At 36.6% G+C, this 72,089-nt stretch overlaps 3 protein-coding genes and 1 non-coding gene across 4 annotated transcripts; 2 read left to right on the top strand and 2 right to left on the bottom strand.

Moving 5' to 3' along the window:
* Positions 1 to 12,388: 12,388 nt before the first annotated feature.
* On the top strand, positions 12,389 to 17,860 carry LOC131656059 (cytochrome P450 71AP13-like). The gene is made up of 3 exons (XM_058925842.1): positions 12,389 to 12,748; positions 16,498 to 17,064; positions 17,140 to 17,860. Exons 1-3 carry the CDS (start codon positions 12,392 to 12,394, stop codon positions 17,758 to 17,760), a joined length of 1,545 nt encoding a protein of 514 aa, XP_058781825.1. The 5' UTR covers positions 12,389 to 12,391; the 3' UTR covers positions 17,761 to 17,860.
* A 377-nt stretch (positions 17,861 to 18,237) lies between these two features.
* On the bottom strand, positions 18,238 to 22,796 carry LOC131658276 (protein MAIN-LIKE 1-like). Its single transcript, XM_058927588.1, has 4 exons — positions 22,620 to 22,796; positions 21,827 to 22,531; positions 21,679 to 21,746; positions 18,238 to 18,286 (listed from the first exon to the last, which is right to left on the bottom strand). The coding sequence occupies exons 2-4, from the start codon at positions 22,511 to 22,513 to the stop codon at positions 18,238 to 18,240; spliced, it is 804 nt and encodes a 267-aa protein (XP_058783571.1). The 5' UTR covers positions 22,514 to 22,531; positions 22,620 to 22,796.
* A 2,993-nt stretch (positions 22,797 to 25,789) lies between these two features.
* Positions 25,790 to 29,322, bottom strand: LOC131656060 (rhodanese-like domain-containing protein 11, chloroplastic). The gene is made up of 10 exons (XM_058925843.1): positions 29,010 to 29,322; positions 28,808 to 28,903; positions 28,356 to 28,463; positions 27,889 to 27,985; positions 27,752 to 27,791; positions 27,582 to 27,656; positions 27,311 to 27,398; positions 26,955 to 27,022; positions 26,325 to 26,397; positions 25,790 to 26,244 (listed from the first exon to the last, which is right to left on the bottom strand). The coding sequence occupies exons 1-10, from the start codon at positions 29,151 to 29,153 to the stop codon at positions 26,161 to 26,163; spliced, it is 873 nt and encodes a 290-aa protein (XP_058781826.1). The 5' UTR covers positions 29,154 to 29,322; the 3' UTR covers positions 25,790 to 26,160.
* Positions 27,108 to 27,259, top strand: LOC131593656 (U4 spliceosomal RNA). The gene has a single exon (XR_009281046.1). It is a non-coding gene; the product is annotated as a U4 spliceosomal RNA (small nuclear RNA).
* Positions 29,323 to 72,089: the final 42,767 nt, after the last annotated feature.

The following is a 72,089-nucleotide window of genomic DNA, read 5'->3' on the forward strand; positions in this document are numbered from 1 at the left end:
TCCCACCGCTTCGCCATTTTGTCGGGGAAGAAGAGAGGATGGATTATGAAGTAGAAATTTGAGAGATAAATTAGAATTTGATGTGAGATTTTTATGAAAAAATGAGAGGTATTTATAGAGTGGAAAGAAGGATAGAGACGTTGGGGAATGAAGTGATTCCGTACAAAAGGAATATTTTGAGTGGAAGTAAGATTTGAAAGAAAGTGTATGATAGTGTTGGGAAAAAGAGAGATGTATAGAATAAAGTTAGGATTTGATTTTTTGAAAAAGAGATTTGAAAAGATTTTGAAAATAAGGGAATATAGTACAAAAATTAATGGGAAACAATAGATAATAATAATCTACTTGTTACCAGTACAGTCTGAGTTTCCTGATTCTGCGCCTGCAAAAGATTTAACTCTGTACCAATTGTGTCAGTACTATTTATCTGTAAATAAATAAATAGCATGTGTGAAGTAATGAACAGTATTTGGCGTTTGCGTAAGAATAAATTCAACTGCAAGCCAAATTACTGTATAAGAAAAATTCTAAAAAACTAAGTATTTCATATGTCAGGATATTTGTTGAAAAAATCCATGACTATATGAGACTCTTAATTTTCAGATTGGAGTTTTCTTGAAAAAAGATGCGGGCAAATTTTGGGGTATAACAATAGTCAAGTCCCTCGAACGTGAGAATGCCTTAGCATATGCTGCCTTCGATTTAAAATCATCATAAAAGATCATAGTCCCTCGATGACCCTCGACGTTGCCTACGAAATATGATCTTGTCCCTCGATTTCTCCTACGATTAATGATGATAGTCCCTTCGGATTGCTAAGGCGTCCTCACTTGTTGCCTTTATGACTATTCACATCGCATAGGACTTCCTACCCTCTTTATGGTATGGATATCCCCTATGACGATTCGATGACCCTTCGATGATCCGCACATCCAATGTATAGGACTACCTGCCCTCATATGGTATGGATAGTACTATCGCCCAAGGAAAGTCTTAATGAATAGGAAAGACCTTACGAACTTAGGGTAGGAACTCTTAAGTGCTTGCTCACAATCAATTCAAAATAAAACAAACGCTTTTCACACCATGTTTTCTAACATTGTCTTTTTATACATTCTCAAAAACAAAACTGTTTTTCTAAACACACACGACACTTTTCAAACTTTTTTCTAACAAACAAGTGAGCTAAGCAATTAAGAGCCCATGGATAACCATGGATGCAAAGGGTGCTTACACCTTCCCTTTGTATAACCTACCCCCCGAACTCAAGTCTTTCAAAGAAGGTCCTTCCTGTTCTTTTATGCCTTTCTTAATTGGATAAAATAAAAGTCGATGGCGACTCTTGCTATCCGCAACATTTTCAAAAAGTCAGTTCTCCCACCGAGTTACACCCGCGGGCCAAGCCCGTTTTGCCACCCCTATATCGGATTTGAATTTTGCAACTCGTTGACCCAACCCATTGATGTGACATATTAGTAATTTCTTATTTTTTATTATTATTTTAAATAGAAATATAAAATTATCACCTTACTAACCATAATTTTTCTAAAAAACTTTATTCTCCACCAATAATACTACTAGATCAATGACTTTATGTAATTCTAAGAGTAAATATTGTTTCTTATTTTCTTTTCTATCATTTTTAACTTACGTATTTTATAAAAATAATGTGTCTTGTGGAATTTTATAATATTATCCAGTCTTATATGATGTGCTTCATCTATTTTGTGTGTTAGAAATGAGTATAAATGTATTAATTTATGTTGCAATATTTTTAAATTAAATAAAATTATTATTTTTTAATTTAAAACACAACCCACAAGCCCAACCCATAAATGAACGTGTCAGTTTGGGTCGATTTTGATAATGAAATCGCATGTTAGACGATGAACCCAACCCATTGAAGTTTGAATGGGTTGGATAACGGGTTAGGCCAAACTCAGTCCAACCCAACCCTTATATACCCCTAGTCTATTGATTCTAACACTAAATTATCAACAACTAATATTTTTTAAATATCTTGATCTTTTTTTCTCTTCTTCTTTATCACCATCATCATTTATCTTCAACAAAATTTCAATAAATTTTTTAAAAAAATAAAAATAAAAAATTAATAATTTTCGTTTTTAAATAATTTTATTAAAATAATAACATGTAATTCAGGATGTCTAGCACGGATCGTCTACCAAGACGCTAATAAAACTTAAGCGCTTCGACCCTCCGTGCCTCTCGCTTTGGGCGTTATGTAGATTCGGGATGTCTAGTTTGAGTGGCTCACCAAGACGCACGTTAAATCGTCTTTACACCTCCGAGACGGATCCGAGATGCACAAAACTCATGCCCTACCCAGTCTCCTAATTAAGTCGACAATTATCGTAGGAAACATTAGCATTTATAACATTCAAAGCCCTTTGTGGTTTTCACGGCGACAAGGAAACCATAACAATGATGGCCATGAATGCGATGTCACCACTCCATTGGTAATGTGCACTATAAATAAGCAATTCCTAAAGGTTAGAAGGCAAGCAATCATTTGATCAGAAATACATATACAGTGCAATTTTTTTCAGTAACTTCGGGGAAGTTATCAATATTATTCTTCAGAAACAGTTGGCGCCCGCTATAAGATTATCTTATTTAATTAAATTATTTATGAATTTTTATATGTTTATTTAATTATTGTGTTGCAATAATAAAATTAATTGGGGTGGTAGGGGTGTGCAACCTTGAGAGGGGTGTGGAGGCCAATTAAAGATTGATAGATTTATTTAGAATTATTTTGTTAATTAAAATAGTGTTTTAGTTTTATTAATTAAATAAAGTAATAAAATAAAAAGGAAAATAGGAGTTTGTAGAGACATTGAGGGCAAGGTGGAAATTAGAGAGAAATGTCAGGGTGCAGTAGGAATATCCTAATGGCGAAATTAAATTTTTTATTTTAAAAAAAGAGTTTGGAGGAAAGAGTTTTATCAGTAAGTAGAAAAAATGAAAAAAGGCAAAGAGGCAAGAAGAGAGAAATAGTCAAGGCAAGGAGACGAACAAGAGCATGGCTAGAACTCTGGGAGAGGAGACTATAGGGGATGTTTGCTTTTGCTGGAATCACAAGGTAAGAGGGAGAATAACCTTAATAAAGGGTATATGCATGAGGGGTATGATATAGGAGTCTTTAACCTCCAATAGGGTTTGTTTATCCATTGATTATTGATGAATGTTGATGAATATATGATGGTGGATCAATTTTTATATGTGTTAATTTAAATTGCAATGATGTGTTGTTGTTATGCGGTTGTGTTCTTGAGTTTTGATATGAAATTGGGTGTGTCAGTGTATGAAATCAAGTGGTTAACTCATGAGAAAATTGATATATTTATATCCATTAAAGAAATATAGATAGATGTATTGGTGTTGTTAGAATGTAAATTGGTGTAATTTAGACTGTTATAATTGGGACTGATTTATAGGATTAGATGTTGGATATGGAGAGGATGATCGTAATAGAGAAAACATATATTTCTGAAAAAACTTCACAGACCCATTTATTGGCTACAGTAACCGATCTTTGATTCGTTTTGTCCAAATGAGTTGTCGTTCTGAGCGTTAGAAAGCTAACAATAATTACTATCAAATGGACTTGTGTTTCAAGATCTGAATATGTGTACGAGTAATTGATGAGAATTGTCTGAAATTGTTGATGTTGTGTTGGCGATGATGCCATGAGGAGTATGTTTATGAGTTGTGACCATGAATTGATGTATTGAGCATGTTAAGTATGAATGTTGTGTTTGTATATATGAAATATCATTATGACGTGATGTTGATGATGTTGTTATGATGTGATGTTGTTGTTATGATAACGTTGTTAATGGTATTGCATGTTCAAATATATGCATGCTATGTTGTTTATGGTGATTTTATTGGTGGCATACATAGTCAGAATAGGGGCCAATGTATATGTGTTTTTGCATGCTGTTGGTGAGAGTCATTCATGTTGTCTAAACTTTGGTTCTTTTTGGTTAGTCAATTAATAACAGTCGTTTTGGCTTTAATGTTATTTCCTCTTTTAGAGGATTTCAAGCCTATAAATAGAGGTCTCATTCCTCGTTTCATGTCATCCAGAACTCGATTTGTGTATTGACACACTTTCCCTCTCTCTCTCTATCTATCTCTCTCTCTCTCTCTCTCTCTCTCTCTCTCTCTCTCTCTCTCTCTCTCTAATTTTTCATTTTCACTTTCTCCCACTAGTCCTTATAGTCAAATGCTTTTGTAAGAAAATATCTTTTATGAGTAAGGTGTCTTTATAATTATGGATGGGTAGCATTATATAAGTTCTCCAAGAATGTTTTTTTATAAATATATTGGATGAACACAATCCATTTAGGGTAAAAATATGTGGTTGGAAGTTAAACTTGTTAAAAACATTGGTTGGGGATTGTTGATCAGTTCCTGATATTTATTTAGGCTGAAGATCGTTAATATTGTTGAACTTCCCTTAAGGCTCTTAGAAAGCCTTGTTCATTTGAACGATTAAGTTTCTCAATATTGATGAACTTACCATTAGGTTCATGGTTATCACGTTTAAAACCATAAGTTAGAAGATTAACCTGTTAAATCTCAAGAGGTTATTAGTTATCCTGTTAAACCACTTCAGTTTTAGCATTTCAATAGAGAAGACGCATACAATCCTATCTTCCATATTGCATTATCATAGTTGTAGGACAACCACCATTTCCTTGTATAAGGGGGTTCGTAAGCTTCACCTACTAAAAACTTTCAATCATTTAATGGAAATTCTCAAGATCAATTTTTGGGAAGAAGAGTAGGTCCTTTTGATTTGACTGGACCTCTATAACTTTCGGTGTTTTCCATTATTTCCTTAAGCTCTTTAAATTCTGCATTTTATTTCAATATTTATTTTTCATTGCTAAGGAGTAGAAAAATGTCTTTCAAACTCTGATTTTAATCTCGGAAAGTTTTCAAAACCATGTTTTCCAAATCACACAACTCACCCCCTACTTGTGTATGAAGTCACAAGTCCAACAAGTAGCATCAGAGCCTAACTCCTGTTTAAAGGACTAATCGTCTTAGGAGGAAGATGACTTTCTACACAAGATTCTTTTTCAAAACTCAACACCTTTTGAAAATTTATTATTTCTTTTATATACATGTATTTTCTTCAAAAATTAAATCTTTTTCTTTATAAACCTACTCAATGGTCTATTTTGCCCTACTCATCAAATAAATGATGAAGAAGTGGACAAACTTATTTGACCAAAAGATAAATATTATTTTGAAAAACCGCCAAGTAAATGTAGGATACTTTGAAAAAGATACATGGAGTTTCTTCAAGTATCAGGCCAGAGGATATGAACACATAAGGCGAAGAAAATTCTTTTTTTAAAATGTTTAGATCATTGTCACTAACATTTATCTAGATAATTAAGAATTGGAATATTCATCCAACTCTTAAATCTATAGATAGAAACCGTCATGAATTTCAGGAAAATCAAGAGAGAAGAAAATCATACAAGCTGATGGAATCAAAAGACTAAACTGAAATATCATCACTCATATCATACCATGTTCCAGTCAATTAAGGAGTACTCATGTTCAAAAAACAACAAAAATATGAAGGAGTTCTTCAGTTAGTTGAACAAATGATGAAATATTGCAACCATGGGAGAAATACAAAGAATCGTCTTCCAACGAAGATGATAACACATGCTCAAAGGCACCCTACACGAAATATATGAGATAGAAAGAAAAATCAGAATAACATGTTTACTTGTATTGCAGGTAATGTTTTGCAGTCTGGAACTCTAAAGAAAGACCATTTGAGGAAGGAAGCAAAAAGCATATTTAAGAAGTATACATTTTAAGTCTTTGATCCCGAAAGATGAACGATGATGGCATATGTCAACACTTATGATCAAAGCAACATTATTTGAGAATTTATCATTTTAATAATATGTGAAGATCAATAAAGTAAATAAGTCTAAGATAGACTTATTTATCTGTTTGTTTACCAACTCTCCCATTCATTGATGTGTGGAGACGGATACACTTTTAAAATGTTATTCCCTAAAAGAATTTTATCATAAATTTCTCTTCATACAAGTAAAGTTATTTATAGGTTGAAATAATCAATTAATCTGATTAACCCCTTAAAATAATTATTTTTAACTCTTCCACATTTTAAATATTTCATTATTTAATTATTTCTAACCCATGAAAATAATTTTGTTCAAGTGTTTTTAATTTTAAGCTTAAGGGTATAAAAAAAATGAATTAGAGGTGTTAAGAAAGCAACAAGGCCCAAAAAACCAACCAAAGCACTAAGGAAGTCCAAATGAAGAAAATTATTTGATTGCCTTAATCAATTAGAAGATTCAAAATGGTGAAAATTCGAATGTTGAACAGCTCCGCAACAGATAGTTGAAGGAGTTAATGTTGTAACGGATAATTGCAACAAAAATTCCTAAGAAATAATGTTACTAATTTGATCAACCAATGGATTATATGAAGGCTATATAAATAAGTAAGTTTTCATTCATCTTCACTCATCATTTCTCATTTCTTGCTTGCATAAAAATCAATTTTCTCGTTCTCAAATTATCATCATCATCATCAAAAAATGGCCCCAAAAAGAACTCGTTCTTCTCAACCTTCATCCTCCTACTTCTTTGAGGATTTTTATATTCAAACTCAAGAAACCAACTTTAATCTTTACTACTCAGATAGAGGGTTTTTCACCTCCCACTACCTGGATGAAGAACTCTTAAAAGACTGCTCCTTCGTGGAAGTATTTAACTTTGTAGGATTGAAAAACTTTGTTTTAGAAAAACCAAAAGAAAGGTATCCCGATCTAGTTAGGAAATTCTATGCAAACCTAACCTACATAAACGTGATCATTAACTCTGAAGTAAAAAAAACATCCCATCACTCTCTCACTTAAAGACTTTGCTGACATCTGCGACCTACCCTACCTAGAGCAAGAATATTATCAAAATTATGAAGGTAATGAACTTGATCTTGATACTCTTGATCACTCATTCCTCAGCAACTTTACCTCTTTCGTTTCTTCTCCATTTAATGTTAGAGCCTTTCACCCAAATATTAGGTTAATTCACTACACCACTAGCCGAATCCTATTTCCAAGAAAAGGAAACTACAACACCATCTCAAAATCAGATATACCTGTTGTATGATTTTTACAAAACCAAATTCCTAAAAATTGGGCTGATGCAGTTCTTGCTCATATGATAGAAGGAAAAAGAAAGAACAATATTTTGCCATATGCTAAACTCATAGCCAAAATTCTCTAATACACCGGGTATCTCTTCGGCGAAGAAGAACCTATCTTTGAACACATAAAGATAAGACAAGTCGCGGTAAGTAAAATGGCCTTTACCATTCAACAAGGAGAATTTGTTCCTAACAACCAAGAAAAAGTTTGATGACATGTATTACTACATTAATTTGCCATGATATCTTGTGCTATAGATTAATAGAAAATACGTATATATTTGCATCTTTTACCGTCTTTTTGATTTTGACAAAGGGGGATAAGTATACTTTCGAGGGGAGGGTATACACTTTATCTAACTCAGAGGGAGTATTATCACTCCAAAATTATATATTGCTTTATTTCTTTTACCATCTCCCTTGAGAGATGCGATGTCATCATCAAAAATGAGGGAATGTGGAACCTTGTTTTACAGATAATAGTTTTTTATTTTGATGATGAAAATTGTGAAGAACTATAAAAGATCAGAAAACAAAGTTAACATAAACATGAAGACAACTGTGAAGAACACAACAAATATTCAACATGACAAAAATGCAACATAAATAACAACTGTAAAAAGATTAGAACAAATGATATTCAACATGATAAAGATGAAACAATCAAGAAAGTCAAATAATATACTTAAATGGTTAAAGATACAAGCCATGAGTTTGATAAAGGATTGACAAAGTTTCAAACAAAAACAAAGTTTCAAACAAAGACAAACAAATAGATTACATCTAAAGCCTCAAAACAAATCTCAAAGCAAGTGTCAACACAAAAGAATCTATCAAACTAGGCTTAGAGGAGTCAATCTCCCAATTTAGTAAGTAAGTAAAACTTTTGTAAATGCAAAAATCTTTCTTTGTAGAAGTAGATGGCTATAAGCCCACACACACATAAAATTTTTTTTATAAAATGTTTCGAAAAGAATAAACCTCGAGAAGTTGCATAGAAAATGATAGGAGCATTCAAAAAACCAAAAAAATACTTTTTGACTTAATCTAATCGATTAGGTTAGCGTGTTTTTGAGGAACAAGGCAATTTAAATGCACTCAATCAATTAGCAACAACTATACATCAATTTTTACCTATTTTGGAACTCATGGTCGTTATATTTAAATGATCCAATTTATTGTCTTAATCGATTGGTAACAATCATTTTGGCTTTAATGCTATTTCCTCTTTTGGAGGATTTCAAGTCTATAAATAAAGGTCTCATTCCTCGTTTCATTTTATTTAGAACTCGATTTGTGTATTGACACACACATTCTTTCTCTCTAAGTTTTCATTTTCACTTTCTGTCACTAGTTCTTACAACCAAATGCTTTTATGAGGAAATATCTTTTGTGAGTGAGGTGTCTTAGTAATTTTTGATGGGTAGTATTGTATAAGTTCTCCAAGAATGTTATTTATGCATCTTGGATAAACGCAGTCCCTTTAGGAAGAAAAATATATGATTGGAAGCTATACCCGTTAAAAGCTTTGGTTGGAGATGGTGTGATCAGTTCCTGATATTTAATTAGGTTGAAGATTGTTAATATGGTTGAACTTCCCTTAAGGCTCTTATAAATCCATGTTCATTTGAAGGATGAAGTTTCTCAATATTGATAAACTTACCATTAGGTTCATGGTTAGCCCGTTAAAAACTATAGGTTAGAAGATCTGCCAGTTAAAATCTAAAGAGGTTATTAGTTATCATGTTAAACCAAATTTAGCTTAGATATTTTATGGAGAGAAGACTTATTGCTTCAATCAGGGAAGGAAACTTGGCCACTTCAGTCTCAACATTTCAATGGAAAAGTTACAAACGATCATATCTTATGTCTTGTATTATCATGGTTGTAAAACAACCCCCATTTCCTTATATAAGAGGGTTCGTGAGCTTCACCAACTAAAAAATCTCAAGTATTTAATGGAAACTCTAAAGATCGATTCTTGGAGAGAGGAGTACGTCCTTTTGATTTGATCGAACATTTATATCTCTTAGTGTTTTTTGTTATTCCCCTAAATTCTTTAAATTCCGCATTTTATTTCATAATTTATTTTCTGCTGCTTAGAAGTAGAAAAATATTTTGGAAATAGGGGCATTTAAAAATCCCCGGCAATGACAACATTTTGTTGAAGCGGTATAGGGGCAAACAATAAAATTTTTGAAAATATTTATCCGGGAATTATCGTGTCCACATAGATGGTCGTTAGAATACCATTCAACGGTTTCTATGTTTTCGAGCTTGGGTTTAAATGGGTTGAAAGTAAAAATGGAAAGTAAAAGATATGAATAGAAAATAAATACATTCTTCGGATAGAATTAGTTTATCAGGCATTCAAACATACTCACTCGTCACAGACTTAAATCTATCGACCAATTATACCCAACCTACAATACTCGTCAATATTATCTGGTATCGCTCAAACCCTAAGTCATTTCTAACTCAAAGTAGAGAGAACTACTATATCATCTCGGCAGCGATTTCTCAGCACACCTCAACAAAATAACAAACATTCATATCAATCGTATCGACGATCTCTCAACCGACACAACCAACACAGAAGCATTAAGCTTCGACACTCATAAAGATTATTAGCTCTCAATCTATCTCTAGATAATATTATAAAATTCCACAAGACACATTATTTTTATAAAATACGTAAGTTGGAAATTATACAAAAGAAAAAAGGAAACAACATTTAGTCTTAGAATTACATAAACTCGTTGATCTAAGAGTATTTTTGGTGGAGAATAAAGTTTTTTTTTGGAAAAATTATGGTTAGTACTAAGATAATAATTTTATATTTCTATTTAATAATAAATAAAAAATAAGAAATTACTATTGTCACATCAATGGGTTGAGTCTACGGGTCTACGGGTTGCAAAACTTAAACCCGATACCCGAACCAAAACTATAAGGGTTGTTGCGGGTTGATTTAGTTTAGGTTAGCAAATTTTTGGGTCGACCCGTATCCATGAACACCCCTATCCCTAACTTCCTTTGTTGAGAGTCTCTGGCCGACTCCTAGAGTGTCGTCAAAACATCTTTAGTTTGGCTGACTCCTAGACTAGAAATTATACTAAGTCCTCAACATTTGATGGATGTGTTGATCTCAACACCTTTACACCATATCTCCATGCCAAAGTGTTGATTTGTGAAAACATTTTCGAGATTTTAGACATGTTTTGAAGAGGGTTATCCTAATCTTTTGGATCTCTTTTTGAGACTCTTATGAACCAAACCTAGTAAGTTAGTCGAACAATCTTGGTCGACAAGACTAGTGTGTCGAAGATTGAGTCTTTTAATACTTAGTCATTTTTAAACTTGGTTATTAACATTTTTTGTCGAATCCTTCAACTAAAATTCCTAGGCTAACACCTGACTTATTCCCAATCCTGGTCACAATCAAACAATCATATTTAAATATTTATTTTTAAAATTTGAGTTTATTATCACAATTAGAATTAGAAAGTAATTTTAATTAGTATTTATTTTATTTAATATTATAAACAAATATGTGTGTTCAACATATGTCTCACTTTGAATGAGATGTGACTCGAAAATGTGTTAAAAGGAAGATATTGTCATTACCATCAAATATTACAGGTTGAGAAATAAAAATTAATGATTCCGCTATTGAATTACCCAATATTTATATTGACACACCAAATCCAACTGTGTTGGTTGGAAGGGAGGATGTATTAAAGAGTCACATATGTTGGTTTGAGCTCCCTTCCTATGGGAATAAAGACTCAAATATGTTATCCCATTTGTGTCTCACGTATCCTAAGTGGAGAGGGTCATTTTAGAGTTTAGAGAAAAAGAGATAGAAAACTGAAAATCGACTTCAAAAGAGAGAAACCAATTTCGGTTTTCTTACAACCACTCTCAATAAAACATGGATTACCGATTCGTTAACCGTTAGATCAGACTCATTTTTGAATGATAGGTTTGAAACGCCTGTGTCTACATTTTCACCATTTGACCGTTTGGACCGTCTAAACAAAGTTTAAGCCAAGAGATACAGGTTTTACACAGAAGCTGCAGTTGAGTATTTTTAAGCTTCTTGTTTATTATTTGTAAACTATACTAGATCGCTATTTAGTTTGATTGTTGTTAGAACTAGTCTATGCATCACATTGAAAATTTCTTGTATCCTTATTTAATTATGTGGAGCTATTTCTTTAGTTTAAACCATGCATGATTTTTACTATCACATTGAGAGTTTCCCACATCAAAACATGAATGTTTTCTTATGTCTTTATTTATTTTATTTGCTGCTATAATCTGCTGTTGATGATCATAAATTCTTATAAAATTTGAGAAATTATATTTCTGATACCTATTAATATTGTGTATTAATTTCCCATGAATAGCAAATCTTTATGTGTGGGTGTGTTAAAAGAGTCTCACCAATTAGACACTTTTGTAACGTTGCCATATAAACACAACCACAACTAAGAAGATTTATACTTTTTAATAGAAAAATGAGTAATGTTATTCATACACCCAATTGTTACACCAATACTTACACCAAACAGTATTTTACAGTAGTCACTAAATTTGGTTAATGCAGTGTAAAAACTTGGTTGATGCAAAAATGAAGTTGGTTAATGCAACATCCAGGTATTAAAAATAATTTTTAGAAGTCACCAAACTTGGTTAATGCAGTTTAAAAACTTGGTTAATTCAGTAATAAAGTTGGTTAATGCAACATTCAGGTATTACAAATATTTTTTAGCAGTCATCAAACTTGGTTAATGCAGTGTAAAAACTTGGTTAATGCAGTAATGAAGTTGGTTAATGCACGTCCAACTATTAAAAATAAACGCCCGTACATGAATAGTATCCGTCCGTACATGAACAGTATTCGCCCGTACATGAACAGTGTCGTCCGTACATGAACAGTGTCGTCCGTACATACGGTGTAGGTGTAAGATTTGGTGTAAGAATAACATTTTTGTAGAAAAATTGTCTTTGTTCCAATAGTCTGCTCAAATGATTGTGACCTCAGACTTCCTCGTACATAAGATTCAATATGAGATAAGATTAATCTTAACACTGATAACATATCTTGTTGCACTTTACAAACAAAACTCTCCTGGTCTATCAAATGGCTCACCTCCAATGGCTCTCGAAAAGCTATACACCATTCCTCCTCTGTGTATCCATTTTCATAGCTCCATTGATGATACTTCTCTTTGTAAACAACTCAAGAAAGAGAAAATCCAACCTACCTCCTGGTCCTCCTACCATACCCTTCATTGGAAATCACCACCAGCTTGGCACCATGCCTCACATATCTTTACAGAGCCTTGCACACAAATATGGTCCCATAATTTTCCTACAACTTGGCCAAATCCCAACAGTCGCTGTTTCATCAGCTAGACTAGCAAAGGAAGTGTTGAAAACTCATGATCTCACACTTGCAAGCCGACCACAGTTGTTTTCAGCTAAGTACCTTTTTTACAATTGCACTAGGGGTGTTCAAAAATATGATTAATTGAATGTATATTGGAACTGAACTGAATTGCACCATAAAAAAACTGAACCACTTAAATGGTTAATGAACTGCACCGCTTAATTTAAACAATTCAGATTCAGTTTAAAACCGATTCAAAACCAGTTTTCTTTTATAAACTGGTTTAATTATATAAATTAATTTTTCATAAAATTCTAAAAATAAAAAATCGTTTTTTTTCCAAAAAAATAAATAAAAATAAAATAGAAAAATAAAAATTTCCGAAAATAATCTTTTTTTGAAATTTAAAAAAGTTCAAAACAAAATAAAAAATTTTGTAAAAGAAAGTTTGAAAGTAAAAAAAATAGTGTGAAGAACAAAAACTAAATTTCTCTTTATTTTTCAATTAATTAATGTAGCTATTTGGCACTTTAGCTATCAATTTGGTGCTTAAAGAACAAAGTCCTTTAATGTGGCTGTTTTACAAAAACATTTTTTAATTAAATTAGTGTATATTGTTTAGTACCAATAATAATAATTATAACCAAAAGAAAAAACTTTGATAATTTTATTTTTTGAATTACAACTCAAACAAAATAATATTCAGTTTTTTTACTGAGACAACTTTATAGAATTTCTTTAACAAAGTGTTTGTCAAAAAAATATACAAAGAATTTATTTTTTTCATTATAAAATTGTTTTTGTCAAAAAATATTTTGATGGTTAAAATACACTACAAATAAAGATATTACATGTTGTTAATGTTCATAAAATACACAACAAACTTTTTTAAAATGAAATAGGAAAAAGATTGATCACTAAAAAATATAATTAAATAAAATTGTTTCATTAAAAATTTGATTACTAAAAAAATAGTAATCGATTAGATTCATAATGTTAATTTTAAATGTTAATTTCAATTACTACTGGTACTAAAGAATATGTATAAATTTACTTACAAATTTGTTTTTGTAAAAAAAGAAAAATATGATTAGTATGGAATATAGCAACGTTAAAGGACTTGGTTTTTTCAGCTGGCCGTTAAAATGCTAAACAGTTATATAAATTAATTGACTGAAGTAAGAGAGAATCTTAGTTTTAGGTATGAAAATATAATTTTAAATGAAATTCAATTAATCATAATTAAGAGAGAAGATGTTTTATTGTTAAATTTATGAAGGTGAATTCTTATCTACCCAACTTAAAAAGTTGGGTAAGGTTACCTCCTTTGTAAAATGTTTTGAAAACAACAAATAATTGTAGTATTTTAATAAATAATTAAATGTGTTAAATGAGATGAAATCATGTGATTGGTTGGAGGTACACTACCCAACTTTTTGTGATGGGTAGAAAAGTTGTTCCTATATATATATATATATATATATATATATATATATATATATATATATATATATATATATATATATATATATATATATATATATATATATATATATATATATATATATATATATATATATATATATATATATATATATATATATATATATATATATATATATATATATATATATAGGGGACGACTCAAGTGAGAACACTTGGTTATTATGAGAAATGAGAACAATGAATCACGACCATTAAATTTTGATTTTGTTGATTTTAATGGACATGATTGGTTTCTCTTTCTATGTTTTAATTAAATTAAATATTAAGGATCATAGAAAGAGAAACCAATCATGTCCATTAAAATCAACAAAATCAAAATTTAATGTTCGTAATTCATTGTTCTCATTTCTCACTTGAGTCGTCCCATATATATATATATATATATATATATATATATATATATATATATATATATATATATATATATATATATATATATATATATATATATATATATATATATATATATATATATATATATATATATATATATATATATATATATATATATATATATATAGAGCGTATCCGGTGAGAACTGATATTTATTGTGAGAAACGAGAACTAATGATATTAACCTTCTGATTTAATTAACGCTTCAGATTTCTTTATTCCATATAGAGAGCATCTTACAGAATTTTTTTCATTAGACTTAATATTTAAAAATTCCATAAATAGAGAATCTAATCATAATTATTTTTTTATTTATTATATTAATATTTGGTATTAATAAAGACTAATATTTTTCTTATGTTAATATTTGGTATAAATAAAGACTAATATTTTTTTCTATTTAAAAAATTAAATAAATAATAAATTTTTAGTTTGCCAATATCAAATAAACACCATAATTAACATATTATTATTAGAATAGTAAAATTTATTTAAAATGCTGGTAACTTAAAAATATGTAAAAGTAAATTTTTTCAATTTGCTAGTAAATAAATCAACTCAATTAAAATATAGGTGATGATTTTAAATTCTTATCAAATTAATATATACTTAATAAATCAATAATTTTTTTCTTATGGTAAACGGTCACAATAGTTGAAGATAAAAAATAAAACATTTATTAACTTGAAAATAAATAAATCAACAAAATTAAAATATATGTAATCATTTAAATTTTTTAATATTTTAATTCAAATAAAATATAAACAATAAATTAATAATATATTTTTATTTAAAATGGTTACAATAGTAAAACATTCAAAAATAAAAAGTTGCTTTTATTTATAGTAGATTTATTTATACTTGAAAATTATAGATTAATATATTAGAACGTTATACTTTTTTTTTCATCAAAATAAATTATAGATTAATATATTTATAAGTATGTAATGAATAAAATTACACTAAGTCTAAAGCTAAATTAAAGACTATGTATATAGATTATTCAAAAATAAACAGTGAATAGAATTGTATCTATTTGAATGTATAAAATAAATATATTATAAATAATTTGGAATGTTCATTTAATTAAAAACACAATATTGATTTACCTCTATATATTCATTTGATTAAAAATATTAAAAATATGGGAGCGTATCACATTCTTTAATATTTTATGATTCTGAATATTTTAGACTTAATAATATTTTTCTGGAGTTTTTGTAGTCTTCAAAAATATTTATAGTTTAGATCATTTTTATTTTAGTTAAAAAATTTAAATAGATTTAAATTACATTTTATACTCATATCCTAACTAAATTTAAAATATTTTTATAACAAATATTTTATATTCATATTTTAACTAAATATTAAATATGTTTATGATAAAGAAATTTATAATATTTAAATAACGATGTAATTATTGCAATAAAATTATTTTCAGTAAGAATTTTTTTATGGAATGTTTACAAATTAAGTTTAATAGAAAACAATTCAATAAGATGCTCTTAATATGGAATCTTTAAATCTTAAACGTTAATAAGATCTAACGATTGATATTAATAGTTCTCATTTCTCACAAATCTATTAGTTCTCACCGGATACGCTCCCTATATATATATATATATATATATATATATATATATATATATATATATATATATATATATATATATATATATATATATATATATATATATATATATATATATATAAGATTTTTTTAAAAATAAAATTTCAAAATAAACTAATTTTAAAACAATTTCTATTATAAAACTGGTTTATAATTACAAACTGGTTTTAAACCGATTTATATATACATACTGGTTTAAACCAATTTATAACTGAATTGAAACTGTTTTAACAATTAACTGAATTGTTATTAATGTGGTTATTAAAAATTGAACAGAACCATTTATGTGGTTTAGTTCAGTGCAGTTCATGAACCATGAACACCCCTAAACTGCACTGATATTTCTTTTGCTCCTTACGGTGCTTATTGGAGGCACGTGAGGAAAATTTGCATACTTGAGGTTCTAAGTGTCAGAAGAGTAAACTCATATAGTGGTGTTAGAGCAGAAGAAGTTTCTAGTTTAGTTCAAAGGGTTGCAGGGTCTTATCCAAGAACTACTAATTTGTCTAAGTTGTTGGGACAGTATGCAAATAATGCTATATGCCGTGTAGCTTTTGGAAAGGACTTTTCAGATGGAGGAGTGAATGAAAAATACGGGTTCCATAAGTTGCTTGATGAGCATCAAGAACTCCTTGGAGGATTCAGTATTGGTGACTTTTTTCCTTCGCTCGAGTTCATACATAGGTTGACAGGTATGAAAGCGAGACTCCAACATACTTCAAGAAAATTCGATCACCTCTTTGATCAGATTGTGAATGAACACAAGGCTTGCGATAACGTAAAGGAGCATAAGGATCTTGTAGATATTTTACTCGAAGTACAGAAGAATGGTTCGGGCGAGAACGAAATGCCTCTCACCACTGATAATATCAAGGCAATAATCCTGATAAGTGAGGCCTCAATGACAACCATGTCTTGCTTAGTTGATAATTGACAAGCTCATAATCATAATACTTTTTCTTTTTTGCAGGATATGTTTTCTGCTGGAACTGATACAACATTCATTACGCTTGATTGGGCAATGACAGACTTGTTACTAAATCCTCATGTTATGGAAAAAGTACAAAAGGAAGTGCGTAGTGTCCTGCGAGAAAGAAGAGTTGTTGCGGAAACTGACCTGCATCAAATGCAGTACATGAAAGTTGTAATTAAAGAGACACTTCGCTTGCACCCTGCAGTACCGGTATTAGTCCAAAGAGAATCCATGGAAGAAATTACTATAGAAGGGTATACAATTCCAGCTAAGACAAGAATTTTTGTCAATGCTTGGGCGATTGGCAGGAATTCGGAAAGTTGGGAGGATCCTGCTGCATTTAAACCAGGGAGATTTTTAGAGAGTAATATTGATTATAAGGGGCAGGATTTTGAGCTAATACCATTTGGCGCAGGTAGAAGAGGATGTCCAGCTATTACATTTGCCAATGCAGTTGTTGAGCTTGCTCTTGCTCAACTGCTCTATAGCTTTGACTGGGAGCTTCCTCCTGGTATTACAGCAAAAGACTTGGATCTCACTGAAGTTTTTGGCATCTCAATGCACAGGAGAGAAAATCTTCTTGTTGTTGCTAAGCCTTATTTTCATGAAGACTCGTGATACAGCAGAAAGACCATGTGAATGCTCGGTTTTCTTTTTATTAATGTATGTGTGTAACTGTTGAAAAATACAGTCTATATTTCCCTATTTTATTAGACAATTCCGTTACGTATGTTTAATTTCTTTTATTATCTATTAAAGAGAGAATTATTTTAATGAATTGTATTCCCTCTTTATAAATCAGTCATATGTTCATGAATAATATTAAACAACATTTTACCTATTTTCTTCAATATGGTATCATGAGTACTATGTTAGAGTTTACTATAAAGCTTTCCACATCCCCGTTTCCTTATCCAACCCGATTTACATACTCGTTTAGCCTCCTATGACGAATCACAACAAGTGGCCTTCTCCAACATAAGCATACACCGGATCCAACCATGGCGAACAACCCCTAAATCAGACGTAGGCCGTGGTGGCGGCCTCAGAAATGATGACGGCAGAGGTGAAGACAGTGGCCGCGGAGATGGCATACTAGAGGAAACGTCGGCGGTCGCAACTAGTGGTTATAATGGCAGCAACACTGGAAACAGGAACAACAGTGTTTGTGGTGACAGGAATTTCAACATAGGTTGCAATGACCAAAAGGTTCCTTATGCTCCCCCAAGGTTAATATTTCTAAGATGAATGGGAATAATCATAATGAATGAGCCCAAACCATTCGCTTGGTATTGGATAGCAAAGGGAAGCTTAATTTTTTAACAGGAGTAGTAGCTGAACCGACAACACGAGAGCCTCTTTTAAAACAAACTCCTTGATTATTGCTTGGTTGGTAATCTCTATGGAAACTGAAATAGGCAAGTCTTACATGTTTTTACCTTCTGCAAAGGATGTGTGGGAAGCTGTTAAGAAAACATACTCTGATATTCAAAACTCTTCCCAAATTTTTGGTTTAAAATAAAAGTTATGACATGCGAAACAAGGTGACAAAAGTGTAACTGCTTATTACAATGAGTTGTTAACCTCGTGGCAAGAGTTGGATCTCTGTTATGATGATAATTGGAGGTGTACAGAAGATTGTGTTCATTTTCTCAAGAGGCGAGAAAATGATCGTCTCTTCATGTTTTTCGCTGGGTTGAATAAAGACCTTGATGAGGTAAGAGGTAGAGTTTTAGGAAAATTACCATTGTCAACTCTTCATGAAACTTTTGCAGAAATAAAAAGGAGGACGCACGACAAGGAATTATGATTGGTAAGACACCATGAAACTCTAAATCTGAAGGCTCATCTCTGGCTACTAGAAACCTCGACAAAGGAAAAAGGCCAGACAAAGTTCCTTAGTGTGATCAGTGCAAGCACAAATGGCATACACGTGAAACTTATTGGAAGCTCAAAGGAAAACCTTCTAACTGAAAGAAGAAAGGTGGTCATGCATTTTAGGTAAGTAGTTCTGATCAAGGAGAGCAATCCTCTTCGACTCAGCTTCCACTCAATACAAAATAATTAGACAAACTGCTCAAAATCCTCGAGTCTCCAACTCCTTCTTGCTCTATAGCAACAAAAGAAAATTCTTCACATCTTAGTGTTAGCTCCAATCATTCTTGGATAGTAGACTCAGGTGCTTTGATCACATGACACATGGTTCTCTTCATATAGTCTATGTGCAGGTAATCACAAAATAAAAATCGCAGATGTCTCTAGTGTTAACTATTAAAAACGTCCTTCATGTTCCAAATTTATCATGTAACTTAATGTCTGTCAGTAAATTGGCCCAAGATATAAATTGTCAAACTAATTTGTTACTGATCTCATTGTGTCTTTTAGGATTTGAACTCGGGGAAAATGATTGGCAGTGCTAAGGAGAGTGGAGGACTCTACTACCTTGACACTGGATTTGCATCACAACTACATTAAAAAACAATAAGTTCCTGTTTTGAGACTTTTTTGTTTTGAATAATAAAGATGATAACGTTATGGTATTGCATTTACGATTAGGTCATGCTAGTTTTCGTTACTTAAAACATTTGTTTCCTAATTTATTTCATAATAAGAACTTTTCTTCGTTTAAATGTGAAGCATGTGAGTTTGCAAAGCATCAACGTTCTTAATTTCCAATACAACTTTATAAACCATCAAAACCTTTTTCTATTATTCACAGTGATGTTTGGGACCCTAATCGTACAAGTACATTTTCTCTCATAAAATGGTTTATCACATTTATAGATGACCATTCAAGAGTATGTTGGAATTACTTGTTAAAGGGGAAATCAAATGTTTGTCAGACTATAAAGAACTTGTTTACAACGATGCAGAATAAATTTCAAACAAATATTCAAGTATTTTAAAGTGATAATGACAAAGAATATTTTAACACTATTCTGGATGATTTTTTTTCTAAAATCTAGGACTGTACATCAAAGCTCATGTCCTAATACTCCTCAACAAAATGAAGTTTCCTAAAGAAAAATAAATATTTATTGGAGGTTGCTAGAGCTTTACTTTTCTCGAATAAAGTATTGAACTATTTGTGGGGCGAAGCTGTTTTAATAGCTGCTTATTTAATTAAGAGAATGCCCTCCAAAATTCTCAATTATCAAACTCCAATTTGTAATTCCTTTAGAGTTTGTTTTCCTAGTACTCGTGTTTTAACTGATTTGACATTAAATTTTTTTGGATGCACAAACTTTGTTCATGAACATAAAAATGTTTGAAAACTTGAACCACGTGTTATAAAATGTGTTTTGTTGGATAATGCCCAACCCAAAATAGATATAAATGTTTTGATCTAAAAAACAAAAAAAATGTTTGTCACTATGGATGTTACATTCTTTGAAAATAAACCTTTTTTTTTAGAAAATTTCTTTTACCCACCTCCCTATGGGGGGTCACCCCCAGCGAAATTCCCAAACTACCCCTGCTTCGGAAATGAACTTCCGAAGCGCTTTTTTTTTAAAAAAATTTCCTTGATTCGGAAGTTCATCTCCGAAAACACCTCATGGGGGGTGCGTTCGGAGATGAACATCCGAAAACACCTCATGGGGGGTGAATTCGGAAGTTCATTTCCGAATTATGCAGAAACTGTGTTTTTTTTTAATGTTTTTTCTTAAACGCAACCGCATTTTAATTAAACGTTACCGGCAAATAAAATAAACAATAGATAGACTGAAAACACTAATATGATAAATAAACAAAAAAAATACTAATATGAAAATATTATATACAAACCGAAATAAATAAAAATAGTGTGCTAAATATACAATCCAAAATCAAAAAATGAATAAACCCCACCACTACTGGGTGTGCCTAACCCGCTCACCCTGGGCCCTCCTCTGCCGCCTGTACCCCGCCGCACGACCCACATCAGTGACGATGATCTCCATCACGGCGACTGCCTCTGGTCCGCCCTGATGAATGACACCTCGATACAACGCGTCCCGCCCAAGCATCTCTATCCGCTGGCAGATCGGAAGGAGATCAATGGCGTGGTCATCCTCCGCCTGCCGGTTCTCCAGGATCTCCTCGTGTGCTGGCCTAGGAGCGCCGGGAACGTCGGGTCTCAAGAGAGGATGGGACACCCGGTAGAACCATGTGACGTACCCCTCCACACTGTGCCAGTCCTGGGTGACCCGCATGCGACGGTACTCCTCCGGTACCACATGATGCTGCCAGTCCTCCCATATGACAGTGAGCTGCACTCTGGTCACTGTGTCATGAGCAGCCTCGAAGGGTGACCTGGGTATGATCTGCACGAACCCAAACTGCCGCATGCACCGCTCCGGGAGATACCGGACCATGATGCCGGTCCCGCATGCCAACCAGCCTGAATATAGAGCAACCCCGTCGAAGGGGACAACCTGAGCATAGTCGGCGAACGGCCTCCAGGTGACGTCGTCGTGCATCGTGCGGTCCAGGTACAGGCGGTATGGTCCCACCGCATCGTTCCCCCTCTGGAGGGCGTATCTGGCGGCCCTGGGCATGGCGTCAATGTACGCAGGATCGATGTGGAAGCCGTGGATGCGGGAGAAGTAGGAGATGATCCAGCTCTGAAACACAAATACGATAATGTATTAAAAATAAATACGAAACATAAATAAATACGAGAATGTGTTAAAATCAAACGTACCGTAAGCAGAGTGCAGGATCCGACCAGCTGCCTCGTCCTCCAGTTGGAGGCCTCATTCAGCTTCTGGTAGAGATATGCCAGAGTAGCTGCCCCCCAGTTCCACTGGTGAACGGTATCCAGGTCCATGAAATAGCGGAGGTAGGCCACGTCGACGTACCTGGCGCTCTTGTCCACAAAGCATGCAGCGCCTACCACATGCATGTACCAGCACCGAAGAGCGCAGCCGCGGTGGTACTCCCTGAATAGGTCGTTACCCTCCTGCTCGGCCTCGACCGCCGCGTCCAGGTGGAACTCAAAATAGAGGCTCAGTGTGTTGAACCGGACATGAGGCCCAGAAGTCGAGACGCACTCCAGGTGAGCAACCTCGTGCGGCAGGCCCAAATAGTGCATCATCCACTCAATGGCCTCGACCCTCTGGATCCTGGAGTGGTCCAACAGCGGCCCCCTAATAGGCAGGTGGAGAAGACACTGGACGTCATGCAAGGTGATCGTCAACTCCCCCACCGGCAAGTGGAAAGAAGACGTCTCCTTGTGCCAGCGCTCCACAAATGCCCCCTGCATGCCGGTGCTGATGGTGGTGTACCCGGTCATGCAGAGCCCGCAAAGCCCTGAACCTCGCACATGGTCGTTAAACCACTGAGCTGCTGGTTTAAACAGACCGAAAATCTTCCTGGAGTGGTTCACCATTTTCAATGGCTCTCTCTCCTGTTACAAAAAAAAATAAATAAGCGAGAAATAAACGGTAAAATTATAAAAAATGGTGACAAATAAACGGCTAAGTTAAAAAAAATACCTCTCCCTCCCAGATCCGCCGAGCGACGTGATCCTGGTAGTGAATCAGCAGGGAAGTGTCAAAAGGCCCTCCCGGAAAGCTATCCACCTCCTGCTCCTCCTCCTCCCCGACTGGAGGGTCAACATCCGGTATGACCTCCTCCTCCTCCTCATCCTCATCCTCCTCCTCTCGCTGGCGGGAAGAAGATACCCGAGCCATCCTACTCCTAGAGCCTGAAGCAGATGAACTCTCCACCAAGTCCTGTGGAACGCGGACACGGCGTCCCCGTCCCTGCCCCCGTCCCTGGGTCGACGCCAGATGCGCCGCCGCCCGCTCGCGTCTAGCCGACGCAGTCTGGGACTCTCTACCCTGTCTGATGCGTGCTGGCTAGTCTGACATGATCCTGTAAACAATCGAAATCGATTAATATGCGAGACAAATGAAAAAACAAAAAAAAATGAACTTCTGGTACAGTTCGGAAGTTCATTTCCGAAAACTGGGATGGAGGTGTTTTCGGAAATGAACTTCCGAAACACCCCCACGCAGAGCTTCTCTGCAACCTCCAATGGCAGACCCAAAAACCTAAACCAAATCCATTTTTTTGCCTACTAAACATCCTAATATCAGTACTAAGCTATCTTAATGTCATTTTTTCAGATTCTAAACACCCTAATATAGTTTAATCAAATAGATCTAAAACTTGAAAAAACAATGATAAACTTACCAATTAGTGTTTAATGATGAGTTTGGTTGAGTTTGGAAGAAGAGTTTGGCTACTTCACACTTGCTTCTGCAGAAATTTCGCCTATGGAAGTGTTTGATGATGATTAGGGTAAATGATTTGGGGGAGGGGGAGAGTTCTGCTTAATCTGCAGAACGCGTTTTATTTCGGAAGTTCATTTCCGAAATTGTAGTTTCGGAAATGAACTTCCGAAATAAGACATTTTTTTCAAAAAAAAAAGGCGCTTTCGGAGATGAACTTCCGAAAACACCTTTTTCATGCATTTCGGAAGTTCATTTCCGAAGTCAGGGGTATAATGGGGTTTTTACCAGAGGTGGACTAGAAGATAGGGAGGTGGCCAAAGAATTTCTCTTTTTTTATGACACTCATCTTCAAAGGGGGGATATAATGGAAGACTCGTTTCAAATCGAGGAGATGAGTTTTTAAAATAATTTATCTTTGCATGTACCACAAAGTCTTGAGACTCGTACTTCTGCACCAACAGAAAATGACCATGATTCTTTATCTGATTTTACTCGTGTTATGAGTAAGGAACTTTGTGAATCCAAGCCTACATTTTCTTATGTAAAAAACAATGAAAATCCTGAAAAACAATAATAATGATAATCTATTTGAACTGCTACAAAACAATGAGTCACTTCAAGAAAACTGATTTGAATTAGGAAACAAAACTAATGGAAGTTTTTTAAGATGAAAGCTCTTGAAAAGAACAAAACTTAGAGTGTTGCGATACTAACAGATGGCAAAAAGACAGTTGGATGCAAATAGGTGTTTACTGTGAAGTATAATTTAGATTGATCAATTGAAAGGTACAAGGCTCGCTTGGTGACTAAAGATTTTACTCAGATCTATGGTATAGATTACTTAGAGACATTTGCTCCTGTTGTAAAATTGAACACTATCAGATTTTTTTATCCCTTGCTGCTAACCTGGATTGGCCCTTACATCAGCTAGATGTTAAAATGTTTTTCTTAATGTTGATATTGAAGAAGAATTACATATAGACATTCCTCCTGGCTTTGAAAACAAATTTGGATTAAATGTATGCAAACTAAATAAGTCTTTGTATGGATTAAAGCAGTCCTCTAGAGTCTGGTTTGAAAAATTCACTCAGACCATGAAGAAGCAAGGGTACATTCAAGGACATGCTTACCACACCTTGTTCAAAAAGTTCTCAATGGCAAATTTAATGTCCTGATTGTTTATGTTGATGATATTGTCCTTACTAGAGACGATAAAGTTGAAATGACAAGAGTAAAAGAGAAATTAGCATTAGACTTTGAAATCAAGGACTTGAGAATCATAAGATATTTTCTTGGTATGGATGTTGCTTAGTCAAAGAATGGTATTGTGGTTTCACAACAGAAATACCTTCTAGACTTATAGAAAGAAACATGAATGAGTGAATGTCGTCCTACATATACCCCTAAGGGATCTTAATGTTAAACTTTGGGGAGAAGGTAATGTCCAGTTGATACTAGAAGATATCAGAGATTGGTCGGGGAACTGATTTATTTGCCCCACACACAGCCTGATATTGCTTTCTCAGTTAGTGTAGTAAGTCATTTTATGCATTCTCATTTCAATGAACATCTTAAGGCAGTCTATAGGATATTGAGATATTTGAAGGGAAATCACATAAAATGGTTATTTTTTTTAAGAATAATAGCGAAGGAAGTGTGTCTATCTTCACAGATGCTGATTAAAGAGGTTCAGTTACACATAGAAGATCAACCTCTAGATATTGTATATATTATTTTCAAGGAGTTGTAGCAAAAAGTAATGAAGAAGCCGAATTTAGAGCTACGTCTCAAGATATTTGTGAAAGATTATGAATCCTTAAAGAACTTAAGATGAATTCTTTAAGATGAAAATTGAGCTTCCATTGCAATTATACTCTTACAGTAAGGGTGTGTTTGGTTCGAGAAAAATACAATATTTATTTCTCTATTTTACTCTAGACAATTTCATTATGTATGTTTAATTTCCTTTATTTTTTATTAAGGAGAAATTTATTGTAATTAATTGATTCCTTCTTTTATACAACAATATTTTACCTATTGTCTTCAATAGTAACTAATACCTACTTCTAATTTTCTCATCAAAGATCTAAACATTACTGGTATACATTATACTTTATACTTTGTAACTCCTGCAAATCTATGAGACCAAGTGTTCCCAAAAGTTGTTTATGATGCACAAAAATCAAATCGAATAAGAGACAAAGAAAGCACAAGAACTTGAGAAGCATCTGCAATTTGCCAACCATTTGGTTTGGAAATCACTAAACTTAAATGTTAACATTTGTTATCAACCTAATATGACAAGAAAAGATGAAATTCTTAATAGATACCATCAGAACGCAACCATACGCACAATAAACCTTAATTTAACCAGCACTGGGAGGGTTTCTGCAAAAATATAATCAATGTTCAGAATTCATATAGTATATCAACGGCTTCAATACACATACACATGCGAAAATATTAACATTAATGAAGCAGTATCATGACATTTTTTGGGTTCTGGAAATTTCTAAGATACATACAACATTTTGGCCGAAAAAGCATATGTATAAGTGCATAGCCACATGGAAGAAACCTAAACTAAAATTGCATCCCAGCTAAACTTGCATTTATAATCATGTAGTGACATAAATTCCAGATAGAACCTGGCTAGTAAATCTAACAAAAGGAGGGTCTGCTGAGGGTCGGGATTCAAAATTGAGTTCCCCAGCCTGTTGTCTCTATTTTCTCATCCACAACAAAGAACATTGTCTACACAAGGACTAATCAATAACTCAAATGTAGCCGTAGAATCTCAATGGGTCCTGATTTCCTGAAGATAGCGTCCAACTTGCTGAGCACCGATAAATAATGCGTCGGCAACAAGAAATAGTCCAATCTATGCAAGAACCATTCAAATTAATGATGTCAAGATTGAGAAAACAATTTACAACTTAAAGCATGTAATATATAGATTACCAGGCGTGCAGAAAACACTAATCTGTATCCCCAGCCTTCCTTGGCTGCAGCGGCTCTCTGTTGATCTGTCCAACTGGAAATAATCTTGCAGTCAGAAATTGGTATACATGTTTAAAAATTGTTTGAATTGTTTAGATTGTGCAAAGTCATGCAATTACGTTCGGGCAGTTACTATGCCAACAAGCCAGGGACATTCTGCTACATACAGGAAAGTTGCCATCAAATAGATGATGAATCACATCTCAAATCTATGTAAGATTCTCTTAATATTAAATTTCTTATTATGTTCTGCAGCCAGAAAAGTAGCTTGTACAATTTTTGTGCTACTATTGCCAGCAAGAATTTACAGGATCGTTTACATGAATTCATGGAAATCTGGAAATACATAACACCGGGTTCCTATGTCATTTCTCACCGAAATCTTCCAGAACTTTCTTCACAACAAAAGGTGTAGAATATTCTAACGTGGCATGAACTCATGATAAAAACATTACAAACAACATAAAGTAAAAAATAATTTATGTTATCCATTGGAGAAAACTTTAATTAAATAGGCCATATTAGACTTCATCAATGATATTACATTTCAAGCATGAGAAGTAAGGGAAAAAGGTGAGATTAGATAGTTACCCAAGGAACTCCGAGACACCACCGATTCCAGCAAACTTGAGTGGCACTGAACCCTCCACTACAAGATCCTGCTCCACAACAGGTCATAAGGATTAGGCTCCCTAGATAAATTATTTTTACTTTCCAAAATTTAATCAGAGTAAAGCACAATATATCTCTGCGCTTGGGGCAATAACACATCTAGAGAGGTATTAACTGAGGTCCGTCTGTTGCTTGTTGAAAACTTTTTCCGAACCCCCTCCGAGCCTAGATTAAAACCCAGGCTTTAGAGAATTTCTAAGAGGGTTCCCTTTTTGGGTAAAGCCCTAGAAAAAACAATTGAAAAAATTTCAGAATATTGAAATGGGAAAACATGCCTCTTCTTCAGCAGCCTCGAAGCCTCCTTGAACCCAGAATAGGTTTGTGTAGCCAGCATTGTACAGTTGTTCACATGCAGCTAGTGATCTAGCCAAAAACCAGGTTCAGTACAACACGAAATGATTAGATGGATCACCCACCAGAGTTTGACTTAACCAAAGATTTCAAAACACAAGTGGCTGTACCAATTACCAGCAATTTAAGGAAATGGAAATTATAATTAGAAGCAACCCAATGCAGTATACAATCAGTCGAATGTATAGAGCTCACCTCAGTCCCTTCTGGCATGCAACAATTAATTCTGCATCTTTGGGGAACTTCTCCATAACTTTGGGTAAGAACGAGCTGTCGAAGAGAGGAATGAAATGAATAAATAAAATTTATGTGCACGGAGAATGAGTCAGAAGAACAAAGAAATGATAGTATATGATACTTCATACTTGTCAAAAGACAATGTAGGCATGCCACTCCACCAACCGCCTGTTCAAAAAATCGAGTCAAATGTAATAGAATTCCAATGAAATTGAGTGATTGATTACATAAATGTAATGAAAGAGCAGCAAAGATCTTTTAATACCCATAGCAAAGTTTGAAACTTTTCTAGGAATAGTTCCAATATCTAGCCCATTATCGACATCAAATATTGGAATCCAGGTCGAACCTTTCACCCATGCCTTCAAAACATGCAAAAATAGCAATCATAGATCACAACAATAATATGTGGATAGTTTGCAAGAAATGAAAAACAAAAGCAAAAGAGTCTAATTACTTATTTGCAATAAGTGCTAGAATTATGAAAGTTGAATAGAATCAAACGTATATGAAAACGTCAATCTAATACTTTCAACAGCTACTACCAAGATCAATTACTCATGATAATTAGCTTCATGAATGCATGGCCATAAGAATAACATGTTTAAAATTTCAAGTTTCTTCCCTTATCTCTTCCTACTGACTCGTCTGAGAAAGTATGTAAATAACTAAATCATATCATATCGGGAAAGGTAATAAAAGCAACGGCTACATCATAGGAGAAACAGAAACCTTGCTGTGTTCATTCGAGGGGCGGACATCAAGAAGGGGCTTGTTTGAAAGCTGAACTGCATACCCAGCTTCCTTTGGTGTAAGAACCTTAATTTTTTCTTCCCGGAGCTACAAAACAAGCAAGCAAAAACCCCATTTAAATCCTCATAACCAACCGCGTACAAAAGCCGCAGTATAAAAGACAGTTAAATCATAACAAAGTTACCATCCTCCAAAAATAACACTAGTACATTATACAGTTTATTAAAGATGCTCGTGTTCAATTAAATCAGCTCAGTTGATAGCTGTACAGAGACATCACACTGCAGGGGTGCGGTTGCTATAATTTGAATATTCAATTAAACTATAACTAGAACTAGAATTTAGAAACTCCTAATTTTGCATTTCATTTACATCATACATAATCATCAAAGTGAGTAATGTTGCTAAAAGAAATAGAATTAAAAAAATACCAGAGCTTCCCATCTCTTTTTGGCAGCAGCCATATCCCTCACTTGCTTCAATTCAAAATCTTCATTCTCAGCTTGCACACGAACAACACTCTTCTTCTGTAAAAGAAAATGCAACAAATACCAATTTTTGTTTACAATAATTATACTTAAAATTACAATTAAAAAAACCACAAACCAAAAGAGGGAAAGAAGGAATACGAACCATAGTGAAGAGTATGGTTGAGGAAGAAGGACGGTGTTGTAAGGAAGAGAGTGAGGCATAACCAGAAGCGGCACTGAGAGAAGGGTAGTTGAGATTGGAATTGGTAACGGTGATTGTGGGAAGGGAAAGGAATAGTGCTTCCATAATAATTGATTAAAGGAAAAATCACTTAAGTTGAAAATGAAAAAAAGATTGTTGTAATCTGTATCCTCTGCATGCACTCTAACTAACTACAGAGATAGTGACCCCATTATCTAGAATAGATTCTATAAACTGTTCTTATACCTTACCCTTATCTCAGAGTTCATCCCCGTTTGAATTCATGAGTGACCTGGAAAATATTTGTTAAAAGAAAATCAATTAATCCATGATTCTTTAATTTAATTTATAATTTTATGCTGATTTCATAATTAATATTTATAACTCAATTTAATTTATTGTTAGTTTTAATATAACTTGCTCTTATATTTAAAATAAATTTAATTTTGTTACTTTTGATAAAATAATGTTAATTTGTGCCCAAAAGCACGTATTAAAAATCCATAAATATAAATAGTAAATTAGTATTGAAAAAATTAATAAAACAATTAATTATAACTTAATATTAAATTCAACAAATAATTTTCAAATAAATTTTTACTATATTTATGCCTTAACTTGTCTCTTTGAGCACAAATTAACATCACCCTAATATTAAATATGAAGTTTAAAAGAGTATTGAGTGATACATAATTCTTTTAAATTTTAATTGAATATTTTTAATAAATAGCATTCGGTTGGGCCCGACTTCTCGGTGCTTTCGCAAACTTCCTTGGTTTCACAAATTCTCTCATTGCCGAACTCTCTGGTGCTATGTTAGCTATAGAGTTCGCCCATGAGAAGGGTTGGAGGAAAGTTTGGTTAGAATCGGACTCGTTAGCGGTTATTCGGGCTATCTCCAAGCCTCTTCTGGTTCCTTGGCAAGTTCGTACTAGATGGTTAAATTGTGTTAATATTATTGGTAGGATGTCCTTTGTTGCCTCTCACATTTTCAGAGAAGGTAATTCTTGTGCGGATTCTCTTGCAAACATAGGATTAACGGTTACTGCTTACACTATCTATAGTAGTATCCCAAATTTTTTGAGGGCAGATTTTGTGAAGAATAGGCTAGGTTTGCCTTTCTTTAGGTTCTTATCTCATTGAGAGGGTTTTGGTTTGGTCCCCCCTCTTCTTTTGTTCTGTTTTCTTTGATATGAGATAACCTTTTATTAAAAAAAAAAAAAAATTTCTTTTATATTTCATCATTTTCTCTTATTTTCATCATTGTCTTCATGCACCATTATTTAAAATCAGAAATTTCAAATTAAAAATTTAATAAATTCAAATAAATAGTCACAAAGCATCAATGAGATAGAAATGGTGATGAAGAAATTGATTACTTAATCTCAAGTGCAAAGCCAGGAAAAACTAACATCTATCTAACAACTAGGGGTGGGAATAGGCCAGGCCGACTAACAGGGGCCTACGACCCAGCCTACATAGGCCTAGGTCAGGCCAGGCTTTTTAGATAAATAGAAAAGGCCTAGGCTTTTTTATAAGCCTATTTAGCTAAAAAGGCTAGGCCACAGGCCACATAAAAAGCCTTTTAAGGCTAAGAGGCCTGCCTATTTAAATACATATGAATAATTTTATTATTATTATACTATATTTTTTACTTTGAATTAAAAATATAAAAATAAATTTTAGTTATCTTGACGAAATTATGAAAATAATATGAAAAGAATCTTATGAATAATGTCATAAGTTGTTTCGATAAGTTCTCTCAAACAAATAATATCACAAAATTGATGCTACTAGGTAAACTCAAATAAACTAATGCAAACAAACATTTAATCTCATTGATCTTTTAATTTGTTAGTCTATATAAAGACGAGTTGAATGACTTATTTACAAATGTTTAAATGAAATAGGCTTTTAAGTAGGCTAATAGGCCAATCAGGCCTTAAAAAAGGCCAGGCCCAGGCCAAAAAAATAAGTCTATGGTAGGCTACAGGCCAGGCCTAGGCTTTGAATATTATAGCAAGTCAGGTTCAGGCTTGGCAAAGCCTAGCTCGGCCCAGCCTATTCCCACCCCTACTAACAACTTTCAGATTTAAATTTGATCTCCCCACGATTACGATGGAATGATAAAACTATATCTTATGATGGAAATGTTAGATTAATTATTTAATTAATTAAATATGGATTGAAATAATTAATTATTATATTATGGTCAAATGTTATTAAACACTAATTATTTATGGATTGTTTGATTGGGTTTTGTGCCTGAATGGATCGTGATGGGTTGGACCATTCAGTTAAGCCCAATGAGAGGTCTCTGCCCTCAACCGTTTAGTTATTTAAGTGTTGCCCCATTAGACGATTAACATACAGTGAAAACCCCATTAGACGATTAACATACAGTGAAAACCCTAAACGGCAATGAGGGTAGTAATTCTTTCATATTCCCTCTCATCAACCAGCAATTTGTTCAATCCGCTAAGGTACACCGTTCCTATCATTGATTATTATTTAATATAACAATATAACAATATGCTATAATTTGTATCTATACGATTTAATTGGTATCAGAGCCTAATAGATACATTTTATGGCTATTCTTAGGTTATAGGTTATGAACCTTAAATATTTGATACATGAATATGCATTTGCGATCAATCAAAATCATTACTTTTTATTACGTTGTTGATTGCTTGAATTGAGAGTATAAGAATTTGATATAGATCCAAACTTTACCGGATTGTGTGATTAAAGTATGTACGTGTAAATCTATTACATGGATCATTGAAGCAGACAAAATTGCATAATATAGTAATTGATAAATATAAGAGAATACCATATCAATATGTTTCGATGAATGTGGTTAATCGTTATTCTCCAGTGTTTAACCATTCTTTTATTGAAATTGAAAATAGATGAAGGAATTTTGTTTTCTTACTTCGGCATATCTATTGAATCCTTTAAGAAGATTTCCTCGTTGTTAAAATTACTTTAATTTTATCCAAGGCATCATTATAATTTTGTAAAGAAGAAGTGTCTTTTTTTTATCAAATGTATTTTGATATTTGACTGGCAGGGAACTATATCAATTTTGATCTCTATTTTCTTTTGATAACCAATTTATTAATTATTTTATTTCAAAATAAATGAGAATTATTTTGTACTCTTATTATTCTCTTATATGATAAGTTTAAGAATACTTGATTTCTTTTTTTTACTTTAAATTCCAATATCTTAAACTTATGCAAAGTTAATAAAGGAGATAGGGGTGTTCATGGGTTGGTTTGGATTGAATTCAGCCAAAACCATAACCCAACCCACAATATTATTGGGTTGGTTTGGGTAAAACCACAAATTTGTGGGTTGGATTGGATTGGGTAATGGGTTACCCAATATTATTTTTTCTTAATAAATAGTTTAATATATTATTGCTGTTTTTTTAAACATCAAATGTCAAAATGTATAATGAAATTTATCATAAACATATATTTGTAAAAAACAAAGTTACATTACAGTAAAACCTAGAATTGCATAAAATACTTGCAATTTATTAGAATTGGCATCAAAATAATCAAAATGTGACATCCTAAATAAGTTAAAAACATTACTTACTAAATAAAAGATGTTCAAAAAGTTGAAATTGAAACAAGCAAAACTAAAAACATCAAAGTCATCACTTGTCAAATTACAAAAAAAGAGAAAAAATATAGTCACTCAATTACCCATGGGTTTTATGGGTTGGATGTGGGTTTATCCATAACCCAATTATTTTAAATGGGTTTTCATTTTTGAAAACCATATTCACCCAATAACCCGACCCAACTCACTTTTTTGGATCAGTTTGAGTGGATTTTACTGGGTTTATTGGGTTTACCCAACCCATGAACACCCCTAAAAGGAGATATTTTGTTATTGTGCTTGTTCACCAACAGTATCTTTCATAATTGATACATATAAAGTCAATATATTTTGCCAAATAATAGCTAACTATTATTATTCCTATTATTTTTGCATTTAATTTTGACTAAAAAGATATTATATAATGTAAAGTTAAAATTTTATTCGTTGAATCCTATATATTGATCCTACACTTTACATCTTGTATCATTATTATATATTGATTTGTAGCAACATATTGGGTTGGACTACCGTGTTCTTTCGAAATAGAACTCTTATCTCCTGCATTAATTAATTTGAAATACTACTCATATTTGATCAGTAGTTTATATGATAAATTTATAAGAATTTAAATTGTATATTTTCAAAATTTGAGTCTAAAATAACTTTTGTGGAAACATATTTGATTTGTAGTAACGATATCGTTAATTACTTTATTTAAGTGTTATGATTGTTAGAATATATTAGGTTCATTTATTTTGCATATTAATTTATCTCTAATATATGAACCATTTGAGATGACATTGTAAGTTATAATTAAAGTCATCGATGCTCATGAACTATGGATGAATCTGATGCTTTTGAAGGTTAGTCATAATTTATTTTCAATCTTATATAATTGCATATAAAGAAAAATTGTTTCTAATATTATCTACTCCTTTTGAAAATAATAAAATGTGCATTTATATGAAGTTAATATTTTTTTAGAATATTATGAAAATTAAAACTCTCTATTCATTATCATAAATTGATTTTTTTTGTTAGTATACTTAAATAAATAAATAAAAATATAGTTTTACAAGTATATTTGAAATTTTATTAATTTGAGAGTTTTATTCTAGATAATAACGTGTAATTTGTATAATTATAATCACCTATCGTGGATATAATTATACAAATTTTTCTATTTTAAAAAAATATAGTCAATCTTAATTTGCATGATTGTAACTCACCGTGGGTACAATTGTACAAATTTTGTTCACTAAAATAATTAAAATCATTTTTTAATTATAATTATAATAAATATTATATTGATAATAGTTATACTCTATTGGTATGATATTATTAATATAATTTGTTTTGATTCAATGTACTTGTGATTTATGATTACGTAAATTATGATTCGAGTACCTCATCGGTATTAGGATTTTTTGGTGACGTAATATTTGTACATTGTTATATTTCTTGTTTAATATTGTTAAAATTATTATTTAATAAATAAGAAATTATTTTAAAGACATGTAATACTTTATGAAATCCACTCATTTATTTTAAAATTTTTATTCAAATGAATTTCAATTCTCTTTGTATTATATAAGTGATGGGTATACTCTATCGGTATGACGTTGCTTGATATGATAATTGTGTGATAGATAAAATAGTTGAATGTATGTTTAAAATATTTTCTAAACTCTTGAGTTAACAATTTAACTATTTTTCTCTATCAAGTGGGAGAATTTAACATGTCAATTGTATAGAAATGAGAAATAAATATTATTTATTTGACATAAAATTATTTTATAGAGACTTATATTGAGGATAATGTAGTCTTGTGTTATTGATGGAAATTTATGACTACTTAATATTAATTGAATTAAAGTTTCATATTTTCCGCTGCGTATAACATAATATGTTTCTTAAATGTGTGTAGTTATATTTGTAGCATTTGAGTTTTGAGTGAATTATTAAGATGTTGTATATAATCTTATATTTAAAATTATAGGGATGTGATGTCACTCAAATGATGGTAAACCTTTTATATGACCATCATATTGTTTCATGTGAAATTATATCTATAATGATATATTCTGTTTACGTGCAAAATATGTGGTTGAACTTGTTAAATTCTAAGGATGATATATTATACAACCACTCATCTGTGTAGTAGTTTTGCACTAAAAATAAAATTAGTACCCCATTGAATAATTAGAGTATTTAATACTAGTGGGCTCTGATAAATGTACATCCATTGTTTTATATTGGATCAGTGGGAGTGCATGTGTACACAAAATAATATAATCCAAAAGAAAAAAAAATAGATTATTATTCTCATATTGTCATATATTCTTTTATGCAATATAAAATATGACATATTCTAAAAAGACTTCAAAATGTACAATGACTCTACGAAGTCTTATTCTATTATACTGAGATATATATTATTCTCTTAATCTCAAGAAACATCAAAACTTGATGTTTAGGTCGATATTGAAAAGACACAATAATTCTTTAGCATGCAATAATATTGTGTTATTCTATCTTCAATAATCCACTTTTGTCAGGTCATAATATGAAAGTACAAGTAAATATTCATACTTCTATCGAGTATGATATTGTATTATGAAGGTACTTGTGATTAAATGTAATTACTCTTGTAATAGGGTATGCCTATGCCTATATGTAATTACTATTCGTAGACCTGTGTGGATATTCTATGACCTATAATTTAAAATTCATTAGTATAATCACTTTCCAAGACTTACACACATGAGTAAGTCTTATGATATTTTGCGTTAGTGGGAGTTTATTAATATCATTTTCATATGCTTGGGCCATTGTTTATAACATGTTACTCTTAACTTAAATATGTTACTCTAAATTCATCGTTGTTGATTTAAGTTGTGAGTTTTAACTTGTATGATTTGTCTTCCCTATCAGATACAATTTCTGCAGCGTTGAAATTTACTTCTCTTTGGATTGATTAGTGTTTTGACCATTATTGGTATTCTAATATTAGAATCAATATTTTTAATAATTAATTATTGTCATCCAAGTGGGAGATTGTTAGATTAATTATTTAATTAATCAAATATGGATTGAAATAATTAATTATTAATTAATTATATTATGGTCAAATGTTATTAAACACTAATTATTGATGGATTGTTTGAGTGGGCTTTGTGCCTGAATGGATCGTGATGGGTTGGACCATTCAGTTAAGCCCAATGAGAGGTCTCTGTCCATTTAGTTATTTAAGCGTTGCCCCATTAGACGATTAACATACAGTGAAAACCCTAAACGGCAATAAGGGTAGTAATCCTTTCATATTTCCTCTCCTCAACCGACAATTTCTTCAATCCGCTAAGGTACACCGTTCCTATCATTGTTGATTATTATTTAATATAACAATATGCTATAATTTATATCTATACGATTTAGTTAAATCTATCAGGAAATTGAAGCATTGGTGAAATATCTCTTACGAATGAATTTGACATAGCCCGTCCCTTAGATAAATATATATGTTTACTTGATGTTTTCCCTAAGTGTTCATTGGAAAAGAAAAGGGTCATGTGAGAGATGTTATTGCAAAATATGTTTGATGTGTTCAGGAAGATTTCAAGGAGAATTTGTTGTGCGTTACCCTAATACTCCTAAGGTCCCATCTCATTTGCATTTATACATTGCATCAAGATCATAAACTTGATACCCTCCTATCTTTGGTTATCTTATGGGTCTCATCACTTGAGGATCACGAAACACCCTTGTGTATCTTTTGTTTGTTTTGATCTTTTGTTTTGTGTACTGTCATCTAATCAAAATATAAAAAAATATGTCTTGTTCCTTTCATTTTTTTTGCTAGCTAGGATTTTGATCAAAGACATTTATCATGGTTCCTCAGTTAGTGACTCTCAAAAGCTTATGCATCAAAGGTTGACATATAATATTAGGTCATACCATTCTCAAGATTCATTCATCATCAATTGATCAAAGATTGCTCAAGTGTTGGTTACTTCTTTCTCAAGAAAAGTCAAAGGTTCATATGTTTATTTCCATGCCTTCATCATCAAGAAATCTCAAGTGTGGCCAAGTTCAATCTTAATTCATTCAAGGAGACATCATTTTGAGTTCATATATGAATCATAATGCCTTGAATTATAAGAAAATATCAAAGGATTAAAGTTTGATCAATGTGGTTTGATCTAAAAAGTCAACTATTCAAGTTTATGGTCAAAAGAATGTAACTGCTTCATGGTTCAACATTTGTGAGTGCTTATTTTTGAAAATGACTCTCCTTGACATCCTCAAAAACTTCTCTTTACAAGTCAAGAGCCAATTATGCTTAGAGGATCATCAAAGATTTGAAAACACTATAGGTCATTTGTGGACTTAGTGAAATTTGGATCTAGTTTCAAGTGATTTTTGTCCAACTTTTCAAGATCATAACTTGACCAATTTTTATCATATGGAGCTCATTATTTTTCCACAATACTCTTCATGATGCCATCTTCTAGTTATCTTTAAGGATCAAGTTCTAAAAGTGCTTGGAAAGCCATGTAATTCATTGGAATATTACAGGTCATTTTAAGGTATTTGGACTTAGAATTTTTCTAAGTGTAAACTCAGTTGCATCGTGCCATTTTCCAAAGGACATAACTTTTGACTCAAGCTTCCAAATGAATACTTTCTTGGCACATCGTGATATCTGTGATGTTGTCCGTCAATTGCAAAAAGCCTCTTGTGCATGATGCCCCATGAATTTGAAAATGGTTGCTTGAAGTTGAAGTTTGCACCATGATCAAATTTATAGAGGCTTGTGTGCCTAGATTTAAGGAACTTCTAGAAGTGGTAACCATTCTTCCTTGACTAGGGGAACTGTTGACTGTCTACTTCTTAGGGAGTCATGGGTATGACTTCACACATGCAGTTATGGACTAAGTAAGTTAACATCATTGTCCATGTTTTTTCTTAGGGCGAGTGATCAGTGCATTTTGATGCATGTTCTTCCATGTTTGTACTCAAGCATTTCTTCCATTTATTTTAATTATTTTTATGTTTTAATGTATTTTTATATTTTATTTTATTTTTAGTTTTATTTAATTTTCGCACTTTATTTTTCAACATTAGCAGTCTGCACGGAAACGATCATATCTGGAGTTCCAGGAGTCCGATTGAGGTGTTCTAATAATCGCCGGAAAGCTAAGAGAAAGAGCTACAATTCTTATGTTGGAGTCCAAGTCAGATTCGGACTGTAGCAGGGCCAGAAAATTCGTTGAAGTTGCAGCACTAGTTTTATTTAAGTTTCGGGTCATTAGTTTTGGGTCTGGGTCGTATGTTTGACCCAGTTGGATTGTAAGACGGGTTGTCTTAGTTTCTCCTAGGGCAGCAGCCGAAATACTGTTTATCACCGTCACTTACTTTGGCATCGGAGTACCTTGCAGGTACACCCCCCCTTCTCCTTCCTAGAAGATCCAGTCCGAGCAGCCTACGACGATTCTTCTGATCAGGTACGATCAGTGGCGCCGTCTGTGGGAAACTTGCTTCCCCATCTTTAACAAACAAAGATCAAAGCTAATCATCTCCAATCGTCATGGCTGACAACAACAACAACATCCCAAGCGCTGACCCTTTCCTCCTTCACGAGCTGATCGAGGAATCCTCCCGCGAGCTAGCTAATCGCCGTCGGGGGGATCGTCGGCAACAAAGGTCCGGGCATATAACCCAGGACACTCAGCTGCTGCAGGTCCTACAACAGGTCCAGAATGTTGACCAAGTTCCTCCAGAGGGTCACGTTCAGAACGGCGAGCAGATCCGAACGACCAACGGGCCGGAACATGCCCAGAATGTGAATGAGACCGACCTCCGAGACGGGCAACATGCTTCCTCATTCACCCACACCTCCGAGAGGCGGAGAACCCGTCATGGAGAAGACGAGGAGCCACTCAACATTCCCGAGGACACTGACCCCATCACCGTCCGCTTGCTCAAAGAAATACAATTGACGAATAGCCTCCTCAGAATCCAGGACGACCGAATTCACGAACTGGAAAGACAGCGACGACGTCGCCCCTCTCCGCGGAGGCGCCGCAGGTCTCGCTCCTATTCCTCCTCGCGCTCACCGCCGAGAAGATACCGTCGGCGATCTCCATCCTCTTCGAGGTCTCCCCCGAGAAGACATCGCCGCCGGAGGACTCGTTCCCGTTCTCCACCCAGAAAGAACAGGAAGAACCAGAAACCTGAAGCCGCTGAACAAAGGAGCCCCTCCCCCGAACAGGGCCGTCGGGGCCCCTCCAAGGCTGCGTTGGGTGACAACCAAGATGATTCCCGACGAAACAGGCACTACCGTTCACCAGGTCCGAGCGACGAGGAGGACTTCCGCAGCCCCTTGTCCGCCAATATCCGGAGAGCTCACCTCCCTCGGGGGATGGAAAAACCGCCAGTATTGGACCAATACGGCGGGACCACTGACCCCGACGACCATATTCGGAGCATCGAAGCGGTCATGGACTATCACGTCGTCAGAGGCTCGATCAAATGCCGCATTTTCCCGACCACCCTCAGGAAGGGAGCGATGAATTGGTACAGGAACCTCCCTCCGAACTCCATCCACTCCTGGACCGAGCTCAAAGAACTCTTCTTGAGCCACTTCACAGCCTCCCGACGACAACCGAAATCGGAAGCCAATCTCGAGGCCGTGGTACAAGGACCCAACGAACCTCTTCGGGATTACCTTGAAAGATTCAACAAGGAGGCCGTCCAAGTGCAGACGGCCGACTACATGAAGAGGTACATCTTGGAGCGAGGACTTCTCCCCGGCAGTGACTTCAAGAAGGCCATCAAGATTGAGGAGGTGCACTCGATGAATGCCCTCCTCCGCAAAGCAAAGGCATTCATCGACTTTGAGGAAGGCGAGGCAGCCGCGATCAAAGCCTCGAGGGGCAGTAATGCCGCTCGCAGCTCAAACCTCGAGGATCCAGGGTCACGCCGAGGACAAGACAAAAGAAGGGACGACAGGTCCCGAGATGTCTGTTGAAAGAGTATTGTGGTGTACTTTTCGTTATTATCGTATCCACAGGGATTATTGCGATATCACCGCCGTTCTATAGCCTATTTTGTCTTGAGTTAATGTTACTTTAAATTTGGGTTTGCAAAAGGTCATTCAATTCTTTTAGTAGCAAAGAGTAAATTAATGAAAGTTCTAAGTTAAAGAAAATGTATCAAGATTCGATTTCATCGACCTAAATTTGTATGTCTCCTTATAAATATACGTATATGAACATGGTAACGATCAACATAATTACGTATCGACGCCTATATCGTCCGTGTCCGCAACGATATAGTTAGATTTACCGTATTGTTTAACCGACGATTTCTCCACCGTTTAAACAATACAAATAACGTTTTAAAACCGATACTAAGTAAACATCAAACGCTAAATCCATGTCTGCAATTTATAGTTTGATAGATGATAAAGTTAGATCTAGATACAAATATTGATGTCTCAAACACTTATACCAAAGAAAAGGCTTTAATAAACAAACTAAACCATCTATATTGATCATCACTTGTTCATACACATATATTCACAAGAAAAACCTACAAAAGGCTAGGAAGATTACATCTTATCTTGATACAAAAGAGATTTAGCTATCCATGAAAATGGTAGCTTGCTCAAGAAGTAAAGGATGAAGATCAACAAGCATCAAAGGCGATTAATCGACGATCAAAGCTTCCAATCTTCGATTCTTTGTTTGCTACAGTGCACAAGTGTTCTTTAGCTCTCAAAATCAACCAACCAACATAAAATATCTGAAAACTCCTTTATATAGTATTTCTGAAATCTGTCCAGGGCGCGTCGCGCCCTCCAGCGCGCTTCGCGCCAATACACTTAAAATTATAAACCGCCCATGCGCGTGACGCGCGCAACTCTCTGTCTGGAAGCTCCAAAATATCTTGCCCAGGGCGCGACGCGCCCACATCCCAGCGCGACGCGCGCATACTTCTGCCAGGCACTCTCTTGCAAAGCTCAAAACAAGCTCCAAACTTCCCCAAAATTGGCTAAAACCTACAAAATCATAACTAAAACACATATTAACATAAAATGAAAGCTTAATATTATAAACCATAAATAATTATCTAAAACTTCAGGGAATTGTACGAATATCCGATAAAAACGGTCGAAAGGTGCCATTAATTAAACTAAATATAAACACAATTTGGCACCTAACAACTCTCCCCAACTTAAACTCTTGTTTGTCCTCAAACAAAACAATGATAAATTTCCGGGAACACAAAATATCACAAATGAAACAACAAGGTAGAAACAAGAACAATTGAATGGTTCAAATTCCAAAAGTACACAAAGATCAAGCTTTACCAGTTTTCATCAAAGTACCATGATAACAATGCTAATCCTATATACAAATTCTATGTCAGAAATTCCACAAAGCAAAAGAAGTTCAAGAATGAATCACACCTACGTATTTCTCTACTGAGAGAACAAAAATGGAGGATCCTAACACTCACCAGACAATGACGCAAACATACCGAATTAATTATAAACTCATCTAAGCATAAGATATATAAAAAGTATATAAGCATGAATCACTAAGGACTTTCGGGTTGTAGCTTGGCTTGGTTAACAAGGAAGTGTCATTTCTCAAGGCCATTGAAACAAAAGGGGTCAATTCCTAAGAGAGCATTCAAATCATGATAATATCCACACATCCTTATCAACCGATCACACAATTTTATTGCTCAAGAGTTAATCTTTTTATTTTAAAAGAACTAGCTATATACAAAGCTCTTCTCTTTTCCTTTTTCTTTTTCTTTTTTTTTTCTTTTTCTTTTTTCTTTCTTGAGCAATTATTTATTTTCTTCTACACACCAATACAACCAAGATCAAAATTTTATTCTCCCCAACTTGAATATTACCACCACATAATCACGAATGCTCCCTATTCTAAGGCGAAAAGGAATCAATCCTAACCACATTTCATGGTACTTTTCAAGGTTCAAAGAAAGTCATCAAGATTCAAATCAAAAATCGGCAATTATAAGGCATGACATGATACCGATTGAATCTTGGCAAAATGGCTCAAAGTGGTTAGCAAATACTCACACACTCACCGGGTAGGTTATATTTGGATTGGAAGTTTTTCTCATAGTGCAGAACAAAACGCCTTGATCACTTTCATGCTTAACACAATTTAATAACAATGCAAGATTAATCATAATAAAAACGAGTTAAAACGCACATTGCTGGTATCCAGCACAATTTATATATATACACAGTGGAAAGTCTCCTCACAACTACAGCTAGGCTAAAGTGATTCACAATTGAACTAATTTTATCCACAGAAATTAATGACAACTAATTTGTACAATTAAAAGCATCAGAATCGAAGGTACTTGATAAAAAAAAATGATAAAGGATGTACCTTGCGCGTACAGTTTTCAACTTATATCATCACCACTCAAATTGTGTTGCATCATCCAAATTCATCGTGGCAACAAAAATTCGTGTTCCAGCTAATTAATCATCAGGACAACTTATCAAACCATTATTTCTAAAATATAAACACTAAACTAAAATAAACTACTTAAAAATAAATAAATGCAAAAATAAAATAAACTGAACTTATATAAAATAAAAACCACACCAAACAGGTGTTAACTATCCAAAGGCGTAAACTTAGCCTTTCAAAGTACCTCATCCAAAAGGATGGAACAAAACTATAAACATTAAAAACAAAGTAACTAAAAATTGTTCTAACATAAAACTAAAAACAATAAAACATAAAACAGTAAAAAAATAAAGTCTACTCCTCATCGGAAGTCTCCGGATCATCCTGCTCCATCCCCTCCTCAGGATATGGCCTGCCCTCAGGCCATGAAGCATAGGCAGATAAATCATCCCTGGAACCAACAGGCTGCTGCAGAGAAAGCTGCCGGATAGAATCCTGCAAAAACATAAACGCTCTCTGATGCGCCATATGCATCTGATAGTTCCAATCACTTGCATCACCATACTGTGGACCAGCAGGCGGTGCAGCAGCAACCGGAACAGCTTGAGAAGCATCGGGAAGGTTAGATGCACCAGCAGCAACACCAAAAGGACGACCTCCAGGCAAACAGTACCTGTTAGCAAAAATATCATCTATAATACCATCCATGGGGATCATCCCACCAGTTGGGAACCGGACACCAGCCTTCCTGCACAAACCCATTATTAGACCAGGAAAAATCAACCTACATCTCACCCCATCTCCATGAAGAGTCCCATTCAGGGCGACTCTTTTCAGCTCATTCGCCACAATCCTGGACACATCAATGTTATCACCATTCAGAATACCCTGAACCAAACCTGCCGTATCAATGGTGAGGGAAGAAGTGTGACTCCGTGGCCTAATGTTGTAAAGGACCACCGAAGTCACCAACTGAGCCTCCTCCGTCAACTGACTACGAGTAAAAGTCTTTGGCAGCCCAGCTTTAGTCAGAGTATAGGTGAAACCAGTCCTGCAAATCCTGTCCCTAATGCTGTCTACATCCCAATTTCCTCTATTCAACCTGGGATGGTACTGACACTCTTCTACCAAAGCAAGAGGGTTATCCAGAAAATCAAAAATTGCCTCTTTGCTAAAATCAATGGCCTTACCTCTCACCCATGTTTTAAACGGGTAAGCTTCAGTACCTGACCAACTGCTCGGAGGCAAGGCATTTGCATAAAACTCTCTGACAATCTCCACCTGATAGAATTGTGGTGGAGTGAACAACTTGTCCCAGCATGTTTCAGACAAAGCAGTCCACGCCCTTTGGAAGAGGCCGTGGTCAATAGGAATCACCGTGCGTTCACTCCACACAACGCGGCTTTCAAGCTCATGGTACCTCGCCTCTTGCTCCGGACCTAGAAACTTCGTCCGATCAAACCTGCCAGCTTGTGAGGAAGATCCCTCACCAGAACCAGTCTTCTTCCTTTTCAAAAAAGGTGCCATTCCTGCACAATTGTAATTCAAACAAAACACGCACAATTGAAACAAAGTTAGCATAACCTCTCAACTAAAAACCCACATCAGTCCACATTCATCATCAATCACAAAACAGGCCTAAACAAATACTCAGAATGCATAAAAAAAATTTCAAAGTTGAACCCAGGGCGCGACGCGCGCTGGACAGGGCGCGACGCGCGCTCTGCGAAACCCAGAAAAATCCTTCATTTTTCTGCAAAACAGAAGAGGAGAACCAACTTCTCCTCACTTCTAAGGGTTCCAGCAAGCAATATTTACAGTCAAAGCGTGGTTTCTACCCTAATTTTTCAAAATTATTCAAAATATTCCTAAATCTAAAAACCTAACAACTAAAACTATTTTAATGGAAAGAAAGGAGAAGAAGAACATACCTTAGATGATTGATGACAGTAGAGAGACGAGTGTTAGTGAGGATAAATGCAAGAATCAAAAAAAATTTGGTTGTGTGTGTGTTTGGTTTCTTGGCACAAAGAGGAATGGAGGCTATGACCTCCAAAAACCCTAAAACTTACTTCTGAACACGAAACCGGGTCGGGCCCAGCATGGGTGGGCCCAAACAAAATTATTTTTTTTTCAAAAATATGTACAGCGCGCGACGCGCGCAGAACCGGCGCGACGCGCCCTCATCTCTGCCTGGAAGGGGTCCTTGAGTACACATAGCGCGCGACGCGCGCTAATGGGTGCGACGCGTGCTACACCAGAAACAGCAGAAAAACTGCATTGTTTCAGCACGCCCAAAAATACCGGTAGATCGTTTCTGGCTCGACGACAACTCAAAAATCCCACCTGCAAAAATAACACAAATACAAGTGAATATATACAACTTGGGGTGCCTCCCAAGAGCGCTTTGTTTAACGTCGGTCAGCTCGACGGTCAAAGGCAATCAAGGATCGCCAAACGATAAAACGCAAGTTTCACGATTAAAATCGCTTCCCCGATACACCTTCAACCTCTGACCATTTACTACCCACTCTTGGTTTGATTTTTGGTCCTCTATCACAATAGCCCCTTGGCTTCTCACTTCTTTTACCAAAAACGGTCCGGACCATTTAGACTTCAACTTTCCCGGGAAAAGTCTTAACCGGGAATTGAAGAGTAAAACTAATTGCCCTACCTTAAAGTCCTTCATTCTAACCTTACTATCATGATAGAATTTGGTCTTTTCTTTGTAAATTGAATTAGACTTATAGGCATGCAATCTCATCTCTTCCAACTCATTAAGTTGGATTTTTCTTCTCTCTCCACACAACTTGTGGTCAAAATTCAAAAGCTTTAAGGCCCAATATGCCTTATGCTCTAGTTCTACGGGAAGGTGGCAACTTTTACCATACACCATTTGGAATGGTGTAAGACCGATCGGTGCTTTGAAAGCGGTCCGATACGCCCACAAGGTTTCATCTAACTTCATTGACCAATCCTTCCTAGAACTAGACACAGTTTTCTCAAGAATTCTCTTAATCTCTCGATTGGTCCTCTCAACTTGCCCATTAGTTTGTGGATGATATGGAGTAGCTACCTTGTGCTTTACTCCATATTGCTCCAACACTTTTTCAAGCGGAGCATTACAAAAATGAGATCCACCATCACTAATTAATACTCTTGGCGAGCCAAACCGCGAAAATATATTTTTCTTCAAAAACTTTATCACGGTCTTACCATCTGCTTTGGGTGAAGCAATCGCTTCCACCCACTTAGACACGTAATCCACAGCTACCAAGATGTATTCATTTGACATTGAGGAAGGGAATGGTCCAACAAAATCAATGCCCCAACAATCGAATACCTCAACTTCTACAATACTTTGGAGGGGCATTTCCTCTCTTTTCCCTATTCCACCAGTTCTTTGACAACTGTCGCATGAGGCAACATGGTGGTAAGCATCTTTGAACAAAGTAGGCCACCAAAATCCCGATTGAAGGACTTTTGTGGCCGTACGCAAACCATTAAAATGACCACCATAAGGCGAATTGTGGCAATGCCACAAAATGCTTTTTGCCTCCTCATCCGCGACACATCTTCTCAGAAGATTGTCACTACTCAACTTAAATAAGTGAGGATCATCCCAAACATAGAAATTAGCATCGTTCAAAAACTTTTTTCTTTGATTCAAAGTTAGATCCTCCGGTATCCAGCCAGATGCTTTGTGATTAGCCATATCTGCGAACCAGGGTCTAACTTCTTGTACCATGTACAGTTTTTCATCGGGGAATTCTTCCCTCACTTCTTTTTCATTGTTTGTCACCTCGGTATTCACTAACCGAGACAAATGATCCGCAATCAAATTTTCTGTACCTTTCTTATCTTTCACTTCAAGATCAAACTCTTGAAGCAAAAGAATCCACCGAATAAGCCTCTGTTTTGAATCAGGCTTGGTGAGAAGATATTTGATTGCGGCATGATCAGTATAACACACCACTTTAGAACCAATGAGGTAAGAGCGAAACTTTTCCAATGCAAATACAATTGCGAGCAATTCTTTTTCGGTAGTGGCATAGTTAACCTGTGCCTCATTTAAAACTTTGCTCGCATAATGTATAGCATGGAATTGTTTGTTCTTCCTTTGGCCTAAGACCGCACCAACCGCATAGTCACTCGCATCGCACATGAGTTCAAACTCAAGCGACCAATTAGGAGCGACAATTATGGGTGTGGTGGTCAAATTTGCTTTAAGTTCTAGGAAAGCTTTTAGACATGATTCATCAAAATTAAATTCCATACCTTTGTTGAGCAAATTACTCAAAGGCTTTGCGACCTTGGAGAAATCCTTGATGAATCTTCTATAGAACCCAGCATGTCCCAAGAAGCTCCTTATGCCTTTCACATTCACCGGAGGGGGAAGCTTTTCAATAACTTCAATTTTTGCCGGATCGACCTCAAGCCCCTTTGAAGAAACCTTGTGGCCAAGAACAATCCCATCCGTCACCATGAAAGTGCATTTCTCCCAGTTGAGAACCAAATTTGTCTCAATGCATCTCTCCATCACCACATCAAGGTTCTTCAAGCACAAGTCAAATGATGACCCGTACACAGAAAAATCATCCATGAACACCTCAATGCTTTTTTCGATCAAATCTGAGAAAATAGCTTGCATGCACCTTTGAAATGTTGCAGGAGCATTACATAGTCCAAATGGCATTCTTCGGTATGCAAAAACGCCAAAAGGACATGTAAAAGCAGTTTTCTCGTGGTCCGCCGGATTCACTGATATTTGATTGTATCCCGAATAACCATCCAAGAAACAATAGAAATTTCTTCCGGCTAACCTCTCTAACATTTGATCCATAAAAGGTAATGGAAAGTGATCTTTTCTTGTTGCTTGGTTCAACCTCCTATAATCAATACACATTCGCCACCCGGTCACCGCTCTCGAAGGAATCAACTCGTTCTTCTCATTTCTCACAACTGTCAATCCACCCTTCTTAGGAACCACGTGCACCGGGCTCACCCATTCACTATCGGAGATGGGATAAATCATCCCCGCCTCTAATAACTTCACAACCTCTTTTCTAACAACTTCTTTCATGGTTGGATTCAATCGCCTTTGAGGTTGTGCCACGGGCCGAAAATCATCTTCTAACATAATCTTATGCATACAATAGGCCGGACTAATACCCTTCAAGTCGGATAAAACCCATCCTATTGCTTCTTGATTCTTTGTCAACACTTCCTTCAATCGATGCTCTTCCTTGTTAGACAAACCACTATTAATGATAACCGGCTTAGTAGAATTGTCACCGAGAAACACGTATTTCAAGTGAGATGGTAACACATTCAACTCCACCTTTTGCTCTTCAACTTTAGGTTCATCCTTCAACTCTTCAATTTGAGTTTCAAATGGATTCATCTCCTCACAAGCCTCTAAATTTCTCAAGCAATCTTCAATTTCCTTCTCTTGATCTTTGGTGAGAACTTCGAGAGCTTCCATTAAAGTCTTCTCAAGAGGATTCGACAAGTGCATTTGATTCTCCACTTTCATAATAGCCCTTTCGGTAGCATCGATTCTAAAACAATCATCCTCATCATTAGGATGCTTGATGGCTTCAAAGAGATCAAGACATAATTCTTCATCTTGGTACCTTAATTTCATTAAGCCATCATCAATATCTATCATCATTCGGGCCGTCTTCATAAAAGGCCTTCCTAAGATCAATGGAATCTCAGGATCTTCTTCCATGTCTATGACAATAAAATCAACAGGATACCAAAATTTGTCAACCTTGACAAGCAAGTCTTCCGCAACTCCATGAGGATGAGCTGTGGATTTATCTGCTAATGATAACGTCATTCTTGTCGGCTTCAAATCGTTGATTCCTAATCTTCTCACCATAGACAATGGGATCAAATTAATGCTAGAACCGGTATCGACCAAACCTTTGCCTATGTGAACATTTCCAATAGACACCGGTAAGGTTACCCGCCCAGGATCATTCGATTTTATCGGAGTAGTGCGTTGAATTAACGCATTACAACAAGAGCTCACCGTTACTACCTCCTGATCCAAGAATCTTCTCTTCTTAGTGATGATGTCTTTGATGAATTTTGCATACATCGGCATTTGCTCTAATGCTTCGGAAAAAGGAACATTAATTTGCAACTTGCTAAAAATATCCAAGAACCGAGCATAGTGCTTTGCATCTTCTTTCTTTGACGGACCGGGAGGGTAAGGTAATTTCTTCACTTGTATAGAATCATCCACCTTCTTCTTTCCCTTTTCACTCACACTCAATTTTTTTCTCTCTTTTTCTACAACTTTCTCAAGAGTTTCTTTTTCCACTAATTCTTTCTCTTTCTCATTTTCAACTAAATCACCCTCAACATTTTTTTCTACTTCAATCACCCTATCTTTTTCACTCTCAACAATTTCCTCCTCAACTATTTTTCCTACACCCATATCAATATTTCTACCGCTACGAGTTAGAATTGACTTACAATGCTCACGAGGATTTTCTTGTGTAGTAGCCGGAAAAGGACCTTTGTTTTGATCGGCAAGTTGCTTTGACAATTGCCCGACTTGAGTTTCAAGGTTCTTAATTGCGGCATCCGTACTCTTTTGGCTTGCAATTTGCAATTGCATGAATTGGCTAAGAGTGTCCTCGATAGAAAGCTTTGTTTGTTGAGGTTGTTGATTGTAACCGCCTTGGTAAGGATTTTGACGATTCGATGGGCCCGCTTCCGGCCTCCATCCTTGTTGATAACCTTGATTACCTCTTTGTTGGTAACCTTGGTTATTGTTGTAAGGTTGTTGTTGTTGTCTTCCACCATATCCTTGATTAGGATTAGACACATAATTCACCTCTTCACCCGGTGGAGGACAAAAACCTGTTTGATGGTCACCCCTACACAATTCACAACACATCACATGTTGATTTTTAGAAGGGCTCCCATTTATCTCTTTGATTTGTTGAGGGAGTTTTGACATTTGTTGAGTGAGCAATTCTACTTGTTGTGTCAATAACTTGTTTTGAGCAAGTATTGCATCACTAGTATTCAATTCAAGAACTCCCGGTTTTCTTTGCAATGCACTACGGTTGTGTTGCCCTTGATGATCATTCAAAGCCATTCTATCAATGATAGCAATCGCTTCTGCAGCAGTTTTTGACATCAACGAACCACCCGCGGTAGCATCTAAAAGAGTTTTTGGTTGAGGTTGGAGTCCATTTCTAAAGATATGGATTTGAGACAACTCATCAAACCCATGACCTTTGCACTTTCTAACCATGGACTTGAACCTTTCCCATGCTTCATTGAGAGATTCATTCGATCCTTGAGAGAACACCGCAATAGAAGTTTTCGCTTCCATGAACCTATTGTGAGGAAAGAACCGATCCAAGAACTTCTCTTCTAACTCGTTCCAATTTGTCATGACATTATTAGGTTGATCAAGGTACCATTCCTTAGCTTTTCCAATTAAGGAATGAGGAAAAAGTCTCCTGAACACCTGTTCTTCTTGGTCTTCCGGAGCACCAATTGTTCCGGCGATCTCGTAGAACTTTGTTAGATGAGTAAATGGATCCTCGTGATCTGCCCCTGTGAAAGGATTCTGATAAAGTAATTGAAGTAACCCCGTTTTCATCTCGGAGTTTCTTCCATTGGCTTGATCACGAGCAAATTGTGCATTGAGTCGAGGGCTATTAACACAAGGCCCTCGAGCTGGAACATTAGGAATCTCTCCTGCCATTTCTCCCTCAACTAAGTTTTCAACCGCAGTTGAAGAAGAAGATGCCTCTTGTTGTTGTCTTCTTTCCCTAGCTAGTTGTCTCCTCCTACGAGTTTTGCTATTCTCTCTACGAGCAGTCCTCTCAATCTCAGGATCAAAAAGGAGTTGATCTGCAGGTACACGTCCTCGCATAAACTGTAATCTGAAAAACTAACCAAGCAAATTAACAAACACAAGGAAAATAAATTTAGAAACAAGATATTAATTATAAGACTCAATACAAAACAAACTATTGCAATGCTTGCAATATCTAAACAACAATCCCCGGCAACGGCGCCATTTTGTTGAAAGAGTATTGTGGTGTACTTTTCGTTATTATCGTATCCACAGGGATTATTGCGATATCACCGCCGTTCTATAGCCTATTTTGTCTTGAGTTAATGTTACTTTAAATTTGGGTTTGCAAAAGGTCATTCAATTCTTTTAGTAGCAAAGAGTAAATTAATGAAAGTTCTAAGTTAAAGAAAATGTATCAAGATTCGATTTCATCGACCTAAATTTGTATGTCTCCTTATAAATATACGTATATGAACATGGTAACGATCAACATAATTACGTATCGACGCCTATATCGTCCGTGTCCGCAACGATATAGTTAGATTTACCGTATTGTTTAACCGACGATTTCTCCACCGTTTAAACAATACAAATAACGTTTTAAAACCGATACTAAGTAAACATCAAACGCTAAATCCATGTCTGCAATTTTTAGTTTGATAGATGATAAAGTTAGATCTAGATACAAATATTGATGTCTCAAACACTTATACCAAAGAAAAGGCTTTAATAAACAAACTAAACCATCTATATTGATCATCACTTGTTCATACACATATATTCACAAGAAAAACCTACAAAAGGCTAGGAAGATTACATCTTATCTTGATACAAAAGAGATTTAGCTATCCATGAAAATGGTAGCTTGCTCAAGAAGTAAAGGATGAAGATCAACAAGCATCAAAGGCGATTAATCGACGATCGAAGCTTCCAATCTTCGATTCTTTGTTTGCTACAGTGCACAAGTGTTCTTTAGCTCTCAAAATCAACCAACCAACATAAAATATCTGAAAACTCCTTTATATAGTATTTCTGAAATCTGTCCAGGGCGCGTCGCGCCCTCCAGCGCGCTTCGCGCCAATACACTTAAAATTATAAACCGCCCATGCGCGTGACGCGCGCAACTCTCTGTCTGGAAGCTCCAAAATATCTTGCCCAGGGCGCGACGCGCCCACATCCCAGCGCGACGCGCGCATACTTCTGCCAGGCACTCTCTTGCAAAGCTCAAAACAAGCTCCAAACTTCCCCAAAATTGGCTAAAACCTACAAAATCATAACTAAAACACATATTAACATAAAATGAAAGCTTAATATTATAAACCATAAATAATTATCTAAAACTTCAGGGAATTGTACGAATATCCGATAAAAACGGTCGAAAGGTGCCATTAATTAAACTAAATATAAACACAATTTGGCACCTAACAATGTCAAAGAACGGCGAGGACCGGTAGGGCGTTTCAACGACTACACTCCTTTGAACACCTCCCGGGAGAGAATCCTGGCCGACTGCCAGAACGCCGAGTTCAAAAAATCCAACATCAGGCCCCCGAAGTCAAATCCTACAAGACCGGGGACGGACAAGTCCAAGTATTGCAAGTACCACAAGAGTCACGGGCACATGACCGACGAATGCATACATCTCAAAGATGCCATAGAGACCCTGATCAAAGAGGGCCACCTGGCAAAATACACCAAGAAGGGAGAACCCTCCAGAAGAGACATCCCTCGAAACTCTGACGAGGGGAACTCACCAGACAGCAGACCGCTTCAAGTCGCGTTGTCCGTGACCCGACCGGAAGACTTCATCCCTTCACTCGGCGTGACGACCGCCCTCAGCACCTGGGAACATTTCCCCACCGCAATGGTCATCTCCAACGGCGGCGACCCCGGCTCTCTCACCGTCAGTTCAGTCAAGAGAAAGTTCGACGAGCTACTCAGCGCCAATGCCGACCTCGGCCCTACTCTGCGGAAATTCCGAGGAAAGTCGGAGCCAATCACTTTCTACCTCGAGGAACTGCCCGGCGGAGCTCCAAACGCCACCATTCCCCTCCTCGTCCGAGCCAGAATGGCAAACTTCGATGTTCGACGAGTCCTGGTGGATGAAGGTAGTTCGGTCGACATCATGTACTCTCACCTTTTCCGAACACTTCAGCTGGACGACTCGCACCTCACTCCCTATGTGGGTTCCGACCTCCAGGGTTTTAACGGAGCCACCACCAAACCATGGGGCTACGTCGAGCTGATTGTCACCTTCGGGGAAGGGGAAGCGTCCAGACAAGTCAAAACCAAGTTTTTGGTGATCGACTGCAAAACATTGTACAACTGCATCATCGGACGCCCAACACTGGCCGAGCTAACCGCCGTGCCCTCCACGGTCCATCTGAAGATGAAGTTCTACACGAGGACAGGGAAAGTGGCCACCATCAACGCCGACATTGAAGCTGCGAGGAGAATCTTCGATGCCTCCGTCAAAGGACTAGAGCTGATCGCCCCTCCGACCAGCTCCAACAAAAAACCGAGGGTCGAAGACAAACGCCCCCGGGAAGATCAGGTTCCAACGGCCAACGTCAGCTCAGTCGACCTCGATGCAAGGTTCACACAAGAAGAACTGAAGACCGGGGAAGAAACACAATCAAAGGCCCCCCATCCCGTCCGGCCTGTCCCCGACGGAGATTTCGAGATGATCCCCCTGGGAGACAACGCCGACAGAGCAGTGAAGATCGGCAAAGGCATCCCTGACCTGCCAAAGAAGCAACTCGTAGCCTGCCTTCGAGCCAATGCCGACCTGTTCGCCTGGAGCGCCGCAGAGATGCCCGGACTCGACCCTGAGGTCGCCTGCCACCACCTCTCCATCAATCCAACCGCCAAGGCCGTAGTACAACGTAGGCGTCGGCAGTCTCCCGAGAAAGCGGAGGCTGCCGAGAAAGCTGTAAAAGACCTCATAGAGGCAAATTTTATTTCCGAGGCCAAGTATTCAACTTGGCTCTCAAACGTTGTACTTGTTAAAAAATCTAATGGAAAATGGAGAATGTGTGTTGATTATACTGATGTTAACCGGGCATGTCCAAAAGACGCCTACCCTTTACCTAGTATTGATAGACTGGTCGACAACTCGGCCGGCTATAAACTGTTGTCCTTCATGGACGCTTATTCTGGTTACAACCAGATTCCCATGGCGAAATGCGACAAGCAATGCACGACTTTCATGACCGAATCGGGCAATTATTACTACAATGTAATGCCCTTCGGACTCAAAAACGCCGGAGCAACTTACCAGCGGATGATGAACAAGGTCTTCCGAGGAGAAATCGGCGACACACTCGAGGTATATATGGACGACATGATCGTCAAATCTCGAGAGGACTCCGACCACACGCTGCATCTCGAGCGGGTCTTCAAGCAGGCCAGGTCCTGCAGGATGCGCTTCAATCCAGAGAAGTGCACCTTCGGAGTACGGGCAGGTAAATTCCTCGGCTTCTACTTGACAGAACGAGGAATAGAAGCCAACCCCGATAAATGCCGAGCATTCTCAGACCTCCCTACCCCCACCAATAAAAAATCCATCCAAATACTAAACGGAATGCTCACGGCATTATCCCGCTTCGTCGCGAAATCCGCCCAGCACGCACTTCCATTCTTTAAGCTTCTTCGGAAGGAAGCAGCTTTCGAGTGGTCCGAGGAATGCGAACGAGCTTTATCCCACCTCAAACAAGTGCTCTCCAAACCCCCGGTGCTATCCCGACCAGACAGCAACGAGGTTCTCTATCTCTACTTGGCCGTTTCAGGCGAGGCGGCCAGCGCGACCCTGATCCGAGAAACGGAAGACGGGCAGAAGCCGGTGTACTTCACTAGCAAAGCCCTTCAGGGGCCCGAGGTCCGCTATCAACAGATAGAAAAAATCGCGCTAGCCCTAATAACGGCCGCCAGAAGACTGAGGTACTACTTCCTCGCCCACACTATTGTCGTCCGGACAGACCAACCGATCAAACAACTTCTCAGCCGACCAGACATGGCCGGGAGAATGCTGAGGTGGTCCCTCGAACTGTCCGAGTTCGACATACAATACGAGGGCAGGAAAGCGTTAAAAGCCCAAGCACTCGCCGACTTTGTGGCCGAGATGGCGACGATCTCCAACTCCCCAACACCCACCGGGAATAAGTGGACCATCTATGTTGATGGCGCCTCGAGCCACGCGGGCAGCGGAGCTGGTATCATCTTGGAGAACGACGAGGGGCTCGTCATCGAAGTATCCTTAGTCCTATCCTACACCACATCGAACAACCAGGCTGAGTACGAAGTCCTCCTAGCGGGCCTACGCCTCGCCGAGGACGTGGGCGCTCAGGAAGTCATGATTTATACCGACTCTCAACTGATCGCATCCCAAGTTAGCGGCGATTACCAGGCCAAAAACGACACGCTAGCCGAGTATTTATCGCTCGTCAAAGAAAAGATGAAAAGATTCACAAAGGCAGACGTCGCACACATCCCTCGGGAGCACAACTCACGGGCCGACCTTTTATCCAAGCTTGCGAGCACGAGAAAGAAGGGAGGGAACAAGTCAGTGATACAAGAGATCTTGTCTGATCCAAGCATAGGCAAAAACACGCAAGCCATACAAGTGTTTGCCATCGGAGACGACCAATGCTGGATGACCCCGGTGTACAAATACATCACGAACGACGAGCTCCCCGACGACCCGAAGGAAGCCTCAGCCATTAAGAGGAGAGCCTGCTCATACACAGTCATCGAAAATAAACTCTACCGACGAGGCTTCTCCGTCCCACTTCTTAAATGCATCGACGGCTCGCAGGCACTAGAAGTACTGCAAGAGCTTCACGAGGGGATTAACGGCCAACATCTCGGCGGTCGTTCGCTGGCGAGGAAAGCCCTCAGAGTCGGCTATTATTGGCCGACTATGCAGCAGGACGCCAAAGAGCATGTTCAGAAATGCGACAGATGTCAGCGGCATGCCGACATGCACCTAGCTCCCCCCAACGAGCTTAAATCCCTCTCCTCTCCTTGGCCTTTCTCCACATGGGGAATGGACCTCCTCGGCCCTTTCCCAATCGGATCATACCAGAATAAGTACCTGGTGGTCGCCGTGGATTACTTCACGAAATGGATAGAGGCCGAACCTCTCGCCAAAATCACATCTCAAAACGTGCTACGCTTCTACAAACGAAACATACTCGCTCGGTTCGGGGTGCCACAGGCTATAATCACCGACAATGGCACCCAATTCACCGATAGGAAGTTCCAAGAATTCGTGGCCAAGCTCGGCACGAAACAGCACTTCACCTCGGTCGAACACCCTCAAACGAACGGGCAGGCGGAGGCAGCCAACCGAGTCATCCTCCGAGGACTGAAAAGGAGGCTCGGCGAAGCTAAAAAAGCTTGGGTCGAAGAACTACATAGCGTACTTTGGGCGTATAGGACGACGCCCCATTCGAGCACGGGCGAGACTCCCTTCAGATTAACCTACGGCACCGAAGCCGTAATCCCCGTGGAAATCCGAGAACCTTCTAGGCGCACCGAATCCCCCCTCGAGGAAGAACTTAACGACGAGGCCATGAGGGAAGAGCTCGATATGGTAGAGGAGATCCGAGCAGGATCCTCCCTCCGAGAAGTTAAACTAAAACAGCAAATAGCCCTTCGCCATAACGCCAAAGTTATAAAGCGCGAATTTGAAATCGGCGCCCTAGTACTCCGCAGAAACATGAAAGACTCGCGCGAGGGAAAACTAGCCCCAAACTGGGAAGGCCCGTACCGAGTTTACGATAAAACAGAGAACGGCGCCTACTACCTCGAGGATCTCCTCGGAGTAAGACTTGCTCGGCCCTGGAACGCTGAAAAACTCAGACGTTACTACAGTTAGACCCGACCTAACACCCCCCGGACGCCTGTACCCAACACGGGTGCTAACCGGGTATGGACCCGCGTCGTAGGTACGAACGCGAGAACTCCACGACAGCAACGGTCGGATGCTACCACAAAATGGGAGAACCGACCACACGGAAGACTCTACACCTAGACCCTCCGTGGAAGTACCTGCATGGCAGAACCCCAGCTCGCGATGGGACCGTTCACGCCGCGAGGACTTGGCCATGATCATGGACTCGTACTCGCTAACAGCGCACACCTACTCTGCGCACCCGGGCCGTACTCAACACGCCCGGGCAATCAATCTAGGCCGAGCATAATCCACAAAACCGATAATATCACAAGTATATGAGTAACTCTCCGGCGTTCCGAGCATAAGCCATCAGTTACCTAAAACAATCGAAAAATATTCTTAAGTATGGAGGAAATACCTCGTCATACGAGCACAACAGGAAAGTTATCAAAACACGAGCATACAACGATAACACCGAAGGTGCAGATAAACAGATATAAGCAAGCAGAGTTATAAAACATTAAAATTGCCGACCAACATGGTCGACGATGTCCAAAAGTTACAATCAAAATGCCGGGCACGCAGGCCCCCAAAGTAATCCGGGCATTACCCAACAAAAGATAAAATGGCACGCAGGCCGAAGAAGAAGGGCACGCAGGCCCAGGACCACTACCTACTCTTCACTCTCTGGAGACTCGGGCACCAACGCGCCGTCCACAATCTTCGAAGAAAGCCCGACGTTATCCTCCTTCAAACCAGGGTTTAGAAGCCTAAGTTGACGGACAGCACGCTCGAAACCGACTTCAGCCATGTCGGCCAAGCTTATCTTCAGGCTATCTATCTTCTCCACGAATTCAGCCCTAGTCCGCAGAACGGCCACATCCGACGACTCGTCAGCCGAGGGAGCCCACTCAAGCTGAAGGTCGGCGAGCTTTTTCTTCTCCGCCGCAATCTCTCCGTCCTTCTGCTTGAGAACCGCGTCGATCTTTCTCTTCAACTCCTTGCGGTCGGTCTCCAAGGTCTTCACCCTGTCCTCGGCAGTCTTCTTTGCCGCCTCCGCCTCTTTCAGGGCCTCGGACGAGCCCGAGCCACCACTGGCTAACATTTGGGCCATCCCCAAAACCCTCATCACGGCAGCAGCGTCGCACGCCAGCTGTTTCTGAAGGGACGGAGGGTCCATCTCACCGATCCGACGAGCTTCATCCGGAGAAGTAACCATGGGAAACTTTTCAAAATAACCTCCATCCTTGTAGCAAGGAGGCAATACAAAACCGCGCTCGGGACCTAAGCTCGACGGCTCATGACGCCCCTCGGTAGCACGAGGTCTCTTGGAAGACCTCTCGTCCTCCTTCATCCGAGGAGAACCTGCTGAGGCCGAGTTCTCTGCAGCACCAGTGCCCCGATTCTTCTTCTTCTTCTGATTCCTCTTTGCATCCAGGGCCATCTTCAGGACTGGGTCCTCCTTCTACGGCATGGCATCTGCAAAGAAAAAATAAAAGGAGTTAGCGAAAACACAGGACAGAAAAAGGAAAGCAGGGTGAATAGGCACAACCTAACAACGCCCGAGTCTCCTCGGGGTTCCGACAAGATAGCAGAGCCTTGGTATTAATAGGCCGCTGCTCCACGACCGGCACACCATTCTCGTCCAACACGGGACTCCCATTCCTCGTCACCCACCGGGACATAGTAAAGCTGTCCACATATTTGCATAGGACCGAATAGGACTCTGCGTCTTGCTCGTCCAGGTCCCCATCTTCCCAAACGTAATGTTTAGGGGGAGACGAGAAGTGACCTTTCCACCAGAAAAACGGGAACCTCGTACAGAATTCCCTTGCTACCTGCCCGTCCTCACCCCTCACTAACTCCCCGTCGGCGTCACGAAGGACCACGGAATCCGACACATCGTGGTAAGCCGCCGGGCTGAGCGGACGAACGACAAAGTATCGATCCTTGAAACCTTTCACAGAGTCAGTGTACATCCCGAAGAGCTTCCGCTCGGCATTCTTGAACGAGACCCAACCATATCGCCCGTCTGCCGCCTGTCTTTGAACACGAAAGCACCGGCCGAACAACGCGGTCGTGGCGCCAATACCCAAGTAATCACAAACAATCTCGAATGCTCGCATAAAAGCAAAAGCATTGGGGTGCAATTGGGACGGCGCCAAATTTAGAAACGCCATCATCGATTTCTGAAAGTCGGAGAAGGGCAGTCGGAAGCCGAGCTCCTTGAACACGTACTCGTACATCGCGAAGCCATCCCCGTTGAACCGAGAACATATGCGCTCGTCCTGAGACGGGCACGTCACTTGGTAATTCGGCGCTTCGCCCTCTCTCAAAACCTCGATTTCTGTAAAGACCCCATCTAGAGACTCAGTATATCGGGAAGTGACCGTTAAGGCTTCCTCGGCTATCCAGTCGGCCGCAACCGTGCATTCGTAACTAAACAAGGGCATTGGGGAGACCCCTCCCTCGGCGTCCGGGCCGGGTGAATCAACATGGTCGTCGTCGGCCAGAGAGGGCGCATTTTGATCCTCGATGATCTCGACGTCTGAACTTGTGGCCGTCGAGGCATCCGACTCGCTACTCCACGACGAACCAGATCCCGAGCCGGACTCCGAGCTAGCGCTCGAATCAGATTCACCTGCACGCAGAAGGGAGAAAGTGAATTCGACAGTTCATCAAATCCACCCTTCCACCGCAATGCAAGCGAAAGGGCAGAGCAGGAGCGGCGGAGCCCCCGGCTAAACCCCCATCGAGGAAAGACGCCCGTCAGCCGAGGACTCGCGAAAGGACGCGACATGACAACGAAAAATCATCCGAACAAGCACGGTGGCCCAACGCCACGTCATCTAGTCCGCCGACCCATACTAACCCCCGGGCATCGCCTGGATAACCCGAGGAGGAAACAACGATCGCTCGTTGATTCCAGCCTACGTCTACGACGACGACCGCGAAAATAAAGCACACAAAACCTACGGAAAAGAATAAAGCAACGAAGAGGGAAGCAAACTTACGTGAAGACATGGTGATGATGACCGGATGAGCTTCTCGGTAGACGAATGGTATAGTGAACAATCTGGAAGAATATCTTCCGGGGAACGCCTGTCTGATGCCGAGCAGGTAAACAGAGAGAGTGAAACTTCCAAATGAGAGGATTCGCCCCCTTTTATAAGGAAAGGGCTCGGAAGGCGAAGCGTCGCTTCTCCTGACAAGCGCCGCCTCCTAGACCCTAGGCCATTATTACCTACGCCACGTCGGCGCGTGTCGCCCACGCGCGACGTTTTGTCCCTCCACAGGCTGTTTCTCCGAGAACATCTGGTTGACGAGGAGCCATCTAATCGAGCATCTCCCCAGACCGAGCATCAGGTAAAGTCACAGCTTCTTGACCAGAAAACTCCGACTTGGGGGGCTCCTGTTCTGGACTGGGCCAAGCTTAGGCCCACTATGATTTTCGGCCCAATAAACCTCAGAGGCCCACGTTCCTCTACGGCCCTCCTACGCAGATAAGATGCCCACCTTAGACATGCTCGGCTACCCTATATCCCCGAGCATATGACACCGACGTGCTCGGCACTGACGACCCCGCGAACACCTCCGTTGCCGAGGACCCTGCTCCGCGCAGGGCTCCTTCACACCCAATCCTCCGAATACTACGGAGTCCACGTGGCCCCTATAAGACCGCGTCTCCCTTGGATTCCGGAGCGGTTAACCAGGACAGAGGGCATCACGCACCTCCGATATTTCCGCCTAGGAAACCTGGCAGTCTCCTAGTTGGGCTTGGAAATCCAGTCCACTAGCGTGATCATGGCCCAGCGCTGGGGGCTATAAATACCCTCTCTCAGTAGAGGGTCAGGTATTCAATTCTTACTCACTCTTAGCTAGTACTTGCGCTCCTTTGCTCGTCAACTTACTTTGGCATCGGAGTACCTTGCAGGTACACCCCCCCTTCTCCTTCCTAGAAGATCCAGTCCGAGCAGCCTACGACGATTCTTCTGATCAGGTACGATCATATAGTAAAACATTAAAGTATATAACTGAATTTTTTATTGTACAAAATTCACATGTTAGCAGATGCTGCTATTATCCATAGGTTGATTTCATTGTAGATCTCCTTTGGCTTAGATCATAAAAGAGAAAAAAATATTTATATTTTGATATTTAGTCAAACCAACAATATAAACATAAAATCAGTTTTAATATACAAATAAATCTCATTACCGCAAACCAAACCAAAAAAGGAATACAACAACAATGAGAGAGGTGTCCCGTGAAGCCGCAGTTGAACCACTCACACACTCAAACTTCAATTAACACTAGACGACAAATATAAAACAATCAATTTGGCACATGGTATTCAACAAACCGAACAACAAATAAGACATAAAAAGTTGATGATGCTTTATATTTCCTTCAAATAGGATAATGTATATATCTCAAGTTAGATAAAATCGCATCATGAGAAACTCTACCTCAACACGTTTATATTATCAAATTTTCAAATTCTTTATACCTTATGGCTTTTTTAGTACATGGATTGTGTATCAAATTATCAACATCAACAAGTTAATCCTTATCATATTAAGTGGAATATGCTATATTCCTTTATAATTATAGAAAGTGAGTGAGTGGAATATGTATCAAATTCCATTATAGTTATAATGTTCTATGTAAAATCAGTCCGATGCATATTACAGCTTAAGGAAGAATTTAAATAAATCTTAATATAAAATTTTTAAATTTTTAAGATTTAAAATTATTTTTAATTGATTTTATTCTAATTTGATTCTATTAAATATCATGATTATATTTAATTCATTAATCTCAATTTTAATAGCTTTTCTTACTGTTTTTTAAATTGTTTACTTTTAATTATTTGAGTGTTTTCATCTGATTTATTCTCCTAATCTTCAAATCTTTTCTGGAGATGTTAAAATCACAAACAATGTGTTTATTAAATACATTATGGAGTAGTGAATTTCAAATTCTTTACACCTTACAACTTATATAATGGATTTTATGATAAGATTTGATCTCTAAGTTTATGATATTTTTAAGATAAGTTTATTGATCATGAGATTTTTAAACTCATCTTTTTATTTAATTTTAAAAATAAAATTAATATCTCACAAGAGGTCAAGTCGTCGCTAATGAATTAGGTCACTCCATCGCCAAAGAAAGAAACAGAACATTGTTGCTGATGGATTAGGTCACACTGCCACTTTGGAAAGAAATAGAATGTCGCAGTTGATAGATTAAGTCGCGATTCAAAGAAGCTACGACTTTTCTCTGGTTCCGTTGTATTGCCTTCATGTCGATTGCTTTGATTTGTCCTTGGAGTTTTCTTTATTTTGTTCTGCTAGAAAAGTCACAACTGATGCAAAAGACATCTCTACCTCAAGGTGTTTCTACCACAATGTCGAAGAAATCATTCGCTCAAGCCCTGAATAACTCCAACAATTTTTATATTTCAAATCTCTCTTAATCTTGTTAGAAGGACAATTCAATCTCCATCAAAACTTCCAAACAATAATATCTTAAGAGTGTGTTTGGATGAGGTAATTGAAAATTTTAAAGGAATTTAAAATTCAAAGCAATTTAAATAATTCAATTGAAATCCATTCATTTTAAATTTATTTTGTTTGGATGAAGTATTAAGATAATTCATTGTTAGAATTTTGGGGTCATTTTTTATAAAATTTAAATTATTTGGACCAAATAAAAAATTGAAAAGTATGGACCAATGTGCAATTTTTAAAAATTTGAATGACCAAATTGTAAAATTTAAAAATTATTAAGGACCAATTATAATTTTTTGAAATTATTTTTAGTCAAATTTGTAATTTTGAAAAATATGAGGACCAATTTGCAAAATTTGAAGAAATAATAGTAACAAATATATTCTATGAAGTATGAGATAAATTTAAAATTCTTTACTTTTTGGTGTCATTTCAAAATGATTAAATTTAACTTAGATAAAATATTACATAAATTTCCGTCATTTTAACAATTCTTCATTTTTGTATCCAAACAATAAATTTTGTGCAAATCATTTTAAATTCCCTCAAAACATTACATTATTTTATTAAGAGTGTGTTTGGATGAGGTAATTGGAAATTTTAAAGGAATTTAAAATTCAAAGCAATTTAAATTATTCAATTGATTCATTTTTAAATTATTTTGTTTGGATGAAGTATTAAGATAATTCATTGTTAGAATTTTGGGGTCATTTTTTATAAAATTTAAATTTTTTGGACCAAATAAAAAATTGAAAAGTAGGGACCAATGTGCAATTTTTAAAAATTTGAAGGACCAAATTGTAAAATTTAAAAATTATTAAGGACAAATTTGCAATTTTTGAAAATTTTTGGGGTCAAATCTGTAATTTTGGAAAATATGAGGACCAATTTACAAAATTTGAAGAAATAATAGTAACAAATACATTCTATGAAGTATGAGAGGAATTTCAAATTCTTTGGTTTTTTGTATCATTTCAAAATGATTAAATTTAACTTAGATAAAATACTCCATAAATTTTCATCATTTTAACAATTCTTCATTTTTGTATTCAAACAATAAATTTTGTGTAAATCATTTTAATTTCCCTCAAAACATTACATTACCTCATTAATAGTAGGGACTGATTTGCAATTTTAAAAAATTTGAAGGACCAGTTTGTAAAATTTAAAAATTATTAAGGATCAATTTGCAATTTTTTGAAAATTTTTGGGATCAATTTTGTAATTTTGAAAAATATGAGGACTAATTTGTAAAATTTAAAAAATAATAGTAACAAATATATTCTATAGAGTATGAGAGGAATTTCAAATTCTTTGATTTTTGGTGTCATTTTAAAATGATTAAATTTAACTTAGATAAAATACTCCATAAATTTCAATCATTTTAATAATTCTTCATTTTTATATCCAAACAATAAATTTTGTGCAAATCATTTTAAATTCCCTCAAAATATTACATTACTTCATGAAAATACTTCATCCAAACACAGTCTAAGGGATTGGAGGATTGAGAAAAACTTATATGGAAAGTTGATTTTGAAAAAAAAATAGAATGCACTGAATGCCAATGAGTTGCAAGACAATCTAAAGTCATTTTCTAAATCAATTTTGAAGTATAAATTGATTTCAATTGGAAAAGGATTATTTGAATACATGTTCTCATTGTCAGAGGATTTACAATCAATTTGAGCTGCTCGTACTTGGAATATTAAAATTAGGGCTCTTCGACTATCACGGTGGATACCACGTTTCTATCCAAGATTTTAAAAATTGTGAAATGCCTAAATATGGATTCATATTACTAATCTTTCTTAGGAATATTGACGCCCTTACACTTTTTTTTTTTTTGAATTTGTTAGTTTTATTGGATTGCCAATCTCTATTGATGATGCAACTATAAATAGAAATTTTGGCTATTTCGCTAGAATACTTATAGATGTATATTTATAAAAAATGTTACACGAGTGTGTCTTATTTGAGGGGAAATGTTATGCCTTCCATGTATATATATATATATATATATATATATATATATATATATATATATATATATATATATATATATATATATATATATATATATATATATATATACACATATATATATATATATATATATATATACATATATATATATATATATATATATATATATACATATATATACATATATATATATATATATATATATATATATATATACATATATATATATATATATATACATATATATACATATATATATATATATATATATATATATATATATATATATATACATATATATATATATACATATATATATATATACATATATATATATATACATATATATATATATATATATATATATATATATATATATATATATATATATATATATATATATATATATATATATATATATATATATATATATATATATATATATATATATATATATATATATGATAGTCTTATCGAGTTTTGCAATCACTACCATAGCATATAACATCATATCTCACAGTGTAATAAGCTGAAGGTTGAAAAAAAGATGGAGTCCAAGAAATTAGAAAAATATATAAAAGTTGTTAAAGACAAAATCCTATATATGTTGCCAAGAATATTGTGGTGAATAACAAAGAATCCCACGTGGACATTATTTTGAATGAAGTTAATGTCTTTGAGAATGCTAAAACCAACTCTAAAGATGCTAATGAGGTTATTCAAATGAATTTTAATGGAAATATGGCTCAAAATCGGATGGTTCCAATTCAACATTTTAATGATCAACACAATGACATAGAAAATATCACAAATGAGTATACTCAAAATTTCTAGGATTTCGAGTTTGTAGATGCAACACAGGAAGATGCGCAATAATTGGTTATAGTTCCAAAATTTCTTACCGTGGTCCTTCGAGATATGAAGTTTTGAACTAATATGGTTGAAAATGAAGCGACAATTGATTTGGAGGATGCAAATCTAGTTGTTCATGACCATCAATATCCTCTCTCTTTGTATGTTTTTTTTTTACTTTTTTGTTTTGTTTTATTTGTCTTGAATTTTTGATTTCTCTTCCTCTTTTTGTAACTTTTCTTTTTTATATATTGTGAAAATAGAAATAAGAAATTTTGTAAATGTGCTTGAGTGAGTAAAGCACTCAACAATCGTAATATTTATACACACTATATAATTCATTACATATCACCTTTACAAGGAGAAATAAATAATAGTCAAATTCCCTAAATGCACGAATCTAAATTTACATGAACCTAAGACTTAAATGCTCATTTTAATAGGAAACATACAATGTATTTTTTATATATATTTTCAACATTCCCCCTCAAGCCAGTGAATAATTATTTTTCATTCCTAGCTTGCATACAATTCGTTCAAAATTTGAGCCACTCAATCCTTTAGTGAGAATATCCGCAATTTGCCCTTGTGAGGACACATATGAGGTGTAAATCAACTCACTATCAAGCTTATCCTTAATGAAGTGTCTATCAACCTCAATATGCTTAGTTTGATTATGTTGAACTAAATTATATGTTATACTAATAGTTTACTTATCATAACAGTAGAGCTTCATGGGTCCTTTCCATTTGATTTTTAAATCTTCTAAAATAATTTTGGGCCAAAGTAATTCACAAATTCCTTATGCCATGGCTCAAAATTCAGCTCCAGCAATAGAACATGCAACTACATTTTTCTTCTTACTTCTCAACGTCACAAGATTTCCTACAAGAAAGGAACAATACCATATAGTGGATCTTCTATCAATAACTGAACTTGCATAGTCTGCATTAGTATAGGCCTCAAGGGTTGTATTTCCATTTATTTTGAACAAAATTCCTCTTCCTAGAGTTCCCTTGAGATACTGTAGGATTCTATGAATTGCTTGTAAATGGATTTCTTTAAGATAGTGCATGAACTGACTAACCATACTTACATCAAATGCAACATCGGGTCTAGTGTGAGACAAATTAATTAATCTCTCAACTAGCCATTAATACATTTCTTTATCTACTGCAACATCTTATTATGTATTACCCAATTTAAGATTTGGATCCATAGGAACACTTACAGGTTTACACGCTGTTTTTCATGTCTCTTCAAGTAAATCTGTAATGTATTTTTGTTGAGATATAAAAATGCCTTTTCGGAAATGTGCCAAGTCGATTCCTAAGAAGTAATTTAATTTTCCAAGAGTTTTTATTACAAACTCCTTAGCCAAACAATAAATCAAGATTTGTTGCTCCTTCCAATCATCTCCTGTCATTATAATGTCATCCACATATACTAATATAATTGTTACTCCCCCTTGTGGTGAGTGTTTGATGAATAAGGTGTGATTCCCTTGACTTTGCTTGTACCCCAACGATGTCATAACCTAAGTGAACCTTCCAAACCATGCTCGAGGTGATTGTTTTAGTCCATATAACGCCTTTTTCAACCTACAAACTGAATTGTCAGGCACCTGTTTTTCATACTCCAGTGGTACCTGCATATAAATCTCCTCCTCAAGTTCCCCATGTAAGAAGACATTCTTCACATCAACCATAATTGGCAGCAAGTGACAAAATTACTCTCACTGTATCCATCTTCGTAACCGGAGTAAATGTCTTTGAATAGTCAATTCCATAGGTTTGTATAAACCCTTTGGCAACCAGCCTGGATTTATATCTTTTGATTGATCCACCAACCTTATATTTTATTGTGTACACCCATTTGTATCGAATTGACCTCTTTCCTTCTAGTAAAGTTACTAACTCCCAAGTTCCATTCTTTTTCAATGCGTCCATCTTGATATTCATGGCTTGCTTCCATTTTTCATCAGACAGTGCCTCAGAAACATTAGTAGGTATGAAAGTAGCATTTAGGCTTGTAAGGAAGGCTATATGGATAGGTGATAATTTTTTTAAAGAAAGATAGTTTGAAAGGGGATTTAAAAGCTGCTTGGTGCATTTTCTGGTACCTTTTCTAATAGCAATTGGAAGGTCTAGTCATCATCTATTATTTAGGTCATCATTTTATCTTGTAATTCAGAAAATTAATTACCTCATTTAAAGGAGTCGAGTCAGACTCTTAAACTTGTGTCGATTCAGGAATGACCTTTGACTTCCGCATGTAAACCAGATTCTTTCCATATCTTACATCCACTCTAGGTCTAAGTTCAGCTACTAGTGTATTTGATTGTATAGTGTTATATTTGTACATAACCTTGCCTAGGGAAATATCTTCGGGACCGCCCTAGGAAAGGACGACGACACGGGGTCGACCAAAAAGAGGCATTACCTTGCCCCCAAAAGAGGAAAAATGCAATAGGACATGTCTTGGATACTAGGAAAGTCAATATACTTATTGTTCCATGTTTCCTTTAGAACTATGAGTTAAACAGTCCACCTTTTGATTGAGTGGGCAGTGAACTTTTCCGAGAAAATCCTAAGAACCAGGAATCCATATATATATACCCCTCCCTCAAAGGGATAAAAAATGCTCATTCAGTTAAGTAAAAATCACTTATTACCATCCAATACACCACTATAACCGTCCGCATGCAACCTAGCAGCGCTAGCCACCATTAGGACCACTCACCTCACGTGAGCTGGCTCCCTCAATAATCTAAAAAATCACCATAAAAAGGGCTACTCGCCGCCATGGTCTAGCCCTCACCAATTTCGTGTAATATACCTACTAAGACCTTTGAGTCTCCATGCCCTTGTAAGGGGACACATACACACACATGTACCTTTTTTGGACAATACAAATTAATTTGAATGAACTCCTAGTTCTCCAGTCTCAAATAGGTCTGGTACAAGTGTGTTTAACTCAAGACCAGAAAGATTGGGTCTATTTGACTCAAAACTAGAAGAATTAGGTGGATTTGACTCGAGACCGGAGATATTGAATGTATCTGAGTCATGTCCAGAATGACCAGATGTATATGACTTAATACTATATAGATTGAGTGTATTTAACTCAAGACTAGAAAGATAGAGACTTTCAAGTTTATCTTCCTTAAAATTACCCCCTAAAGATAAGGTTAAGTGAAGTACGATTCCTCCTCGTGAAAGGTAACATCCCACGACACAAAAAACTTTTTAGATGGATAATGGAAACACTTATATCCCTTTTAAGTAGAGGAATACTTGTCAAAAACACATCTTAGGGCTCTAGGGTCGAGTTTTTTTCTATCTTGACTATGTACATCGACAAATGAGACACACCCAAAGATTCTAGGTTTAAAATTACTGCTTACTGACAAATTTGGATAGAAGAAAGAAAGAACATCCATAGAACTATTAAACCCTAATCCTCTAGAGGGTAATCGATTAATAAGATATGTGTTAGTGAGAATGACCTCCCCCCATAAATATTTTGGAACATTTTGATGAAACAACAATGCTCAAATTTGGTCTAATAGATGCCCATTTTTTCTTTCTACGATTCCATTTTGTTGTGGTGTTTTAACACAAGAAGACTCATGGACAATTCCCTCTTTTTGACAAAAATTTGTAAGAACACAATTGAATTAATCTTTTCCATTATCAGACCTAAGCCTTTTGATGTTTACTCCAAATTGATTTTTAATCATGTAGAAAAACTTAGGGAAAACAGTACTGGCGTTAGACTTGTTTTGGAGTAAAAACTCCCAAGTAACTCGAGTACAATCATCTATAAAAGTAACAAACCACCTAGCACTTGTTACATTTATATTGGTAGAGGGACCCCAAACATCTGAATAAATAAGATAGAAGAGGGAAAATCTTCTTTTGTTATTTAATACAAAAGGTAAACACTTATGTTTAAAAAACTCACAATGACTACTTTGAATATCTACCTTATTGAATAAAGATGGAAATAAAACTTTAATGACTCCAAGAGAAGGGTGACCAAATCAACAATGAAAAAGAAAGATTTTTTTCTTTCTTTTTAGAGAGTACTAACTCTAACAAAAATGAGTAGGACAAGTGGAATTTTGTACATTGATCTGGTTCTTCAAGATAGTAAAGACCATTCCTTTCTCTAGCACGTCCAATCGTCTTTCCCGACTCCTTATCCTGAAATAAATAGCAATCATAATGAAAAGTCACACTACAAGATAAATTATTTGTAAGTTTTTGTATTGAGGCAAGGTTCTTGGATATTCTTGGAACATGAAGAATCCTTTTTAAGGTTATATAATGATTAATTTGGATTTCTCCAATGCTAACTGTAACACCCGTATATTTTAATTTTTAATTTAAATAGAAATTTAATTAATAATTAGAATTATATGTGGTTGAGGGATTTAATTGGAAAAGGATGGTTTATGGTGTTGGGCCATGTGTGATGTTAAGGAATGAGGGGGTGTTATGTTAGTAAAGGTCTTATTCCAATTAAAGTTTATTTTATAAAATAATAAGAATTGAGAATAAGGGAAAGGAACGTGAAAAGCAGAGCAGAGGAGCTGTGGGATTGGAAAGCTGGTACGTGAAGAGGAGCAATGGAGGGAGAGACCAATCAAGAACTCTTGGCTAAGGTAAGGGGGGACTCTCCGGTTATCATCTATTATCGTATTCTTGGATAATAATATTGATTAGGGATGTTATTGAGTCAATTGGATTATATGTTAGGTTTAGGGAGGTTATGAATTGATGAAAAGTGCATGTATTATTGATTGATTATGTGTTGTTTTGATGTGTGATGATGAATAATGATGCAATTGATGATTAACTGCCTGTATATGATGTTTAGAGTCAGTTTTGGACTCAAATTGGGTGAGATCGCAGGATCTGACGCAGACCTGAAAGTCTGTGAAATCGCCAGTTCGCGCCGCGTCCTAGTGTTGGCGCCGCGAAGGCGTACTTGTTTTCTCGCATCGCGCCGCGTGAATAGGTTGGCGCCGCGAACGTGTTTGTGTGCTTCAGGTCGCGCCGCAAACTTTGGTTGCGCCGCGTGCTGTAGCGTTAGTTGTTTTCTTGGAAAAGCTAAATGATGTGTAACTTTCGAACCGTAGGTCCGTTTTTAGTGTCGTTTTGAGAACGATAAATCTTACGAGATAGTCTACGTGTTTAAATGATGGAATGAGGTGTGAATCCAATTATTTTTAGATATGATTTTATTTCTTGGTGAATGATGTATTGTACATATGTGTGATGAGATGTGTTAAATACATGCTATATTGAAATATTAATCATGTGACGATTTGTTTAATTGGATGATGTATTGTTGACATATATGATGAAATGTGACAATATAAGATGTTGTTTTGAAAACATTACGATGTGATGATTGTTGAGAATTATATGGTGATGATTGATGATTTGTGAATATTAATATGCTGTTAATATTAATATGTTGATTGTGGTGAATGTATGTGAATGATTGAATGATGCTTGGACATGTACATACTTGTTTGTGATGATATTGGGAGATGAAATGAGACGATGTTAGGCATCGGATCGGTGATGATATAAGTATGTGATATGTGTGCACTCATTCATAAATCATTTACATTGGATCCTGTTGATGAGTGGATCGTTGGTGGCTAATTCCCATTGTGCGGAGATTAGTAAGCAGTCATCGTGTGCCCATGGGGGTGTGAGCAATGAGGTTAGTCGTGTGCCCATGTGGGGTGGGAGCGACTTGAAGGGCAGTATCGCAGAGAGAAGTCCTGTGAATATGATTCACGAATTTTGGTACCACATGCATAGTGTCAGTTCATACATATGCATACTTTTATAACATGATTGGAAGTATTCCAGTGTTATAAATATTGATGACGTGTTGGTTGTGTGTTTCGTTGAATTAATGTTGAGTATGATTGTCTGTTTGAAAGATGTGTCTTGTTGACGTTTGTGTAAATGATAGATGTTCCTGATAATCTGAATATGATGAATTGGGTGAATAATATAACTATGATGTGTTGTTATTTAAGATGCAATAACATTTGTTAACTGTGATGAGACTCACCCTTACTGTTGACATTTTCAGATTGAGGATAGCTGCTTTTGACTTGGTGAGGATTAGCTCATAAGTCGGTTTAGTTGTGTGTCGGTGTCATGCTCTGATAGATGTAACACTGGGAACGCGATGTTTTGAGTTTCGATTATAACTCTATTATTTATTTTATTTGAAGTCTGATACATTAACAATGTAATGTTGACTTGATGATTTGATTCTGCTGTGTAAACATGATTTTAGCTAATGAGTTATAATTCAGATGTTTCAGTGAATGCATGACATATGCCGAACGTATGTTTTTCTTTTATTTTTGAATTGTGACACCCTTTGCATGTTTACTCTGATTTAATTTTGTTAATTGCCGTGGGGTATTAGAGGGGTGTTACAATAGTGGTATCAGAGCCTGGTTGGTCCGTCCGGCCAATTGTTGAGTCAGTAGAGTTGCACGACGGTTGATTACTGTCGGCATTTTTATTCCTTGGTATGCGACATGTGAGTGAATCACTGTCGGTACTTGGTTGTTTGTTGCAGGTGTTGGATTGAAACAAGTGGGGGAGAATCTTCGCTTCTCGGTTATGTTTCAGTTGTAAGAAGATTGATTCAGTAGGCTGTTGTTGGAAACAGTGCGAGCGTTGTCGGAGTTTGTTGTTTCCCGAGTTGAAGGTGACTTGGAATTAAGACTTCACTGGGAATTGAGTTGGAACATCTTGAAGGAAGGTGATTAGAGGTAATTGACAGTTATTGTAAGAGAAGGAGATTGGAGAGTTGCGATGTGTCAGCTCTGCTGGTGTGCTGCGAAGTTACGAGTTTGCAAGGAGGATTGTTGTCGTGATGTTGCGGAAAGCGGACTTCGGCGGGGGAATGTGTCGCTTAAGTTATAAGGATGTTTGGAGGTGAAGAGATACGATAAGAGGCTGTTTGGAATGTGATAGAGTTGAAGAGAATGAGTTTTAGAGAGAGATTTTCGTAAGCAAAACGCAGGAAAATTGCTGAATAGCTGCGGAACTTCGAAAATTCATAACTGGAGTTCTGGACATCCGAATTGAGTTCCGTTTGAAGCGTCGGAAAGCTAACGAGATGAACTTTGTTATAAACATGGTTTCAACAGCTGTAAGATAATTAATTGAGACAGGATGACGTTGGTAAGAGGCGAAGTTACGGTTACTCTTGTTCTTATAACTAGACTTGTTTATTGGTACTGCACGGGATGTCAGTGTCAGTGTTGAAGGGATCGAAGGAACAATTAGAAGTTTTGTTGAGGAGTAATTTTAAGAATTGAATTTACCAATTGAGGAGTTTTGGATATATCGTATAGAGTGTCGCTGCATGATGTCAGTGTTGCATTTTCGGGCAATGATTGGAAAATTCATATCTTGAGTTCCGAGTGTCGGATTGATGTGCCGTTTGAACCTAAGAAGAGGAGGGATTGTGTTCTAATTTATGGGAGAGTTATAAATACAGTAGAGTGACCCTATGAGGAAGGGTTCTGAAGTCGGTTATGGAAGTGTGAAACTTGTTGAATAAGAATGCCTACTACCGCGATTGTTTGAAACGACGTTGAGTAGAATATGTTGTTGATGAATAAGCTGATGAGATATTCGGTAATAAAGATGATTGAGTACCGATGGATTTTAGTGGGAAGTGAATTGGTAGAAAAGATGGAATAAACTTTAGAACTCTTGGAGTCGTATTTGTGATGGCAGAGTAACGATAAGTACAAAAGGAGAATTTTAGAGGATTTCTGACACCTATTGAGTATGAGGAAGATTTTGTTGGGAT

Source organism: Vicia villosa, linkage group LG3 (assembly GCF_029867415.1).
Source record: "Vicia villosa cultivar HV-30 ecotype Madison, WI linkage group LG3, Vvil1.0, whole genome shotgun sequence".
NCBI lineage: Eukaryota > Viridiplantae > Streptophyta > Magnoliopsida > Fabales > Fabaceae > Vicia > Vicia villosa.

Bases quoted from the DNA above. Each gene is read 5' to 3' on its own strand.
- LOC131656059 (XM_058925842.1), top strand. From the start codon at position 12,392: ATGGCTCACCTCCAATGGCTCTCGAAAAGCTATACACCATTCCTCCTC. The intron at 12,749-16,497 runs AATTGCACTAGG...TGAACACCCCTA, and splicing joins CAGCTAAGTACCTTTTTTAC to AACTGCACTGATATTTCTTT. The intron at 17,065-17,139 runs GCCTCAATGACA...TCTTTTTTGCAG, and splicing joins CAATAATCCTGATAAGTGAG to GATATGTTTTCTGCTGGAAC.
- LOC131658276 (XM_058927588.1), bottom strand. From the start codon at position 22,513: ATGGTGAACCACTCCAGGAAGATTTTCGGTCTGTTTAAACCAGCAGCT. The intron at 21,747-21,826 runs GTACGTTTGATT...TTTGTGTTTCAG, and splicing joins GATCCTGCACTCTGCTTACG to AGCTGGATCATCTCCTACTT. The intron at 18,287-21,678 runs GCCCAGGGCCGC...TCCTGTTTCCAG, and splicing joins CCTGCGTACATTGACGCCAT to TGTTGCTGCCATTATAACCA.
- LOC131656060 (XM_058925843.1), bottom strand. From the start codon at position 29,153: ATGGAAGCACTATTCCTTTCCCTTCCCACAATCACCGTTACCAATTCC. The intron at 27,792-27,888 runs GTATTAAAAGAT...TTTTTTGAACAG, and splicing joins AGTTTCAAACTTTGCTATGG to GCGGTTGGTGGAGTGGCATG. The intron at 27,023-27,310 runs GCATGTTTTCCC...GTTGTGGAGCAG, and splicing joins TCGAGGCTGCTGAAGAAGAG to GATCTTGTAGTGGAGGGTTC.